At 34.7% G+C, this 72089-nt stretch overlaps 1 long non-coding RNA gene and 1 pseudogene across 1 annotated transcript; both read left to right on the top strand.

Annotated features, from left to right (window-relative positions):
• The first annotated feature begins 5878 nt into the window (after nucleotides 1–5878).
• On the top strand, nucleotides 5879–7289 carry LOC101128535 (putative elongation factor 1-alpha-like 3; annotated as a pseudogene).
• Nucleotides 7290–14450: 7161 nt separating this feature from the next.
• Nucleotides 14451–55931, top strand: LOC134759197 (uncharacterized). Its single transcript, XR_010135155.1, has 3 exons — nucleotides 14451–14515; nucleotides 35816–36584; nucleotides 55360–55931. It is a non-coding gene; the product is annotated as an uncharacterized lncRNA (long non-coding RNA).
• Nucleotides 55932–72089: the final 16158 nt, after the last annotated feature.

The following is a 72089-nucleotide window of genomic DNA, read 5'->3' as shown; positions in this document are numbered from 1 at the left end:
AGCCAACGCTAATTAGAATTTCATTTTTTAAAAATGAATACATTGTTTGTAATCAGCCAAACATCCCTCAATTAAATCAGAGTTCTAATATTGCCCAAGTTGTCATTTTAATTACAGCATAATATATGTAGAGAATAAGTATGTATTTTAATTTTAAAATGTGACTTTTAAATGAACTAATTTATAGATGAATTTTTGGTAGTCTACTGCAATTTCTGCTATATGTGATAGAGATATGAAAATCATTTTAGCATTTAAATTTCTAAAAATTAAACTTTTCTAATTGTATTTGAAATAAAAAAGTTTTTCTTCCTATGGGAACAGGACATTACAATATGCACTACAAAAACCAAAAGCTTTTGTTGTGATCCTCTACGTCTGACCCGTGGGTCACAAGTTGACAATGTTTCCAATTTTCACCCCTCCTCCTGCCAACCTGTAGACCCTAGGGTTCCTAGTTCATTTCAAATGGTTGAGTCTGGGCTTCATTTTTGAAGGAACTACTCATTTCAATCTGTTCTCTTCATCCATGCCGACAGTTAGTTGACATTTCCTCATGATGAAACTGAGAATCAGAGTAGCTCTTCTTGGGGGCCTCCAACAATTGTAAATAACCCTTTCTTTCCAGGAGTCCCTTTGTGTGCCATTGGGATTATATTTCTTATATTCGAAGCTGGGTATTAAGTTGCCTCCCCAACCAAAAAACAGTGACTTTCACCTTAGGGTTGGTTGTAAGACTCCTTCTAGTGTTTAAGGAAATACTGTGTTAGTTCTGGAAGCTATCCGGATTAGGCAGTATTGGAATTGTCCTTGTTGTTGCCCATGGTGGTATCTAGGCGATCTTTAATGTAACCCGCTGTACCTGTATTAATGCTTTGGACTTGGTAGAAAAGTTAATACAAAAACTACAGTAGAATGCCACCTGACTTTCTAAGGTAGACACTGTTAGCTTTATGGGGTTTATTCAACTGGAAATATGGAGGACAGTGCTGAAGTCAATAATTCATTTGGCTGTTAGGAGGTTCTGTTAATAGTAGCTTTAGTTAAATGCTGCATAACACAAATTAAACTGATTTAGCCCTAGCCCCTGGCAGTCATATTAATCAGAGTCAAAGTGGCAGGCAGATGGTACACTTGTAAGAAAATTCATCAGTAGTTAAATGGTATAGAAATGAGTGTCGGGTATTAATGGGAGACAATTTTCTATGAGTCTTTTTCATTTGTGCATGACTTTATCATACTGTGTTTTTGGACCGTCTTTTCAGTTATATTTGTATGGTAAACAGCACTGGAAGATACAGTGGCTCATTCCAGGGTGGAGGATGCATGGATTTCATGAGAAGTTTAATAAAGATATGTCATTCCAAGGCAAAGATTAGGTGGTTTGCAAGCACCCTGATTTGAAAGATTGGTTGTTTTTCATACTGTGCCCTGAGTAATAAAGTTCCTTATAAGTGACTTAGGAGTCTCATGTTCTTTGCCAGAATTATGAAACTTTGTCAGGGTAACTATTTATTTTGCAAGCAGGGTAAAAATTTCAGACATTTTACATTTCTTAGCAACCTTCCCACAGTGTGTAATCAAAGCATTAATTCCTGAGGCCAGATTGGTGATTCTTTACACAAGGAAACAAAAGTGACTGGAAGGCAGTCATAGCTACTTATGTTTAATTGTACATTTGTTGTGTCAGGCCGTGGAAACACTAACCCCTGTGGATCCAGAGTGTTTTTCGCAAATCCAAAGTTCTTGATATGTTTGACGTTTTCATTTCCTGTGTATACAGTCACTCTAACAAATAGCCATACGTCCCCTGGGGGAAGGATGCAGGGAATCATCACAGTGTTTGTTTACCGTGACTTTGTAGGTCCTTTTCTCTGGGGACCTGGTCATCTTTTGAGTCAATCAATTTAAGGTATGAAAACTCAGATCTGAATTGGCACAAAGCTTCTGACTTTAAATTGAGGTGTCTATCAATTGTACAGTCTCTTCCTTTATATAGATTAAGCAAACCCTTTGCCAATTTCTTCTCTATCTTGTCTCTATGGAAACCATATTACACTTACCATCCCTGGATAGCTCTAAAGGTTAGTCACCTGCCTGTGACTAAGATCTTGCTATTCCTTGCAACAGTTGCAGACAGCTTGCCTCTGATGGTTAAGCACTATCATTATCACCTCCTTTATGTCATGCCCTTTGCTATCTGGATGGTCACTTCTGTATTAGTATCTCCTTCCAAGTTGCCTGCAGACAGCATCCTCCACTTCTCAACTAATTCCAGTACCTTTCTCACCCAGGTATCTCCTACCAACTATGATTTGTCTTCAGTAAACCATAGTCAGTTGGTAGGCTCTTGATGTTACATGGTATCCACTAAAACATGTTCAGTTTTGTATGGCTTTTTTTGAATATTTCTTCAAATTGCCACAATAGTTCTATTATTTCTGTTTGCTTAGGGTGGATCATTACTTTCTCTAAGCTTCACAGGGATTTGCTAGCAGCATAATGATGCTATCTTCTGGCATCCTTATCAGGATGTTTATTTTCTTATCACAGGAGATTTCTTCCATGTTTATAAAATTCACCAAATTTTATGTTCTGCCCTTCTTGTTCTAGCTCTTACAAGATCCATTCTCTCCCAGCTCATACAAGTACATGTGGACTTACTCCTACAGATCTTTAACGATATAGTATCATTCCTCCTTCAGGTAACATAGCAATTTATTTATCAAGTTACGTTGTGAACAATCCTATTTTGTTGATCTTCTGGCCATGAGGGGGAGCAGAGACTTATGCTGGGGGAGGCATGCTGTCTTGAGAGGCAGACGAGTGGGCTGCTTCTGAAGATCCTATGAGGGAAACAAGTCTAGGTTTTCAAAATTTTCTAGTGCATCTACCCCAGTTTCTCAAGTTCACGTCTCAGGATCCCAGTCCTTCCAAATCAAAACCCTTACAATGGGATAAGCAGACTTGCTGTGTTTGAAAGTTTAATCTTATCTTTCTCTCCATTGCTCTGAAGGTGGATTGTGACAGAATGTGCAGGTCTTATGTTAACCTGGAATTAAAGAGATACAATTTAAAATAGGGGCAGGAGATACAAGTCAGTGTCTCTCCACACACTAATAGGAACTGTGGGAGATGGAGTTTGAGCATAGGCTTCTGAGGGAGGTGTCTGGTAATTAGATTCCAAGATGAATAGGGTTATAGCAAATAAATTTGGCTCATCTCCAGATATTGTAGATGTAAAATTTAAGCAGGTGGGAGCAGAGCTTATTTAGATTTTATTAGTAATTTGAGGAAGAGGGAAATACTTCAGTGTCACTGATGGAGGCCAAATTGTCAGAGACTGGGCTAGTCATTCTAGCAATTTGTTCCAAAATAAAGAGAAACAGTGAGATACAATTAGAGCACCAGCCAGTTTCCAAACATTGGACCAGCAGGAACAAAGCAGGAGCTCTTCTATTTCTTTGTGGCTCCATTCTTCTTTTCTTCCCTTACTGCCTGCAGATCTTTTTTTTTCTTTCTTTCTCTTTTTTCTCTTTTAGCTTCTTTGTTTCTGCAGTATGCTTTGATGGATAAAACATTTAGTTCACAAGATATATAGAATAAAAAAAGGATAGCTACATTACATAGAAATTATGAGTGATTAATATTGGTCAGGTGAGGAATTAAAAACCATTATCTCTAATTCCTACAGAGCTTCAATTTAGAAAACTGAATTGTTGTTGTTGTTGTATCCAGATGGTATCTCACTGGTATGGGGAGAAGAATAGATTAGGCAGTAAGTGCCTAGCTGAACACCTATGAAAAACTGATGTCGGGCAAAAGTAGAACCAAGGGTAATAATCATTCACTTACTAACATGGAAAAATCTGCTCCACATCAAGGAGAATGATGGCTATGAATATTTTTACTGAAATATATTATCAGTAGAAGAAAGTGGATATGGACAATAGAAGAAGATATATGTAAGAGAATGCCAGAGACTCTAAAGGAACAATAATTTAATTTATTGTTTACTTATTAACATATTTAAGATAATTCAATGGAATTAATTCCTTATTTGATCAAGAGGAGGATGTGAATAACAATGCTTTAAGATGAAAGAGATGTATGTTTAAACAATATTAGCAATTAAACAAAATGTTCATATTAAAACCAATAGAGTTAGAAGTATATTTCCTTTATTCTTTTATTGACTTTCCCTCAGGAATAAAGTAAGAACCATACAGTCAGTAATTGCATGAACATTTCCATTTAATATCATAGGGGCTGTTGAATTCTCAGCAACTGGATTACCTTTCTGAAACTTGGAGAATAACATGGATATAAAGATGACTGTTTTCTCCTTATTGAGTATACACAAACTAACAATGTATTACTAATTTAGATGACTATTCTCATAAAGCAATTTCCTTTAAACTTTTTTTGTAGTAAAAGCATTTCCCAATAGGATCTTAGAATCTGATACAAATTTAGAAAAAGATTGTATGACATTTTAGAAAAATTATAAACTTTCAGAAATAAGTCAGAGTCAATTATTTTATTTGGGAAGATAGCATCTTATTACAGAAGGAAATGAAAATTTCACATTATGGTAACAAAGAAAGTAACTCAAAAAGGATGCGTGTCATGCACTATTATCAATAATAAGTCTCTGGCAAATGCCTATATATAGAACCTAGTCTTGATGATGGAATTACAAATATACGAACCTCTCTCTAGAGGGAATTAATGTAGACTTCTATAAAAGCAACATCTGCTCAGTTTCAAGAGCAGGGTGCCAGTGTGGCTGGATCACAGCCATCCAGAAGGACAGCAGATTATGAGGCCTGAGAAGAATCCTATGGCCAGAACATGTATGGCATTTTGGAACACAGTAAAGATTTCTGATTTTACATGAAGTGTAAAGATTGATTGTAGACATTGAAGAGTCACCACCAATCTGCATTTTGAAATGATTACTTAGATTGTTGTATTGATAATCGATTGTAGGGGAAATACACTGTAAAATGTAAAAAGGGAGACCAATATGGTAGCTACTACATAGACAGAAAAGCGACAATGGTGGCTTGGATTAAGATAGGAACAGTGGAATTGTTGACAAGTGATCAGACCTGGCCTATATTCTAAAGGCAGATGATCAGATATTCTGTTGCATTATAAAAAAGAGCAGTTAGGATGCTTCCAAGATCTTTGTCCTGAGCAACCGTGTGATTGAGATTAACAAATAATGAAATAAAGAATTTGGGGATGGGGTAGGATGGGGTTGAGATATCAAGATTTCTGTTTTGGACGTGAATGCTTAGTGTAAAGATATATGAGCCTACAGCTTGGGGAAATATTAGAATGAGATAAAAATTTGGATTCAGCAAGATATATGTGATATTATAAGTAATAGGATTATACCAGTGATGGAAGCATTATTGATTCCAGGCAAATCACAGTATTAGAATGTAGTAGTGATGAGAATAATTTGTAAGACTAAGCTTTAGAGTGCTCTACCTTGAAAGGCTGGTCTGGAAGGGGAGAGGATCCAGCAGAAATCACAGGAGGAAGCCACAGGAAGCCAACGCAAACCCCACAACTCTCTATTGTATAGTATAGAAACTATTTTCGAGTGTCATTGAATAGACACTATTGAATAGTGTCTTTACCTTCACATGTTTATTATAATGTTCATTATATATTCAACTGTTCACATTCTTAATATGTACATTAAAATATAAATTCTTTGATGGTAGGGAGCATGTCTCTTTAGCTCACCGCTTTATAGGGTCTCATTCCTACTCTAGTATCCAGCATACCTAGGTACTAAAAAATAATTGTCCCCCTTTTTCACAACGGGTTTGCCGCCAGAACAGAGGTGTCATGAAAACTACCCCTAAAAGCCAAAATGGGAAAGGAAAAGACTCACATCAACATTGTCATCATCGGACACGTAGATTTGGGCAAGTTTACCACTACTGGCCATCTGATCTAAAAATGCAGTGGCATCGACAAAAGAATCATGGAGAAATTTGAGAAGGAGGCTGCTGAGATGGGAAAGGGCTCCTTCAAGTATGCCTGGGTCTTGGATAAACTGAATGCTGAGCATGAAGGTGGCATCACCATTGATATCTCCTTGTGGAAATTTGAGACCAGTAAGTACTATGTGACTATCATTGATGCCCCAGGACACAGAGACTTCATCAAAAACATGATTACAGGGACATCTCAGGCTGACTCTGCTGTCCTGATTGTTGCTGCTGGTGTTGGTGAATTTGAAGGTAGCATCCCCAGGAATGGGCAGACCCAAGAGCATGCCCTCTGGCTTACACACTGGGGGTGAAACAACTAATTGTTGGTGTTAACAAAATTGATTCCACTGAGCCACCCTACAGCTAGAAGAGATATGAGGCAATCAATTCAGCATCTTCATTAAGAAAATTGGCTACAACCCCGACACAATAGCATTTGTGCCAATTTCTGGTTGGAATGGTGACAACATGTTGGAGCCAACTGCTAACATACCTTGGTTCAAGGGATGGAAAGTCACCCGTAAGGATGGCAATGTCAGTGGAACCATGCTGCTTGAGGCTCTGGACTGCATCCTACCACCAAATCGTCCAACTAACAAGCTCTTGTGCCTGCCTCCCCAGGATGTCTACAAAATTGGTGGTATTGGTACTGTTCCTGTTGGCCGAGTGGAGACTGGTGTTCTCAAACCTGGTATGGTGGTCACCTTTGCTCCAGTCAATATTACAACTGAAGTAAAATCTGTCAAAATGCACCACGAAGCTTTGAGTGAAGCTCTTCCTGGGGACAGTGTGGGCTTCAATGTCAACAATGTGTCTGTCAAGGACGTTTGTTGTGGCAGTGTTGCTGGTGACAGCAAAAACGACCCACCAGTGGAAGCAGCTGGCTTCACTGCTCAGGTGATTATCCTGAACCATCCAGGCCAAATCAGCGCTGGCTGTGCCCCTGCACTGGATAGCCACATGGTTCACGTTGCATGCAAGTTTGCTGAGCTGAAGGAAAAGATTGATCGCCGTTCTGGTAAAAAGCTGGAAGATGGCCCTAAATTCTCGAAGTCTGGTGATGCTGCCATCATTGATGTGGTTCCTGGCAAGCACATTTGTGTTGAGAGTTTATCAGACTATCCACCTCTGGGTGGCTTTGCTGTTCATGATATGAGACAGGCAATTGCTGTGGGTGTCATCAAAGGAGTGGACAAGAAGGCTGCTGGAGATGGCAAAGTCACCTAGTCTGCCCAGAAGGCTCAGAAGGCTAAATGAATATTATCCCTAATACCAGCCACCCCGGGTTTAATCAGTGGTGGAGGAATGGTATCAGGGCTGTTTGTTTAAACTGGCCATTTAAGTTTAACAGTAGAAGACTGGTTAATGATAACAATGCATCGTAAAATCTTCAGAAGGAAAGGAAAATATTTTGAGTACCACTTTGATTCTCTTTTTTGCGTGTGGCAGTTTTAAGTTATTCGTTTTTAAAATCAGTATTTTTTTCTTTTTTTTAAATTATACTTTAAGTTCTGGGATACATGTGCAGAAAAGTGCAGGTTTTTTCCATAGGTATACACATACTTATTTATTTATTTATTTATTTTAAGATGGAGTCTCCCTCTGTCACCCAGGCTGGAGTGCAGTGACGCCATCTCGGCTCACCGCAAGCTCCGCCTCCTGGTTTCACGCCATTCTCCTGCCTCAGCCTCCCGAGTGGCTGGGACTACAGGTGCCCGCCACCACGCCTGGCTCATTTTTTGTGTTTTTAAGTAGAGAGGGGGCTTCACTGTGTTAGCCAGGCTGGTCTCCATCTCCCGACCTTGTGATCTGCCTGCCTCAGCCTCCCACAGTGCTGGGATTACAGGCGTGAGCCACCGCGCCCGGCCAGGTATGCACGTACTTTTAATGGAAACAGCTTGACCAAAAATCTGTCACAGAATTTTGAGACCCACTAAGAATGTTTAATGAGAAAAAAAATTATCCAATGATTAAATAAAATAAATACTTAGCAGGGTTTTTCATAAAAATATTTTTAAGTTTGTAATTTGAATGCTTTTAATATTTAACTTTTTTTACAATGAATGTGAATATTTTATGTTAAAATATTTGTTCACACCTCCATTGGTTTCTTCAGTTCCATATATTTTTTGATATTTAAAATTTTATGTACATTTATTATTTTCCATATATTTTTATTTTGTCTTGCTGAATTGTGTTTATTTTAAAAATTTACACAAATAGCTGTTATATTGGGACTTTATAAGTATTCTCTTTTTCATAGAGTTTTAATTATTTTACATTTATATAATTAATGTTTCTGGAGTACATCCTGAAGATAAATGTGTTATGAGAAGAAAAATGTATTTTCTTTTTTCCTGTCCAAAAAAAACCCCTATCACCTTTGATACTTCTTTCTTCCAAGGTATGTATGAGTTTGAGACCTCTGATAACATTTTCAGAGGAAAATTATTTCATAAAAGAATAGATTTGAAAGCATGTAAGAATGTTATGAATCTTTGTGTTAGTGCCTAGGCTAAAAAGCTTCCCAAATAAAGATGCTTTTGTTGGTTGATGTTCATTGGTTTGTGGTTGTTTCAACTTAGGTTGACAGTTGTATATTGTGTGTGTGTGTGTGTATATGTATATAATATATATATAATATGTATATAAATATACATTGTCATTATCCATTTTTGTTATTTTAATTTCAAGGATGCAAATATCAAAATTAAGCAATATATTTTCAGAATATTTGGTATATGTAAAAGATAGTGGCAGAAAAATTATATTGATAATTTTAAAGCCATCTTTGTTCATTTTAGAGAAAATTAAACTGTATTCTGCTTTAAAATATATCCAGAAGTTTTCAACATTCAATGGAAGAACATATAATTAAATATGATTTAGACTGTTTTAAACAGTTAGTTTACAAGTATTGTTTATAAATTAATGATTCAATTTAATGTGAACATCCTTTGACTGTGTCAGAGTTGGGACACTACAAAATTCAGTTTATAATAATTTATGCAGTGTACGAAAAACACAAGTCACCTTTGCTTATTAGTAGGTCATTTTTCACTTTTTTAGATGAGCAAGAATAGCTTTAATGGATTTCCAAAATGCATAGTAGTTAGAGAAGCAAATTAGGTCATAATAAATAAATGAAGATTCTGATACTCTTATGTTTTCAAAGGTACAGGTAACTCCTTATCCAGGGTTTTTAGGGGAAATGCAGCTGTTGATGAGTATTTTTTGGAAGATGTTATTACATAATTACCGCAATTATTAAAAGCCAAACAACCTAATAGTTAAGAGCCTAAAATCAAGGATGAGATAGCCTTCGTTCCGTTCCCAGTTCTGTCATTAGCTAGCCGCATAATTTGCAAAAATTACCGTGTCTCAGTTTCCTCATCTTTACAGATAAGGAAATAATAGTATCAGTTGATAGTGTTGATGTTGGGATTTAATTATTTTGTATGAGGGTGTTTAAATAGAACTATATGAGATTTTGCTACTATTAAAATTGAAATCAAATATTGAAATAATTTATGAAGAAGAAAAAAGATGTATTCACATTTAGATTCTATTTGGAAGAAATAACAAATTTCCTTTAATTGATTGTTAGTATGACTAAAAATTTATTTCACAAAGTTGCTGAAAACAAACATTTGTTAGAGTCTACAGTGTCATAGTGTTTGCTTTTTAAAATGTTAAGATTAAATCATATTGTTGATACTTTATTTTCTAATTAATATTTTATATGAAGTGTTCTTCTATTAAATGGGTTGATGTCTTCACCATAAAATATGAATAAAATAGCTATCTTGTCATTTCTTTTTTTCCTTCCTTTTAGTTTTTAACGTTTATGGGTATATAGTAGATACACACACTTATGGGAAACATGGGGTATTCTGATAGCTATACACTATGCAATAACCACATCATGATAAATGGGATATTCATCAACTCAAGCATTCATAATTTCTTAGTGTTACAAACATTCCCATGGTAGCCTCTCTGTTATTTTAAAGTGTACAACAAATTTAGCCACTGCTTTCCTATCAATCACTATAGCCACGCTGTTTTCCCATCAAATACTAGGTCTTATTCATTGTATCTAACTATATTTTTGTACCTATTAACCAAAACTCAAGCAGAGTCCTCTAAATTTTTGTCCTATCCCAATCGATTTTTGAGTACTTTCTCATTTTTGCCATAGCAAGGTATTTCATACTAATCTTTTATCATCCAGGCTCTACCCCCTTGGAAGAGCAATTTCTTCAAGAAGCTTTATTTCCTTTAAGAAGAGAATAATATTTAGAAATCTAGATCTGGTATTTGTATTTTCTTTGCTACTGGGATGTCAATTTCTCTAGACCATCTCAGCAGACATGTAATTACATGTTTTTGAATGTTTTATTGACACGTACTCTTTGTTCATATTTATGGGGTACGGGTGATATTTTGATACATGCAGAGAATGTGTAATCATCAAGTCAGGGTATTTAGGCTATTCATCACCTCCAGCATTTATCATAGTTTTGTGTTGTGAATATTTCAAATCCTCTCTTCTAGATTATTTTGAAATGTACAATATATTATTGTTAACTTCAGTCACCCTACTGTGCTATTGAACATTAGAACTTATTCCTCCTATCTAATTATATATTTGTGCTCATTAGCCTGCCTCACTTCATCCCCCAAACTTCCCCCCAACACACTCTTCCCAGATTCTGGTATCTATTGTTCTACTATCTAACTCCAAGAGATCAAATTGTTTAGCTCCCACACGTGAGTGAGAACATGTGATATTTGTCTTTCTGTGTCCTGTTTATTTTACTTAATACTATTTAAATATATGTATTAAACACCATAGATTACATATTAAAATTATCCAATAGTATGAAGATTCATTCCAGAAGTTTACTTTTTCCATATTTTTAATTTCTTTTTGTCCAACAATGAGAAACATATCCCCCATTAACTATAATATTTTTATTTAATATTATAATACAAATGAAGTACATGATTCAGATTCTCTAACCCATACTACTATGAGAAATTAATCTGCTATCTAGACTTAAACGTAAGTTTACAGCTCTTTGATCGTTAACCTAAAGCATGAGCAATTTTCAAGCTACTGTATTACATTTGCTGATTTCTGCTGGTCAAGGCAAGGCAAATACAATGTAAACGGGAAGGAAATTTCACAAATGCATGGATACAGAGAAGTGTGATGCATTGAGTGGAGGTATTGCTGCAACAATCTAGCACAATGTGTTCCTGTACCCAGTGATTAACAACTCCTCATGGGGAATATATAGTCACCCCTTCCTAAGATACCTAAAGTTTTACTTAATCATGGCATCAGTCTCACCACACGTGATTTTGTGAGTACATCAAGTCTGGATGTAGGTGAGGCACTTCTGAGGTAGCTACTTGATATGGTTTGGCTCTGTGTCCCTGCCCAAATCTCACATTGAATTGTAATCCCCACCTGTCAGGGCAGGGACCTGTGGGAGGTGACAGGATCATGGGGGTGGTTTCCCCTATGCTGTTCTCGTGATAGTAAGTGAATTCTCATGAGATCTGATGGTTTAAAAGTGTGTGGCAGTTTTTCCCCTCTCATTCTCTCTCTCTCCTGCTCCTTCTCGGTAAGACATGCCTTGTTTACCTTTTGCCTTCTGCCATGGTTGTAAGTTTCCTGAGGCCTCTTCAGCTATGGGGAACTGTGAGTCAATTAAACCTTTTTCTTTATAAATTATCCAGTCTCAGGTGGTTCTTTATAGCAGCATGAAAATGAACTAATACACTACTCTTTATTCAATGACCCATGAAGTAAAAAGTCAAGTTATCCAGCCCACATATGCCCAAACAATGATCTCACTCTGTGGTAAGAAGGATTTTAAGATGGCCCGTAAGATTCCCACATCCTGGTATACATGCCCTAAATAATCCCCTCTCATTTCCTGTAAATTGGACCTATGACTATGATGAACTATATCTCTTATGAATAAGTTATTTGTCAATTAACTTTTAGTTAACTGAAAGGAATGTTACCCTGAGTGGATCTGGTCTAAACAGGTGAGACATTTAAATGACAAGGATGCATTGAAGAGACGCACTCCTGCTGGCATAGAAGGAAGCAAACTATATTTGTAAAGAAGACTACGTGGCAGGAAATTATAACTCGCCTCTTGGACTGAGGCCTTTCATTTTATGATATGAGAAACTGAATTGTGCCAACAAACAGTGATTGTGGAAGAGACAGCTGAGCCTCAGAAGAAACCCAAGCCCCAGCCGACACTTGAGTTTAGCCTGGTGAGACTCTGAGCAGAGGCCTCAGCTAGGTGGACACCCAGACTCCTAACCCATGGACAGTGTGAGATAATAAATTGTTTTGTGTTAGGGCGATGGGTCTGTGGTAATTAGCCCAGCTTTCTCTGTCATTTTTTATTCTACCTTTGGGCCTTCCTTCATTTTTTATGACGTGGTTCATATTTTCAGGAAAGCAACCCTCTGAGTCTACAGTATGCATTTCAAAAGTGGGGCCAGAGGCCTCATTTAATTTGAATTTCCTCCGTCCCTTAGAGTCCAAGCTGGAAGGAGTTTTAGTATGACATTTATTTAAATAACTTTGTTTTTTCAGTGAATTTGGGGAGGATTCATTCTATGCTCCAAAAGTCACATCCATAATTCATTTTATGACAAACTTCTCTCCTTTAAGAGTGTCAGTTTAATGTGTGACAATATTCATATGATTTTTTAGGAGCCAGTTTGTTAAGCTGGGAAGATCTATCAGGCATAGCCTTAAATGGTTTTGAGGTTTGAAGAAAAGGCCTTACTCTGACATCCTTGCTTTAACCTTTAGCTTGAGACTACTTATAAGTTCCAGAGATATGCTGTAAAACATATTGCCTATAGTTAATATATGGTATTGTGCACTTAATTTGTTAAGAGGGTATGCATATCTCATGCTAAATGTTCTGACCACAAAACATACACAAAGAACATTTCGAGGTGATAGTGGTATTTTTTTTTTACCTTGGTTACAGTGATGGCATGAGTTTATGCATATGTCCAAACTCATCAATTTCTATACATTAAATATATGCAGATATTTGTGTATCAGTCATACTCAAATAAAGACGTTCTGAAAATCATTGCCAGGTTGAGAGACTGAGGATGAAAAGCTTTATTTTCCAAACCAACAAGTCATTGCATAGCTAAAAGAAGCCACATGTTACTTTGCATTTCTGCCAGAACATGTCTTTAGTCAGATACACCAGTCATTAGGTACAGTTAATGTCATCCAAGGTCCTACTGCAGGAATTATGTTGGCCAATTGTTCTGCCTTTACACACATGGGTTCTCACCATCCCAGCCTCCAACAGTGGTTTCCCCACAGCCCTGACAGAGACAGTAACAGTTTGTTGCAATTCCACAGCCTCAGACTGGGTCTCCTCCCTGCTTTTCTTCTCTAATATCAGTCTCCTAGCTTTTCTTCCAGCCTCCATCTGCCAGCTGACCTCAAAGCAAAGTCGCATGTTCTAACTTTTTGTTATGACAGCACACCAAGGTACTATTTCTATTTCAGATGTGCATTTGTAATTACACACATACACATAACATACACACACCAAAATTTAGTAGCGGAAAACACGGACAACATTATTGTCTCGTGATTCTATGAGTCAGCAATTTGAGCGGGACTCAATTGGATGTTTCTACTGTTGCGCTCTACAAGAGGCTCTCACATAGCTGCAGTCATGTGGTGGCTTATTTGAAGCTCGATGGCCTGAGGTGGCCACACTTCCATAGTAGGTGGTTAATGTTAAATGTTATCTGAGTAAAATGTCTACAGCTTATTAGCCTGGACTTCTTCACCTGTTGGAAATGTTTTTAGGGAATAAGTAAGTCCCAATGCAAAAAGAGTTTTTTAATATCTATTTTTGTATTACATTTGATTTTGTTGTATTGGGCAAAGCAATTCACATGGTCAAACTCAGGTTCAGTGGGGAGGTGACTAGACAGACAGGACATACATCGATAGATATAGAAAGGGTCATTGGGGCCACTACTCTGACAGCTTTCAGAGTCTGGGAATAAATAGGAATACCCTTTAATGGTAAGATGATGAGTTGAAAATGGTATGGCTCCTAGTGACACTATATAAAATTTCTGGTACCATGCCTGGATTTGTTATTTGTGTCTTTCAATGCAAACTGGACCATCTGATTACCCTCAAGGAGGTCACCTTTGTTACAAAATATTTTTTTCTAGACCACCACCAAGTCTGATCTAATTTTTATCCTGATTTCCTATTGGTTTGCATTACTGAGGTCCAGCAATTATATCATCTGATTCCGTGTGAATTTCTAGAGGTACTCTCATTCTTTTGTAAAACACTTTATTCCAAGGATGTCCTGATGTAACTTTCTTCTGTTCCCTCAGGTGCAGAGTGCTTTTTCCACCAAAGAAGAGACATTGTACTCTTTGGGGTTATATTAATGACTGTGAGTATCTTCCCCCAAATAATTTATATTCTCTTTAGAAAGAAAGATTTCTGAGCAACTTATATGATAATAAACCTAATTTAACTTTAAGAATCATATTTTTGAATAAGTAGGCTTGAAAGTACCCTTTCATATTTCTGCCATGATTTCCTAATAAAAATTCTGAGCTACTGACCTACTTATAAGAATTAACTTGTAACATAAATCAGTCCAATCAATTCATGTCCTCAGTGTATCTCAAACTAAGTCAGAATAAAGAAGCCACTTTTGTCTTTAGCAATGTAGATATTAGAAAATAATCCTTGAAATTCCACTAGTCATATCATCTTCTCCACACTGAGTGATGATGAGAGTTTGAGCACACAGAAAAATAATGAAGATAATATAGAGAAAAGAAAATTCTAATGACTTTGGAGTCATTTGTTCTGTTCAATTCCAGGGGTTACTATTTTTTTCTAGATACATTTTCTAATAATTACACTTTTATATATTTGGAAATGTATTTTTCTCTGTTACTTGCAATGAACATTGTTCTTGATTAATATAAAAGCCCAGTAAAATCATTAATTCCAGGGATAAAGAATTCCACTAGAGAGATTATAGCAAGAAAAGTTTAATTATAATTATATATCACCTAAAACTAATGACATTTTTATGGTATATAAAAGGTTTATGTCTTCACATGCTATGTTCATTCTCATTTCATACCCTTTTTGCAGAATTCACCTCTCTGTCCTCCTCAATGCCATCTGTCTTTTGTTTGGTCTCCCTCATGTTAGTCACAAAGTCTGCTTAGAAGGATTTGTGTCTTACTTTGATATAGGTTCTATACTCAATGCTAGGGAACAATCATTGGCAAGATGTGTCTCCTTTACTCAAAGAGGTTTTATTGGTCTATGTTTGGAAAAGAGACATAACAGTCATTAGAATGCAATATTGTGAAAGTTGACAAGGGAAATTCTTGGGGTTATGGGAATCTTCAATATCTTTATTGAGAAATACAGATATATATATTTATCAAAACTCATAAAATGATGAATGAATTTGTAGTATTTTATTGTGTATAAATTATGCCTCAATAAAAGTTCATTGTAATGTGCTGCAAGAATAAATGGTAAAGAAGCATATGTTTGCTGATGACAGTTTTGCACCAATTCCTTTTTATTTTTACTTTTCCTCCCTTTAGGTTTCTTACTATGGCCTTCGATAAATCCTAACTCCAGGCTTAAATTTGATCAAATATTCTTCTAGTGGGTCATGAGGCTATTGAGTGTCACAACAAAAGATTTCCATTTAATTTTGTAATATGCCTGATAATAAGGAAAAAATATATTAAAAATGAAAACTAGGAAAAGATGTAAAGTCAGTGAGTAATTTTGGGAGATAATACAGGAAATAATTGATAAATAGTAAATTGAGACTGAGGAAATAAGAGTCAGAAAAACTATACAGGTTAAACTTCATTCTACAAGTGTTTAAACTTTAGCTTAGGCAGTCTGCATTTTTGTTTTTGATCTATTTTATTTTACAGATAATCCTTTGAAAATTTATCATGATCTTTCCTTTAATAAAATAAGTAGAACTCAGAATAAAATAAAGTTACTCCAAGTTAAAACTACAGCAATTTAACCACTATCTGGAAAAGTGACCCTGTCTATGACCTCCACAGTTACACTTTACTATGCTCCATGCTCTTTGATGTGGAGCTAGAACCTCACACCAAGAAGTGATTTATATGCAGAAAAATGATATCCACACATCTCTAGGGAACCATATTCATTTATTAATTCACTGTGCATGTTTCTTTAATAAGAAGTTCAATAAAATAAGTGTACAATACTTACATATTTATTTTCCAAATAATTTTTAGATGCAGATTTCAACTTTCCAATTTGTAGCAAGATTTAAGTGCCAGAGCTTAGATTTTAATTTGTTATTAAAGTATTGTTGACATCTTCAACACTATCTTTTAAAAGTACCTTATATTTTATAATATTTCCCTAGCATGGTTTTTGAACTTATATTCATTTACATATTATTATTACTTCAAAAAAGCCATATGCAGGGCTTGCTGCAACTTTAAAAATGTTATATATGTGGAAATATATATTTTTTAAATGGCTGCATTGAATTGGCAAACCCAGGCTTTCCTGTTCTCATTTGCCAATGCCAGCCTTTGCTTTAAGCAACCAAATGTCTAAGGCTGTCAAAATTAGAACAATGACAAGGCAAATGAATCTGGATTTTCAGTTCACCCTAGACAGCAACAGCAACTGCTTTTGGAAACATTTTATAGATTTAGGTGTGTAAGAATAGATCTTGAAAGATGCTTTTCTTCTTCATAAGAAATAATCCTGAAGTTGAAACTTGTCCCCATAGAATTGATGCTTTCAATATTTCCTCTTCTATATACTTAAAGATAAAATAAATTTGAATAAAACAATATTATTTGTAAATTATTATGAAATAATCACCATACAGCTTCCATTTCCTTGTTCTTAATTTCTACTTGGAAAATTTTTGAACTTATTTAAGAAGCATATCATATTTTAACTGAACTCACAAAATGCAGATATTAAGTGATTTATCAAATCAGATTTGCTTATGCAATTACTGTTAGAATTTTTCAAAGTAATTTACTTAAAATATCTTAAGAAAAATGCAAAGTAATATAATAAAAACAGACCAGAATTCCTCTCTCAAATTATTATTATATGGGAAAAATAGATTTTCTTTTTTTTTAAATTATACTTTAAGTTTTAGGGTACATGTGCACAACATGCAGGTCTGTTACATATGTATACATGTGCCATGTTGGTGTGCTGCACCCATTAACTCGTCATTTAACATTAGGTATATCTCCTAATGCTATCCCTCCCCTAGCCCCGTACCCCACAATAGGCCCCAGTGTGTGATGTTCCCCTTCCTGTGGCCATGTGTTCTCATTGTTCAATTCCCACCTATGAGTGAGAACATGCGGTGTTTGGTTTTTTGTCCTTGCGATAGTTTGCTGAGAATGATGGTTTCCAGCTTCATCCATGTCCCTACAAAGGACATGAACTCATCATTTTCTATGGCTGAGTAATATTCCATGGTGTATATGTGCCACATTTTCTTAATCCAGTCTATCATTGTTGGACATTTGGGTTGGTTCCAAGTCTTTGCTATTGTGAATAGTGCCACAATAAACAGACGTGTGCATGTGTCTTTATAGCAGCATGATTTATAATCCTTTGGGTATATACCCAGTAATGGGATGGCTGGGTCAAATGCTATTTCTAGTTCTAGGTCCCTGAGGAATCGCCACACTGACTTCCACGATGGTTGAACTAATTTACAGTCCCACCAACAGTGTAAAAGTGTTCCTATTTCTCCACATCCTCTCCAGCACCTGTTGTTTCCTGACTTTTTAATGATCGCCATTCTAACTGGTGTGAGATGGTACCTCACTGTGGTTTTGATTTGCATTTCTCTGATGGCCAGTGATGATGAGCATTTTTTCATATGTCTTTTGGCTGCATAAATGTCTTATTTTGGGAAGTGTCTGTTCATATCCTTCGCCTACTTTTTGATGGAGTTGTTTTTTTCTTGTAAATTTGTTTGAGTTCTTTGTAGATTCTGGATATTAGTCCTTTGTCAGATGAGCAGGTTGCAAAAATTTTCTCCCATTCTGTAGGTTGCCTGTTCACTCTGATGGTACTTTCTTTTGCAGTGCAGAAACTCTTTAGTTAATTAGATCCCATTTGTCAATTTTGGCTTTTGTTGCCATTGCTTTTGGTGTTTTAGACATGAAGTCCTTGTCCATGCCTATGTCCTGAATGGTATTGCCTAGGTTTTCTTCTAGGGTTTTTATGGTTTTAGGTCTAACGTTTAAGTCTTTAATCTATCTTGAATTAATTTTTGTATAAGATGTAAGGAAGGGATCCAGTTTCAGCTTTCTACATATGGCTAGCCAGTTTTCCCAGCACCATTTATTAAATAGGGAATCCTTTCCCCATTGCTTGTTTTTCTCAGGTTTGTCAAAGATCAGATTGTTGTAGATATGTGGCATTATTTCTGAGGGCTCTGTTCTGTTCCATTGGTCTATATCTCTGTTTTGGTACCAGTACCATACTCTTTTGGTTACTGTAGCCTTGTAGTAGTGTTTGAAGTCAGGTAGCATGATGCCTCCAGCTTTGTTCTTTTGGCTTAGGATTGACTTGGCATTGCAGGCTCTTTTTTGGTTCCATATGAACTTTACAGTAGTTTTTTCCAATTCTGTGAAGAAAGTCACTGGTAGCTTGATGGGAATGGCATTGAATCTATAAATTACCTTGGGCAGTATGGCCATTTTCACAATATTGATTCTTCCTACCCATGAGCATGGAATATTCTTCCATTTGTTTGTATCCTCTTTTATTTCATTGAGCAGTGGTCTGTAGTTCTCCTTGAAGAGGTCCTTCGCATCACTTGTAAGTTGGATTCCTAGGTATTTTATTCTCTTTGAAGCAATTGTGAATGGGAGTTCACTCATGATTTGGCTCTCCGTTTGTCTGTTATTGGTGTATAAGAATGCTTGTGATTTTTGCATGTTGATTTTGTATCCTGAGACTTTGCTGAAGTTGCTTATCAGCTTAAGGAGATTTGGGGCTGAAATGATGGGGTTTTCTAGATATACAATCATGTCATCTGCAAACAGGGACAAATTGACTTCCTCTTTTCCCAATTGAATAACTTTTATGTCTTTCTCCTGCCTGATTGCCCTGGCCAGAACTTCCAACACTATGTTGAATAGGAAAGAGTAAATGCTTCAGTTTACTTTATATCTAAAGTCTGTCCTCTGTAAGATTTTCAAAATCAATGCAACAGGGAGAATCAAAAGCAAATTGTGAAACAAAATAATTTCATGTGACTTTATAGACCAACCATTTTTCAAGTGATTGGCTGAAATTTTTTGTAATATGTTTAAATCAACACTATTACAGAGTTAAGGGAAGGCTTATGGTGTTTTTATTTTACTTTAAAAGGGCAAACAATGTTTTTGGAATACTCTTTTATAATTTTTTACAAGTTCTTATTTGCAAATGTATTGATTGCATACAATTCTAAGTTGTATATATATTCTTCTATGATAGATAATGCTATATTATTTTGAAATAATATAACCAACAAATTTTGGTTGCTATCACTCAATTTGCTATTTTCTGGTGTTTGCAGTACCTGTCACTGTGTAACAAGCCACGCTAAAATTGAATGGTCTAAACCATTTTATTATTCTTATGGTATCTCTGAGTTACAGATTCAGAAATGGGACAGTGAAGACAGATCTTGTCACCTTCATAATATTTGGGGCCTCAGCTGTAATCGCTGGTTAAAATACTTGCAGCTGGGCAATTCAATTCCATGTGGCTTGTTTTACTTACTTACATGTTTGGCTCCTACTGGGATGGCTGAGGACAGGCGGTGTTGACTGGGGTATTCCAGCAAATAATGTGGATGCTGAAGAGTGTATATGACAAAGTTTCATTATTCAGCTTCTACAGTTTTGCTGGAATACTTTCTCTGGGAATACTTCCTCTTAGAGCCCTGAGACTGCCATACTGGGAGGCCACATACAGACACTCCAGTCAATAGTCCCTGCTGTACCCATTGTACAACCATCCCAGCTGATGATCCAAAGCACCATAGTGGATGCATCTTCAAAATAAAATGAAATCATCTATAACTGATAACGATATCTGAACAATTTGTGATGTGTATAATTATTGAAAAGATACTTCAAAAACTCAAGTCCTATTTGCTGTTAATTATTGTCAACTATGTTAAAGCCATTAAAACATTGCCTATAATTCAATAATTAATTGTGATTGTTATTCCTTCTGATAAAGCAGACTATTACTAAAACTATTGGGGGAAATTCAGCCAGATATCGGGTGAAATTCACCCCTGATATTTCATGTAGGTTCTTTTCTATATTCTCTAAGTGTCACCCACTCTGAGAAATAAAGGGACAGAGTACAAAAGAGAGAAATTTTAAAGCTGGGCATCCAGGGAAGACATCACCTGTCGGCAGGTTCCATGATGCCCCCTGAGTGGTAAAACCAGCAAGTTTTTATTAGTGATTTTCAAAAGCGGAGGCAGTGTATGAATAGGGTGTGGGTCACAGAGATCACATACTTCACAAGGTAATAAGATATCACAAGGCAAATGGAGGCAGGGTGAGATCACGGGACCACAGGACAGGGGTGAAATTAAAATTGCTAATGGAGTTTCGGGCCGGCATTGTCATTGATAACATCTTGTCAGGAGACAGGGTTTGAGAGCAGACAACTGGTCTGACCAAAATTTATTAGGCGGGAATTTCCTCATCCTAATAAGCCTGGGAGCGCTATGGGAAACTGGGGCTTATTTCATCCCTACAGCTCGACCATAAAAGATGGCCGCCCACCAAAGCGGCCATTTCAGAGGCCTACCCTCAGGGACGCATTCTGTTTCTTTCTCAGGGATGTTCCTTGCTGAGAACAATAATTCAGTGATATTTCTCCCATTTGCTTTTGAAAGAAGAGAAATATGGCTCTGTTCCGCCTGGCTCACCAGCGGTCAGAGTTTAAGGTTATCTCTCTTGTTCCCTGAACATTGCTGTTATCCTGTTCTTTTTTCAAGGTGCCCGGATTTCATATTGTTCAAACACACATGCTCTATAATTTGTGCAGTTAATCAATCATCACAGGGTCCTGAGGTGACATACATCCTCCTCAGTTTACAAGATGACAGGATTAAGAGATTAAGTAAAGATAGGCATAGGAAATCACAAGGGTATTGATTGGGGAAGTGATAAGTGTCCATAAAATCTTCACAATTTATGTTCAGAGATTGCCGTAAAGACAGGCATAAGAAATTATAAAAGTATTAATTTGGGGAACTAATACATGTCCATGAAATCTTCACAATTTATGTTCTTCTGCCACGGCTTCAGCGGTCCCTCTGTTCGGGGTCCCTGACTTCCCGCAACAGAAACTACTAATTTTTTAAATTTTATATTTTGTCCAAAAAATAATTAACAATCTTTTCATATTTTATGCTGTCTACCTTAATTATTTGTGTGGCTTAGACATTGCACTATTTTAGTATTTTTATTCTTTATTCTTTCCAAATAGATACTATTCTGTTTCCTCTTTATCTTTCTTTTTAATTGTTGCCAGACAGAAAAGTTTTCTGTGGAATTTCCTTTTGAAGAAAATATCTGTTCTCTCATCTTCTCTTAAAAGGTATTTTTTTTAGTTTATTTCATTCTACAAATATCATTTTCATTTAAATACAAAATTTCCTTTTTGACAGGTAACAGTTGAATATTTTAAATAAGAAAGATATATGTATGGTATGGCTTCTCTGATGCTAAACTCAGGGATAAGGAGGTGCAACACATGTTACATTTCTGCAAAACCTGATGATGGCAAACAGAAGAAAGGTAGATGGTGTCCAAGATTCTCTTTTAGGAAGTGTTCAGATATGGCATCTCATAAGTGTAGACATGTTTTATTTGATATGTTAATTGATAATTTATAGAAATAATGCTTATAAGCTCATTCTAAAAGTGAAAATCACATGAAATAGTCCCCAAAAAGCCACAAAATGAAATGACCCCATTAGTTAGAAGAGAAACAAAGGATTCTTCAGAAAATGAGTGATTTTAATAAATTCCTAGAAAAAAGAGATTGAGAGGACAATAATGAATGAAACAAAGCCATTCATAGCCTGAAATATGCTAATGAGGGGGCAGCAATGAGGGAAAAAACAGAAACAAAAATTAATCTACACAATAAATCTTGAGTCTTCCTTTTTGAAATTTGGAGGTAAAATAAGAGTCAGTAGAGGGAAGTGGGCCTTAAAATAGGTCAGTTGACTAAAGATATGTACATGGAAAGCTAAGTCAGTATGATCCTTTTTCTCATTAAACTTTAATATCTGTCTTTAGCAGTTCTCACATATTTTTGACATTTTCCCTATTAAAGTAAAAATCTCTTATTTCTTACCTTTCTGGTATGGAACTGTGCTATATCTTCTTGGCATATAATCATTCTTCTCTGTGTGTGTGTGTGTGTGTGTTTGTGCGCATATGTGTGTGTGTCTCTCACACACACACATGCACACAAACACATACAGTCCCCATTATTCCCAATTATAGGAATACTGACTGTTCATGGCTCATAAGCCTCAGAGGCAGGGAACTGCCTCAACCAAATTTATGTCCTTTGGATTGGGCAGTGCATAGCTCATAATTAGCTGATATGGAGGTACAAAGGCATGACCTCCTTCTTTCAATTCAGGACAACTCTGCCCACCCTCAATGTTCCCCAGGTTTGGATGTGCTTCATTTGAATCCTTAGTACTTTTCATTCCCTCTTTGCTCAGTCCTCATCTCCTGGAAAACATATCACTCAAGAGCACTTCACAATAGTCCCTTTAAAAACAGGATATTCTTATTCTTTTTTATTTTTTTCACCTAAGGTGATTCTTGGAATGTTGCCTCAGAGCCAGTGGGGTCTCCAAAGATCCTTTCAGAGGATTTGCAAGGTCAAAATATTTTCACAGCAATAGTAATCTCTTATATGCTCCTTTCACTCTTAACTTTCCAATTTATACTCCTATGTGGAGTTTTACAGAAGATACCTGAATTTATGCTTGTATGCACTTGTGTTTTCTGAAATGTTTGTTAGTAGATTTATAGTATAACTGTGATTTTTCAAAGATTAAACTCAGTTATCAGTATTTCAACTATGATCTATCTATCATCTATCTGTGTAATCAGTTATCTATCCAATTATACCTGTTGCAATCCCTGTAAAATCATTATTATCCAATAAATTATTATTTTGTAATTCTAAAAATTCTCTTATTGTCTTGTTTCATCATAGTATTTTTTTATACTTTTTAAAAAATGTCAAAAATCTTGTCTAAAATTTATCACTTTAGTAATGATTTATTCAACAATAAAATTCATTTTATTTTGGATGAATTAGGATGAATTATTAGCTTAATAAAATATTAGAAAAAGTACTTTCTCAACATATAGCTGTACCACTTACATCTAAAAATGCTAGAAAAAAAGATGAACTGATATAACACAGAATTCTCTGATGTATGGAATGGAAATGCTGAAAAACTTCTAATAGAAACAAAATTATTAACAAGACAGCTTTTCTTGTCATTGTAAATATTAATAATTTCCATGATTGTTTCTTATACAGCAGAATGCATTCAAATAATATATGGTGCTAGCTAAGTTTCAATGTCACATCAAATCCAATCATTCAGTATTTAAAAATTTAAAAAAGAAAAATGATAAATGTAGATGTGATACGCTCTTAACCAACAATTTTGATGGGAATTGCATTAAATTTGTAGATTGCTTTTGGCAATATGGTCATTTTCACAATATTGATGCTACCCATCTATAAGCATGGAATGTTTATCCATTTGTTTGTGTCATCTATGATTTCTTTCAGCAATGTTTTGTAGTTTTCGTTGTAGAGGTCTTTCACCTCCTTCGTTAGGTATATTCCTAAGTAGTTTCTTCTTCTTATATATATATATATATTTTGCAGCTATTGTAAAGGGATTGAGTTCTTGATTTGATTATCAGCTTGGTCACTATTTGTGTATAGAAGAGCTACTGATTGGTGTACATTAATTTTGTATCCAGAAACTTTGCTGAATTCTTTTATCAGTTCTAGGAGCTTTCTGGAGGAGTCTTTAGTGTTTTCTAGGTAAACGATCATATCATCAGCAAACAGTGACAGTTTGACTTCCTCTTTACCTACTTGGATGCCCTCTCTTTCTTTTGTCTGATTGCTCTGGCTAGGACTTCCAGTACTATGTTGAAGAGGAGTGGTGAGAGTGGGCATCCTTGTCTTGTTCCAGTTCTCAGAGGGAATGCTTTCAACTTTTCCCCATTCAGTATTATATTGGCTGTGGGTTTGTCATAGGTGGATTTTATTAAATTGAAGTATGTCTCTTGTATGACTATTTTGCTGAGAGTTTTAATCATAAAGGGATGTTAGATTTTGTCAAATGCTTTTTCTTTCCCATCAGCATACCACCATCATTCTTCACAGAATTAGAAAAAAACACTTCTAAAATTCATACGGAATCAAAAGAACCCTCATAGTCAAAGCAAGACTAAGCCAAAAGAACAAATCTAAAAGCATCACATTACCTGATTTCAAACTATACTATAAGGCCACAGCAACCCAAACAGCATGGTAGTAGTATAAAAATAGTCACAAAGACCAATGGAACAGAATAGATAACCCAGAAATAAACCCAAATACTTACAGCTGACTGATCTTTGACAACGTAAACAAAAATATAAAGTGGGTAAATGAAACCCATTTCAACATATGATGCTGGGATAATTGGCTAGCCACATGTAGGAGAATGAAACTCAATACTTATCTCTCACCTTATAAAAATATCAACTCAAGATGGATTAAAGACTTAAACCTAAGACCTGAAGCTATAAATATTCTAAAGGTAACATTGGAAAAAACCCTTCTAGACATTGGCTTAGGCAAGGATTTCATGACAAAAACCCAAAAGCAAATGTAATAAAAACAAAGATAAATTGCTGGGACTTAAATACATGTAAGAGCTTTTGCACAGCAAAAGGAACAGTAAGTGGAGTAAACAGACAACCCAAACAGTGGGAAGGAAATCTTTACAATCTATACACCTGATAAAGGACTAATATCCAGAATCTACAATGAACTCAAACATATCAACAAGAAAAAAACAAACAATCCCATCAAAGAGTGAGCTAAGGATATCAATGGACAATTCTCAAAAGAAGATATGAGGCTGGGCGCAGTGGCTCACGACTGTAATCCCAGCACTTTGGGAGGCCAAGGCAGGCAGATCATGAGGTCAAGAGATCAAGACCAGTCTGGCCACCATGGTAAAACCCTGTCTCTACTAAAAATGAAAAAATTAGCTGGGCATGGTGGCACACACCTGTAGTCCCAGCTACTCAGGAGGCTAAGGCAGGAGAATCGCTTGAACCAGGAGGTGGAGGTTGCAGTGAACCGAGATCACACCACTGCACTCCAGCCTGGCGACAGAGCAGGACTCCATCTCAGAACAACAACAACAATAGCAACAACAACAACAACAAAAAAAGATATGCAAATGGCCAACAAACATATGAAAAAATGCTCAACATCACTAATAATCAGGGAAATGCAAATCAAAACCACAGTGAGATACGACCTTACTCCTGCAAGAATTAAATAATAAATTTTTTATTAAATAATATTTAATTAAATAAAATAATAATTAAATAATAAATTAAATAAAAATATTAGATGTCGGCATGGAACAGGGAACACTTCTACACTGCTGGTGGGAATGCAAACTCATACAAACACTATGGAAAACAGTGTGGAGATTTCTCAAACAACTAAAAGTAGAACTACTATTTGATCCAGCAATCCCACTACTGGGTGTCTACTCAGAGGAAAAAAAGTCGTTATACAAAAAAGATACTTGCACACGCATGTTTACAGCAGCACAATTCACAATTGCAAAAATGTGGAACCAACCCTAATGCCCATCAATCAATGAGTGGATGAAGACACTGTGAGATATATATATAGTGTATATGTATACACTATATATGTATATATACACATATACATATACATAGTGTATATGTGTGTGTGTTTGTATATATACACAGACACACACACACACACACACACACACACAATGGAATACTACTCAGCCATAAAACTAAATGAATTAATGGCATTCATAGCCACCTGGATGAGATTGGAGAATATTATCCTAAGTGAAGTAACTCAGGAATGGAAAACCAAACATCATATGTTTTCAGTCATAAGTGGGAGCTAATCTATGAGGATGCAAAGGCATAAGAATGACACAGTGGACTTTGGGAACTTGAGGGAAAAGAGTGGGAAGGGAGTGAGGGATAAAAGACTACAAATAGGGATCAGTGTATACTATTCAGGGGATGGGTGCACCACACTCTCACAAATCACCACTAAAGGACTTACTCATTTAACCAAACACCACCTGCTCCCCAATAACTTATGGAAATAAAAAATTAAAATATATTTAAAAACCCCAACAATTGTTTGTTACATATTTTCAACTACAAATTAAGGAGCCAGAAAAGCAGCTCAGAGAGTAAGTTGTCATTGGCTAGAGAAGCCACAAAATAGTTGAGAAACTATAATTTATTCCTTAGTTGACACAACTGAAACATTGCTGAATGAAAGAATCAGTAAAGCAAATCATAGCACTGCCACCACTTTTCAGTATTACAGTAGCTTGTCAATTTAAAGATTTAGCTGCAAACAGCAAGTTAATATTTGATCTGTGGATAGATTTACAAATATGGCTGGACTTGCTGTTTTGCTTGCTTCTTTCCATTCAGTGTCGGTCCCAAATTATCACTGAAGAAAATATATATGTGTATTGGTGTGTGTGGGGCGTGGGATGCTGAGCAACAAGAACTAAAGACTGCTGACATAATCAAATGTTAAGTAGTTTTTTAATCTCCTGATTTATCCTAGGACCACTCTGTTAACATTTGCTCTGATGGTGATAAAGCAATAGTGGTTAAACTGTTGATTCCTTTACACAAAACAAGACAGTGACACTGAACTGTATTAGGAGTCATTGTATTCCTTACTGCCACACATTGGCTGATTAAAAAGAAAAAAAAAATCTAGTTTCACTTAAAAATGTCCCAAAAGAAAGTGAACATTACTACATTTTATTAAATTTAGACACTTGTTAGCATATGCCTATTTTTAATATGCCTACTGAGATTTAATTGCCATAGCATAAACTGCACATATTTAGAGCAGGCAGTTTAATAATTTTTGACATATATAAACCATCATAAAACCATTACTACAATAAAGACAATGAGCAAATCTATCAGCCCCAAAACTGTCCCCATGCTCTTGAGTAATCACTCTCACCTTTCCAAGCCACCTGTCCCTTTCCCAGTCCCCTGGCAACCAATGTTTTCTTCATTATAGTTTGATTTTCTACAATTTCATGTAAATGTAATTTTATAGTATATGCTTTTAGCTTTTCTTACATGCAGAGTTATTTTTATATTCATGTTGTTGTGTGTGTCAACATTTCATTCAATTTTATTGCTGAGTATTCTGCTGTTGTATAATTATATTACATTTTGTATATCCAGACACATGTAACGGGCATTTGATCATTTAATTTTTTTCTTTTACAAATAAAGCTGTTATGAAAGTTTATAAACACAATTTGATCGGCCATGTGCTTTTAATTTTACCTGGGTAATACCTAGGAGTAGAATGGCTGGATCACATAGAAGGTGTACGGTTAACATTTTAGGAAACTGCCAAACTGTTTTTCCAGGGAATTGTATAGTTTTACATTCCCATTAATAACGTATAAGAGTTCCAATGCCTCTGCATCTTCACCAACACTTGGAAGTTCTTTAAAAATTAGACATTCATGTAGGTGTTTAGGGGTTTCTCATATTGTACTTTTAATTTGCACATTGCTAATGAAGAATGTTGATGTTGAGTATCTTTCCATGTGCTCATTTGCCATCTGTATATCATCACCAGTGAAGTAAATGCCCAAATCACTATTTTTTATATGGTGATTTTGTTTCTTATTGAAGTTAGAGAGCTCTTAATATATTTTATATATAAATCTTTCATCAGATGGGTGACTTGAAATCATTTTCTATCAGTGTCTGGACTTTTCATCTTATTTATGATGTATTTTGAAAAACAGAATTTTTAAAATTTTGATGAAGACAAGTTTATCATTTCTCTTCTTTAAGAAACTGCCACTTGATGGCAAAGAACATGAACAGACACTTTTCAAAAGAAGAGATACACACAGCCAACAAGCATATAAGAAGTGCTCAACAGCACTAATCATTAGAGAAATGCACATCAAAACCACAATGAGATACCATCTTGTATCAGTCAGAGTGGATATTATTAAAAAGTTAAAAAGTGACAGATGCTGATGAGGCTGTGGAGAAAAGGGAATGCTTATACACTGCTGGTGGGAATGTAAATCGTTTCAGCCATTGTGGAAAGCTGTGTGATGATTTCTCTAAGAACCTAAAACACAAGTATCACCTAAGTCAGCAATCCCATTATTGGGTATATACTTTAAGGAATATAAATTGTTCTTCCATAAAGACACATAAACATGCATGTTTACTGCACCACTATTCACAATAGCAAAGACATGGAATCAACCTTAATGCCCATCAACAGTAGACTAGACTACAAAAAAAAAAAAAAGTGGTGCATATACACTATAGAATACTACATAGCCATAAAAAAGAACAACATCATGTCCTTTGCAGCAACATGGATGGGGCTGAGGGCCACAATCCTATGCGAATTAACGGAGAAACAGAAAACCAAATACCACTTATAGAGGAGGCCATTATCCTGGGCAAACTAACAAAGGAACCAAAAATCAAATATCACACGTTCTCACTTATAAGTCAGAGCTAAACATTAAATACAAACATGGATGCAAAACAGGGAACGGAATGACTGACAGATGTTGAGGCCTAACTGAGGGTGGAAGGTGGGAGAGGGGAGAGGATTGAAAAACTACCTGTTGGGTACTACACTTATTATCTGGGTGACAAAATAATCTGTACACCAAACCCTCATGACATGTAATCTACCTATATAAAAAACCTGCACATGTACCCCTGAACTTAAAGTTAAAAAAAAAAAAACCTGCCACTTGATATACTTTGGTATATTGCATCAAAAAACAATATCTAAAATTATATAAAAAGACTATTAAAATACTATAAGAGTTTCTTTATATACTTCAAACACAGCAAAATGTTAAATGTGGAAGCAGATACAAAAAGTCAGCTGTCTTCTATTAAGCTGGATGTTAAAGATACTTCCAAAAATGTAACTTAATGCCAATCTTCTCACTATTTCTTTGGAAAATACAGTTTTTTAAATAAAATATATCTTATATTAATACATAGCAGGCTTATTATTATTGTTTTAGATAAATTAAGACATACATATTTTTAAAATTTTCTCAGTTCAAATTACCAATGTGGTAAATATATATATATATTTCATATAAACAATATTTCTTAGTCTCAATAATTTTCAAATGTGTAAAGGATATTAAAATCAATAAGTTCAAGAAACACTAACTTAAGACAAAAACCACATGGGATAGAGATATCATTGTTTCCCTTCTACTCATAAGGAAATTATCAGATAAGTGAAGGAATTTGTCTAGTGTCTTTCATTTAGAATGAGCTAGAGCTTGGATTTTAACCAAGACTTTGATTTAGAAAATAGTTTTAGCGTGTACTAAAAAATTAAATATATAAAGAGAAAGAAAAATAGATTTAAAAAGTAATGGTATATTAAAATCTGATACTGAGGGAGAAGGGGAATAATAATATCAAATTATTAGACTATTTTTTGAGTGAAAGGCACTTTCAGCAAAGGTCTATACTTTCTCATCCCAGCCTATTTCTTCAGTAATTTCTGGAAGATTTTATTTTTATTGTTTTGGTTCTAATACTGATTTTGGAATTATTTTTCACTTTATTGTATGTTATTTCTAGGTTTCTCTGTCAAAGTTTCATTGAGAGAAGTTAAGACAGGATAATTTGCTTGAAGCTACTGATGGCTTCAGGAAATTTAAAGGGCCTTTTTCTTTACTGATGTTCTGTTATTTATTTTCTTCCATCAATTTCTCTTTCCTTTAAGCATTATTCTTTCATGTGGCACATTAAGTGCTCTTAGTTATCTGAGGGCTTGCTATAGCAATTGTCTGGAAAACTTCAAATTCCTTCTCTAAGCTTCACTTTTCAACGTTATTTATTTTCCTGATGACTTTAAATCTTGTTCTATTGTCTCAATATCCTTTCTTAGCTTGGGTATTAATAACTTGTCATTAATAATTTGTTACGGAAAACTGATAAAATGATTTCTGCCTCCTTCTAATACATGTATTTTGATACAAATTTTAGGTAATTTACATTTCTGAAATGAATGTGATTTTTGGATATCATTATAATTACCATAAATCTTGCCATTTACTAGTAGATTCTAGCATTCATTATGCTTATTTTTTGGTAAAATTTTTATTAAATTTAAAATCTATCTTTTTAAAAATGTGTGCTGAATTCTTAATGAATGCCAGACAGTGATCAAACATTGAAGAGACAATAGTAAAAGCAGCAGACTTTGATAGAGCTTACATTCAAATAATCATAGACAAAAACAATTAATTTTAAAAATTAAATAAATACTATCATTGTAGCTAGTCATAATTATAATATCATCAGAAAAGTAAAACAGAAAAAGTCATGTGGCTAAATGACAGTAAGCTATTCTTTTGTAGACAGGGCAAAAAAGGTCTTTCTGGGAAATTTTAAGTGAAAAGTAAACAGGGTGAAGGAGCCAGTTGAAGGGGAGAAAATCTTCCTAATCAGAGATCACAGTGCACAGGTCTATTTGCAAAACTAACTTGGATGCTCAAAGGCAAAAGGAAACTAATCTTGCCAGATTACAATTGCTAGAGTCAGGGGATAAATTCAATAGACGTATAACAGCTAGATCATATAAAGGCTGACGAAAATAAGAAATGTGGCCTGTACTCTAAGTGCAATGGGAAGCCATGAGAGAGTTTAGAGAAAAAGTGACATGATTTAATTTGAAGCTATAAGGATTGCTCAAGCTTCTTTGTGGATAATAGACTGTAAAAAGGGAAGGGGAAAATCAGGAAGATCATTTAGGAGTGTAAACCAAAAGTATCTGAGATAGGTCTTGATCAATTTAGAAAGTTTATTTTGCCATGGTTGAGGACATGCCCATGACACAGCCTCAGGAGGTCCCAATGACACGTGCCCAAGTTCGATGGGGCACAGCTTGGTATTATACAGTTTAAGGAGACTTGAGACATCAATCAATACATGTAAAATGTACATTAATTCGGTCTGGAAAGGTGGCACAACTCAAAGAAGGGGCTTCCAGGCCATAGGTAGATTCGAAGATTTTCTGATTGGCAATTGATTGAGTTATTATGAATAAAAAGGAATGTCTGGATTATGATAAGGGGTTGTGGAGACCAAGTTTTTATCACGCAGATGAAACCTCCAGGTAGCAGGCTCCAGAGATAATCGATTACATTTACAATTGTAAATGTTTCTTACCAGATTTAAAGAGTCTGTTGTAATTCCAAAAGCGAGGAGGGTATAATGACACATGTCTGGCTCACCCTTCCCATCATGGCCTGAACCAGTTTTTCAGGTTAACTTTGGAATGCCCTTGTTGAGAGGAGTCTTCGGATGGTGAGAGGGCCTAGGATTTTATTTTTGGTTTGCAGAGGGATAAGTTCACTCCAGAGAAGATCTGCTGTTAGCTTGAATTAGGTTAGAAATAAAGAGAGCACAGTAGTGGAAATCAGGATATATTTTGCTCAAAGAAACTTGTTGAGAATTGATTCAGACTGGCAACATAGGGTTTTGGCCCTATGTATCTAGAGGAATGGTAATGCCATTAAATGGGATGGGAGAACTGGAGTTGCAGGCATTGAAAGCAGTGTCTGTTGTTTAATCTAATCTATTAAGGCAGACATGACTATAGCAAGTACATTCAGAATTTACCCATATAACCAATTTAAAATGAAGAAAAAGCAGTACAGTTCCAAGTATGCTCATGTGAGCCTCTGCCAATTTTTATGGTAGGTTGACATAACTTGCAATTTATGATAAATTATTTCACTTCTTTAAGATTTTGTTTTTGGTTAATTTTCAGTAAAATACTCAACTATCAGAATATAAGTTTTTTTATGATTATTACATTTCAATTCTCACCCTTTAATGAAATTAACTTATTTCCCTTAAGAAGGATTAGACCATTTAGTATTTACAATTCATTCAATGACACATTTCTTGCAATATTAAGCTTAAGCTTCAAGATATATTTGATTCCTCAGTGAGCGGGTGTGACCATTTTAAATGTACTTATCACTTGAAAACATTCCACATTTTCTTTTTATTTTTAATATAGTTACCATGGTAACCATAGCTGTTTCTTGATATTTTGCCTCAAAAAAAGAGCCATGTCATTTTAGACAGATATGGTGGGGAACAGCATTTCTCAATCGCTCTACATCTTTTTCTCTTTATTATGATGATGAAATAATGTAATGATAATTTTAAAATTCTGACTATATAATGTCAACTTTTCTTGCTCCTGGGTTTGTGGCATGTCTTTTGTTCTATTTGCTTCATGTTGCTATAATGTAAATATTAAATAACTACCTGATTTTATCACTTAAGCAATAGTCATTCTATTAGAGTTGCATGGTGTGAAAATTGACTACCAGTGTGAGCTAGAACCTTGGATCAAACTACATAATGAGTAGTTAGTTATGTAAATTATTTGCAAAGCCTGTAACAATGGTGACAATTGTTGCTAAAATGCTCTGAATATTTAAGAGTTGAACTGTGTAATGTGCTGTATATACAAGTCTAAACTTTTAAACTTTAAAATTTGTGTCCTGTTGCAAGATTTCCATTTTATCTGAATAATTTTCTATTTAAGCTAATTTTAGCTAAGTTTTAAATCCTTTTTTAACAGAAAACCTGTTACAGAAGACACCTGCTATTTGATTATTCAATATGTCTCTTACCTTTTAAGACTGAAACTTGATTTTCTTTAAAGTGGCATTATCCCAGCTTCTTTAGGACAGAAAGATTGCTAAGCTATAAGAGGCTGAGTTGTCAGTACTTCTAGGAAATATTCATAAAAGATCTTAACCCAACTTTGAGGTACACGTTTCTGCTATTTTCCTCTTCATCTTACATATGTTCTATGTCAATGGCCTCATGCCTCAGCAGCAACATTGGGCCATGTGGTCTTTTGAGCATAGAAACCTTGGGCTAAAGATGGCCAGAAATAAAGAAAACAGACTGAGCTCCTTATGTAACTCTGGAGCCCACATGGCAGCTCTGTACTACCTACCTCTGGATTTGATGGGATATATATATTATATGTATAATATAAGCCTTTGTGGATTAAGTCTTAAAGATTTCTTTTATTAGGTTGACACAAAAGTAATTGCGATTTTTGTCATTACTTGTAACATATGTTGGCAAATGTAAATTGTGTACCTTGTATAATAAATCCAGTTGTTTAGTGTATATGATTTTTTATATTCAGCATCTGGTGTTAATGTTAATAATTCTCTGTGAGGCTAGCTTTATTTTTATTCTATATGAGCTACCTTGAATATTTTCATTAAACCCTAACAGCTCTATGAAGCATATTATTATCTCAATTGTGGAGATGAAAAGGACAAAGCAATAGAGTGGTTAAGGATTTTTTTCCAGGTCATATGTCTTCTGGAATACTGAGTTGTCATTTGAATCCACCTAGCTTGACTAGCGGCCACATTCTCACCAAATGGTTTTACCTAATGTTGTTATGGATTAAATGTGTTCCCTAAATTGTATGTGTTGGAAATGTAATCCCCAAATTTACATGTTGATTGGAAACGAGGCGTTTGGGAGGTAATTATTATTAGATAAGGACATCAGGGTGAGGTGCCCATGGTAGGACTGATGGCTTTATAAGAAAAGAAAGAGAGGCATTGGATGACATACATGTTCTTGCTCTCTTGCCATCTGGTATCTTCTGCCGTTTAGTGACACACCAAATAATAGCCTCTTGATCTTGAACTTCTCAGCCTCCCAAACTATAAGAAAAGAAATTATTTTCCTTATAAATTACCCAGTCTGTGATATTCTGCTGTGGCAAATAAAATGGACTAAGATGTATGCCTTCTAGACAGTTTTAGATTTGATTGAAATTCAGCCCCAAAATGAAGTTTGTAAAAGAGTATTTTCTTGCTAAAGAGAACTAGCTAAAAATTAAATTAATAAGATCACAATGATATGTAATGTTACTTAACAGCCTATTATTTTATTAACTAGTTCCACAAACTTTTTTTATTGTTTAAAGTATAGTGATTCAAGAAAAGAAGCTGGTGAAAGAAAAATAAAAGAAAGTTTCTTCTCTTAATAGACTTACCATTAATTGTCTACAGATCAAAATAGCAAAGCAAAATTCGGTCACAAGAAGATTAAAACTAAAGAAAAATAATCATAACATTTTAAATCAAGAGATAAAATTTTAGAAACTCCTCTGACCATCTATGAGATTTAGCAAAATGGGTCCTATGGTGTCAGAAATATTAACATTTCTTGAGTGAACACAGTCTACTGGAAGATAGGCTAAGTTCAGTATAGAAGTTATTAATTCAAACAACATTATGCCTAGGTGCAATGCTGTCTTCATTTATAGATGGAGACACTGAGAACTAACGGGATACTTCTTGTATTCAAATGCAGATTCCATAAGAATAGAAATACTCTCGTTTCATGCTATATTGCTTATCCTAAAATAGTATTTGTCACATAGTAAATATTCAATATCATCAGCTGTAAATAAAATCACATACCTGAGAAGAGATGGAGTTGCCTGAATAACTCTGGCTTGTCTAACTCTAAATGCAAGGTTTTTTTTTGTTGTTTTTTTTTTAATGGAGACGGAGTCTAGCACTGTCGCCCAGGCTGGAGTGCAGTAACGCGATCTCAGCTCACTGCAAGCTCCGCCCCCCGGGTTCACGCCATTCTCCTGCCTCAGCCTCCCAAGCAGTTGGGACTACAGGTGCCCACCACCATGCCCGGCTAATTTATTGTATTTTTAGTAGAGACAGGGTTTCACCGTGTTAGCCAGGATGGTCTCGATCTCCTGACCTCGTGATCTGCCCATCTCGGCCTCCCAAAGTGCTGGGATTACAGGCGTGAGCCACCGCGCCCGGCCTGTACAATGCAACTTCTAAATCACTATTCAATAGTTAAATTTGAGAGAAGTTAAAAATAGGATTCAGGAGAGACAGTTTAAAAATAGATACTAACATAATAGATAATTATCATGCCTAGATATTTCTTCTTGAGTAGGAACCCTTGACAATTAAAAGAAAGCCAGGAATTTTAATGCCAAGTTAATGTTGAACAAATTAGGCACACACATACATAACTTAGTCCACAGGTATAGACAGTGATGCACACACACACACACACACACATGCTCATACATATCTGCAGAGTTTTTGTGTTATTGTTTTAAAAAAATTGAAAGAGGATAATTATGAAGATTACCTTTTAAACTTGTGTTTCGCCTGTGACGCTGCCTTTTTTGCCTCTGTTAACAGAAATCTGAGAAATTAGAAATGCATTTGCTGAATTGAAGAACCCATTAGAGACTCTCAACAGGAGAATGGGTCTTGCGGAGGAGTCAGTGACCTCTAAGGCCAGCTATTTGAAAATACAAAGTCAGAGGAAAAAAACGAAAAAAAGAATGAAAATGAATTAAGACTGCCTACGAGATACAGAAAATTACCTCAAAAGACTAAATCTGAGTTATCAGTGCTCAAAAGGGAATCAAACAAGAGCAAGTGGTAGAAAGTTTTTTCAAGGAAAGAATAACAGAAAATAACAGAAAACTTACCAACTCTTGAGATAGATATACATATCTAGGTACAGGAAGATCTGAGAGCACCAAGCAGATTCAACTCGAATAAGAATACCGTAAGACACTGAATAATCAGACTGTCAAAGGTCAAGGACAAAGAGAGAATCCTAAAGGCAGCAAGAGAAGAAAAGCAAATAACATATAAAGGAATTTCAATCCATCTGGCAGCAGATTTCACAATGGAAATCTTACAGGCCAGGAGGAAGTGGAACGACATGTTCAAAAGCTCAAAGAAGAAAACTGATATGAAAGAATATTGCATTCAGCAAAATTATCCTTCAGATATGAAGGAGAAATAAAGTTTTTCCAAGACAATCAAAAACTGAGAAAATTTACCATCGCCAGACCCATTGCAAGAAATACTAAAGGGAGTTTTTCAATCTGAAAGAACTGAAAAAAAAAAAAACTAATATGCAAAAAGAAAATTTTGCAATGTATAAAACACAATGGTAAGTTTAAGTATAGAGACAAACCCAGAATACTCTATTGCTGTAATTGTGATGTGCATTCCACTCATAACTCTAGTATGAAGTTTAGAAGACAAATATATCAAAAACCATAGGAGGTTACAGCAACCTGTTAAGAGATAGATAACAAATAAATATGTAAATAGAGACAAGTAACCCAAAATATGAGTCACATAAAGTGTGTGTGTATATATATATATATATATACACACACACTTTATATATAAGTATATATACACACATTATATATAAGTATATACACACTTTATATATAAGTATATATATACTTTATATATATTTGTATTTTTACCTTTATATCTATTCTTAATTGTGATCTAAGACAAATTTTCATCTAATTGAAAAACATATCTATGAGATGTTTTTGTAAGCCTCATGGCAACAACAATGCAAAAACCTATAATAGATTAAAAAAAGCAATAAATGAAAACCCGTAACCAGAGAAAATCACTTAACCACAAAGAAATACAGGACGAAAGGGGCCGGGCGCCGTGGCTCACGCCTGTAATCCCAGTACTTTGGGAGGCAGAGGCAGGCAGATCACGAGGTCAGGAGATCGAGACCACCCTGGCTAACACGGTGAAACCCCATCTCTACTAAAAATACAAAAAATTAGCCGGGCATGGTGGCAGGAACCTGTAGTCCCAGCTACTCGGGAGGCTGAGGCAGGAGAATGGCGTGAACCCGGGGGGCAGAGCTTGCAGTGAGCTGAGATCCTGCCACTGCACTCCAGCCTGGGCGGCAGAGAGACTCTGTCTCAAAAAAAAAAAAAAAAAAAAAAAAAAAAGAAGAAGAAATACAGGATGAAAGGAAGACAGGAAAAAAGAAAGAGAGGAGTAGAAATCGCAAATAAACCAGAATGCAAGCAACAAAATGACAGTGGTGAGATCTTACTTATCAATAAGAATGCTGAATGTAAATGATCTGAATACCCTAAGTCAAAGGCGTGAAGTAGCTAAACAGATAAAGAAACATGACCCAACCGTATTCTGGCTTCAAGAAAACCAATTCACCCCTAAAAACACACATAGTCTGAAAATGAAGGGATGAAAAAAATAGTCCATGCTACTGGAAACCAAAAAAGAGCAGGAGCAGCTATACATATATTGAATAAAATAGACTACAAAACTAATATTCCAGAAAGAGACAAATAAGGTTAGAAAATGGTGATAAAGGAGTCAGTTCACTAGGAGGTTATAATAATTACAAATATTTATGCACCCAACATCAGAGCTTCCAAGTACATAAAGCAAAGAATAATAGATCTAAAGGGAGAGATAGAGTGTAATGCAATAATATTGGGGGATTTTAATACCTCACTCTCAATAATGGACAGATCATTCAGACAGAAAATGAGAAAGGAAACAGTGCATTTAAACTACACAGTATATCTAATAGGCTTAACTGCCATTTACAGAACATTTCACCCAATTGCTGCAGAATACACATTCTTTTCATCACCACATGGAACATTTTCTAGAATAGACCATATATCAGGCCATAAAACAAGACTAAGCAAATTCAAAAAATAGAAATTATATCTAGTGCCTTTTCTCACCAAAATGGAATAAAACTAGAAATCAGTTACAAGAAGAACCTTGATAAATAAGCTAATATATGGAAATTAAACAACATGATCCTGAATGACTAAAGGGTGAATAAAAAAATTAAGAAGAAAACTTCTTAAAATAGATTGAAAAAAGAAATGCAACATACCAAAACCATGTGTTATAGCAAAAGCAGTGCAGTAAGAAGTAAGTTTATAGCAATAAACAACTATATAAAATAAGTAGAAAGACTTCAAATAAAAAACTTAATAATGTACCTCAACCATTAGAAATACAAAAACAAAAAAAATCAAAAATTAGCAGAAGGAAATATAATAAATATCTCAGCAGAAATAACTGAAATTGAGACTGAAATCAATACAGAAGCTTAATGAAACAAAAAGTTGGTTTTTTGAAAAGGTAAACAAAATTGACAAAACTTTGAACAAAGAGAAAATAACCAAATAAATAAAATTAGAAATGAAAAAGGACGCATACCTGAGACCTCAAAAATATGAAGAGTTTTCAGAGACTGTTCTGAATAACTATATACCAACAAATTGGATAACCTAGAAGAAATAAGTTCCTGGAAACATACAACCTACATAGATTGAACCCTGAAGAAACTGAAAACCTCAACAAATTAATAACGAGTAACAAGATCTAAACTGTAGTTAAAAAAAAAAAAAAAAGCTTCCCATAAAAGTAAATCTCAGGACCTGATGGCTTCACTGCTGAATTTAACCCATCATTTAAAGAACTAATACCAATCCTACTCAACTCAACAATAAATTAAAGAGAAGAGAATATTTCCAAACTCATTCTATGAGGCCATTACCACGATACCAAAACCAGACAAGAATACAACAAAAAAGAAAACTACAGGCCAATAACATTGATGAACACAGATGCAAATTCCTCAACAAAATACTAGCAAACCAAATTCAACAACACATTAAAAAGACAATTCACCATGGTCAAGTGAGATTTAGTCCAGGAATACAAGAATAGTTAAACATATACCAATCTGTAAATGTGACATTCCACATTAAGAGAATTAAGAACAAAAATCATATTATTATTTCAATAGGTAGACAAAACCCAGTTGATATAATTTAACATCGCTTTATTAAAAACTAATCAAAACGGTTATAGAAGAAACATATCTCAAAATAATAAAGGCTATACATGACAAACCCACAGTTACTATTCTGAGCAGGGAAAAGTTAAAGTCCCTTCTTCTAAGGACTGGAACAAGACAGGATGCCCACTTTCCCCATTTTTATTTCATGTAACACAGAAAGTCCTGGTTAGAATGATTAGGCAAGAGAAAGAAATAACAGTCATCTAAATTGGAAAAGAAGAAACCAAATTAGTCTTGTTTGCAGATGACATAGTCTTAAACCTAGAAAAACAAGAAGACTATCACAAATTTTCTAGAATTGAGAAATGAGTTTACTGATGTTGCAGGATACAAAATCAACATACAAAAATCAGTAACATTTATATACATCAACAATAAATAATCTGAAAAGGAAACCAGTAAATCAATCCCTTTAGCAACAAAAATATAAAGTATCTAGGAATCCTTCTAATTAAAGGAGTGAAACATCTCTACAAGAAAAACTATAAAATTCTAATGAAAGAAATAGAAGTGAACACAAAAAGTTGGAAAGATAGTCCATGCTCAAGGGTTAGAAAAATTAATGTTCAAATGACAATATCAACAAAAGCAATTTACAGATTTCATGCAACCCCAATCAAAATTTACTACCAAGCCATCATAACCAAAAAGAGACATATAGACCAATGGAACAGAAAATAAAACCCAGATATAAGTTCACACATCGACAAGTAACTCATTTTCAACGAAGATACCAAGAGCACACGATGGAGAAAGGATAGTCTTCTTAATAAATGGTAGCAGAAAAACTGGATAACTGTCTACTGAAGAATAAAACTAAATCCTTACCTCTCACCATACACGAAAATCAAATAAAAATGGATTAAGGATTTAAATCTAAGACCTGAAACTATGAAACTGCTAGAGAAAAAAAAAAAAAAAAAACACCTGGGAGACATTCCAGGACACTGGTCTTGGCAAAGACTTTTTGAGTAAGACCTCAAAAGCACAGGCAACCAAAGCAAAAATAGGCAAATCCGACTAAATCAAGCTAAAAATGCTTCTGTACAGCAAAGGAAACAATCGATAAAATAAAGAGACAATTCACAGAAAGGGAGAAAATATTTGAAATCTATCCATCTGACAAGATTAATAACCATAATATATAATAAGCTCAAACAATTCAATAGCAAAATAAGAAGAAGAATCCAAAATGGGCAAAATAATTGAACAGACATTTCTCAAAAAAGACATAAAAATGGCCAACAGGTATATTACGAATTGCTCAACATCACTAATCATCAAATAAATGCAAATCAAACCACAATGAGATATTATCTTATACAAGTTAAAATGGCTTGTCTAAAAATTACAGACAGTAACAGATGCTGGCAAAGATGTGGAGAATGAGAAACCCTTGTACACTGTTGGTGGGGATGTAAATTATACATTTAAAATACAGTCACTGTGGGGAACAGTATGGAGGTTCCTCAAAAACTAAAAATAGAACTATCATATGATCCAGCCATTCTACTACTGGGTATATATATCCAAAAGAAAGGAAATCAGTATATGAAAGAGATATATGCACTGCATAGTAGCAAAAATATGGTATCAAAGTAAGTGTGCATCAATGAATGAATGGATAAAGAAAATATGACATACATACACACAATGGAATATTATTCAACCATAAAAAAGAATGAAATCCTGTCATTTGCCACAACTTGGATGCAACTGAAGGCCATTATAGTAAATGAAATAAACCAAGCACAGACAGGTAAGTATTGCATGTTCTCACTCACATCTGGCAGCTAAAAATGTGGATGTCATGAAGATAGAGAGTAGAATGGTGATTACCACAGGCTGGGAATGGTAGGGGGAAGGGATATCGAAGGGAGGAAAAAGACACAAAATAAATCACAATGTGAGGACAGCCTCTCTTTATTGAATTAGAAATAAATATTAATTTGAATATAATAGTTTAAGATGAACACACTACACACATTTCCTCTTTTGGTTTTTAGATGTTTTTCCCTCTGATCCATTATTCTTGTACTTTAGTGGAGTGTTTAGGACAAGATTCTTATTGGGGTTATTGGGATAATTTTGATGGTACTTGTTATTTGATTCTTAAATAGGTGATTACATAGCTTATCTAAAATTTAGAGATTTTTGAGTAATGCTATTTCTTTGAAAGCACAATTACTTAATTTTGGATTGCTCATTATAATGAATTAATTGTAATCACATTAAAAAGGTACTGCTACGATAGACTCCTTAGGAAACATGGAAGCATCATATTATCAACTTCAAAAACAACTGAATCTAGATTTTGTAAAATCATCTTGCATGTATTAAGTTTGCCTTCTGCATATTTTAAGGAGGGCTCTGAGTCTAACAAATAGCGTAAATGTTTATTGGTTACTGTTTGAAAAATTTTCAAGAGACTCTAGAATGATACAGCATACGAATATAGTCTATTTCACTAAGGATATTAAGATCAAACAGAAAATTCAATATGACAGTGAAGCATATGAGTTTAGTGTATAGACTTAGTGGGTCTGAAACTTAACAGTGCCACGTACTTTATTTGAGACCCTGAACAAGTTACTTAAATTTACTGTGCCTCAATTTCTACAGATATATATATATTATATTATATAACATATATTAGGATTACATATATCCTACAGTCAGACATCTTTTCTATGCTCTTATAGTATCTTGCAATTTATTATAATAACAATTAAGAAAAAATATTTTTGTTCATTATATATATTTACCTATACTTTATTGCTCTATGATTGCAGCAGTCATCCTTTTATGTTCATAGCTGTACTTCTTTGCCAAATACATAGCTATTACTTAGTGAGTATTAAGTAGTATCTTCCCATAATTAAATTATTATGTATAAATGTATATTTATATATTTGAATGCAAATTAAACTCTTTTATTGAACTAAATCCTTCCTAGACTGGTGGTCTCTAACACCACAAAAATGTAGTTCCCAGATAAATAACCTAGGCAACTGCCGAGTCAACTGGGCTAGTCAACTAAATACCTAGACCACCTAAACACCCTGGTCAACTGGAAATGCATATATTTCCAAAAGTAGATTAGAAAAAAATGAGAATAATTAATAATGAACTGAACAATACTAGAGTTCGATTTAGAGACAACAATGTGGAGAAGGAAAAGATTTTCACTACCTTGTTCTTGCTAAATATCTCTCACTTTGGAACTGTGATAACTTGGACAATCTCTCTGATTTGTAGTCCCAATCACAGTCTTAGGCTAGCTTTATTGCTACAATTAAGATAGTATGCATAAATATGATACATGAGCTATAAAATGCATCTCATTGCCAACATTCTCATCTCAGTTTTAAGCACAGGGCACAGAAACCTAAAGTGAAAACTCCACACTATATATCATATCAAAACATAACAGAGGCAAGTATTACAAAATTAAATTAATATTTTATACTATTGTATAATATACAAATAGCTACATATGTATCATATACTACCAGGATTTTCACTTGTGAATGATATATTTTCCTCATCATTATAATAATGCTTAACCAAGCAATAGATGTTCATTTCGAGGAAGCTATTATTGTAACATAGATTGTTAAGGTCAGCATAGTGACAAAACCACAAACCGCTTACAGCCACGAGTCCTTCTTCTCCCAGTAGCACTATAGTTTAAATTTATCTTTCTTTGACCTAAATTCAATAAAAGGGGGAAAAAGAATCCCTGTGTCTTTAAAATACTGTTAAACCACCACAGTTCAGTAATTTGGCTTTAGCCTTTGCAAGCTAACTGTCTGTAGTTGCAACTTTACAGATTTTATGTATTCAGTTTGAAAAAAAAAAAAAGGTTTTTTTCCCCCAAAAGCAGCTAGCTGTTAACAGAAAGAAGAGAAAAACAAGATTTATCTTATCCAGCTCCATCCAAAACAAGGTGCTATGCTTTCTGTGACTTCAATTTGACAAGTAAAGCCCTGGGCAGGCATGTAGTATCACTGCTTGTCACTATAAGGCAACAGACTGGAAAAGACATGAGATAGTGTAGAAATAAGCAAGTGTAGCAGGTAACTAATTAAGATTAGGAGTGCACGCTGGAAGATTTTCTAAATCCAAGACACCCAATCCTTCCATATCTACTGTAATACAAAACATACAGCTGGCATGCAACAAGCTCATCTTGGAAAATGTATGCTTTTTGCTTTGTAAAATTTAAAGTAAAAATGGTAGATGAAATGAAAATCTGCAAGTGAGGCAAAATCTGTGTTGCCTGCCTTTGTTGTAGAAGTTTGTCTCATTCTGAAATACATCTTGATTTATTCCAAATTAGGAGATTTAAGTATTTCAATTTCCAATTTAAAAATAATTCCTTCTCTTTGGCAGTATATAATATGTATGTGTATAAACATATATTCACCTTAACATTTAATATGTGAATACCAAAATATTACATAGAATTATGTGTAGTCTTGTTTCGCCACTGTTCATTTTTTCTCATATTTAACTCTCATGAAAATTTCCCTCATTTTTTTGAGTGTTGTTTCTATCATTTTATTTCAGTCATTTCATTCTTTATTTTCTTCTATTTTTCCTTTGCTCTACAGTCATTTGGGGCATTGTTTTCTGTATCAAGATCTTTTTACACAGACTATATTGCATGGGAAGTCGGCATGCAAGAGTAATGATATGCAAGGTGATTTTTAAAATAAAATATGACAACTGTTGAAAAAGCATGTTTCATCTATTTCTCATTGTATTTTCTCTTTTTTGATACTGTATAGAATCATTAGGATAAACCAGTTGGCAATATACTCAGAATGAAGAAAACAGTGCAATCCCTGTCTTCCAGGAAATTATAACAGGTTAGGAAAAAGTCACAAAGTGCTTCACCGCATTTTTTTTCCCTCATCTGTTATTCATCAGTATTTCCATGAACTTCCTCAGGTTACTCAGGATCCAAGATAGCATTATACTTACATCATTTATAACAATTGAAGCTCAGAACAAACAGATGTGAGGTTGAAAATGAATCACCTGAATAGCAGCAGTTAAGAATTCTTCACACTTAGCATACACAGTGACCTCCTAACGGAAAAGAGCAATTTTCAGCTGATTGATCACACTCATTTTCCTTTTTCTGAAATTATTATTCTAAAGAAATAATACTGACTGAGTTATTCTGGCCCTGTTTTTCATAATGTCTCCATTGTATTTCCATGTAGTTACCTTGAGTTTATGGAACTGTCTCTGTTGCAACTCAGAAGTCAAGGTTCAGCTATTGAATCAGGAAGTTCTGGATATTTTAGAGTTACTTGAAACTTTTTAGGTCTTATAGTTCATTTGGATGGAGCTGGAGGCTATTATCCTTAGCAAACTAATGCAAGAACAAAACCCCTCACTTATAAGTGGGAGATAAATGATGAGAACACCTGGACACAAAGAGAAGAACAACAGACACAGGGGCCTTAGGGTGGAGGGTGGGAGGAAGGCAAAGAGCAAATAAAATTAACTAATGGGTACTAGGTTTAGTAGCTGGGTGACAAAGTAATCTGTACAAGAATCCCCAGTGACATGAGTTTACCTATATAACAAACCTGCACATGTACCCCTGAACCTAAAACAAAATTTTAAAAACAAACAAAAATCATAACAATGTCAACATGTGTCCATTTTTAATGGGATTCCATTAAGCTGTGTGTATCTTGCCAATTGGCAACCTCTGAACTAGCTGGTGAGCATTTGTCAAAGTATTTTCTTAATTTCAGTTCCATTATTTTGCCAATTCAGTTTTGTAAACCAACTGGATCACAATGAAAACTGCTTAAGAAAGGTAAAAGCTGGCAGCAGATAATTTCCAAATATTACACTTAGTAAAAGAAATAAAACTAGTAGAAAATGTAAGCTAACAATTTAATGTTTTACAGTGCTTATAATCTTGTTACTTTCCTCCTTCATTACTATTTCTTGGTTTATCTAGACTTTTTTCAGGATTGTATATATTTAAACTCCCCTTGTCTGGTTGAAAGAAAAAAAAACTTAGCCTCCATCTTCATAGTTTCTGAGTAGTGCATTTTGTATATAATTGAAATACTTTTCCTTTAACTTTCATATATAAAAAACTACAGCACAATGAGGAAACAGCCTGCTGGTCTCTGCACATAAATCCTATGACCCCAAGGAGGTTATAGCTCTCTTTTGTTACTATTCCTCTAATGACATAAGCCTGAAATATCCACCTGATCACATTCCTACTAACACACATAAAACCTCCAGGTCATCAAAGTTCATGATGCTGGATATAAAGTTACCCATTTCTTTTATTTTTAGCTGACATATTAATTATACACATTTATGATGTACACAGTGGTGTCTTGATATGTATAATGTATAGTGATCCAACCAGCATAATTAGCATCTCCATTATCTCAAACATTTATCATTTCTTTGTGTTGGGAACATTCAATATCATCTTCCTTCTAGCTATCTGAAACTATACAATATATTATTGTTTACTGTAATCATATAAAAAACCCATTTTAAAAATGAGTCATTGTATGTGATTGAGTGCTATTCATTTCAACAATTCATACTCAGATGTATATTTGGATTACAACATAGTAAATATGAGAGTGTGACTGTTCAGAGATTTTGCTCTCCTTCAAGAGAATGCTTGTGATGCAAAAACAAATAATTGAAAAGAAATTGAATTTTTCATCACATCAGCAAGCTCTGAATAAGTATAGTAGATGACAGTATACACCACTTCAATATGTAATGTTTACACTAACATGACTTTTCTCCTCATGGAAGAATGTGCCTCTTCCAGCACGTTCATAAGATTTAATTCCAACATGTGCCACCATATCATGTAAAACCACACATAAAGCAAGATCATGTATTTTTATCCATTGTAATTTGTTAAGAAAATAAAAGATACAGTCAAATATAAATGTCATTGTATGAAAAACTTGAGAAATCTGAACATCGACCTTACCTGTGATCTCAGATTTCTACAGTGATTTGCTTACATATCATTTGTGTTTAATGATGCTGAATTTCTCCTACTACTTCAGGAAATCACAGAAATACATTTCCACTTCTAGGAGCATACTCTTCCACCAAAATTAACAAACAAATGAACTGGACTATTCACTCTAATCTTCTGTTAATATCTGCAGTAATTTCATGCTGCTTTAAACTAGTCTATTATACACATTTTAATAACAATCATTTCTGAAGAGAGACTGAGTCATTGGGAAAATTGGATTTGCTAAAAAGATGTCAATGACTTGGATTTCTTTAAAAGTGAGCAATTTTTCTAGGAACACAGGAAATGTGTCAAATAAATGCAATGCCTCCAGAATTTAAAAGAGTACCACAACACACTATATTTCTTTCTTAGTGATGTATAGTATCATAACTTACTCCCAGTCAGTGGACACCCAAAATGTCAGGCCTTTCTGTCTGCAGTAATTACTTCCCAGTCCCCTGCCAAACATGTGTTCTTTCAGTGGGTCTAAAGGAGTGCCTACAAACTATTGATGGTAAAGGATTGTTACGGAAGCTTTGGGGTGTCAATTTTCTTCCTGGAAACCTCGGTGGCCAGTGGCACCTTTCTCGGCTTCTTGTCCTGCATCCAGAAGAATGAGGTATGCAGACATGTGAAGGGTGAACAGGATGAAGATGAGCTTTATAGAATGTTACAACCGCTCAGAGGAGACCTGCAGTGTGTACCTACTCTCTGCAGCAGGCCCTCCATGGGCTTTTCAGTTCTCACCAGAGGAGGGTCTGGAGAGGGTGGCACCTGTCTGCTGGCATGTTGTTTCTGCAGCTCTCAGCAGAGAAGGTAGCTAGCTCCTCTCTGCTGAGAGCTGGTCATCCCAACATCTCCAGCTCTCCGCAGAGTGAGTATTCCTCTCTACAGCTGGTGTCCAATTGTCTCTCTGCCATCTTCATCTTCTGGCCATTATCTGCCCTACTCCGGCTGAGTCCAGGGCTTTTATGGACCTCAGAGGGGAGGAAGTGCCAATTGGTCCATGGGCGGCCATGGGCAGGTGGAAGAGGCACCAGGAGTCCCCACTCTGGTCCCCTGCCTGATAGCATGGCCCCCAGCCTTCAGGCCCTCCCTGGCTTGAGGTGGGGCCTTACTGGAGACCCAACCCCTTCTGCCCAGGAATCAATTTAACTCCCACTGCCAATCATGGTTCCCGGGGCTCAGCCCCAACCCCCAATCTGAGATTGGGGCAGGCTAGGAGGGAAGAGAGGCCAGGCAGCAGGAGGAGACACCCCTAAGCCTGCAAGGTAGGGGAGGAGGGCTTCCCAGGCCCCAAGGGTGCAGGCTACAGAGACACCGTGTCCTGTACCTGGGAGGGTAGATCTTGCCTGTTCCCAGTCACCTGCCAAGAGCATAGGGAGGCTCAGATCCACAAACTGTGGGCCAGCCCAGGAGGGTGGGACTCCTGCCTGCTCCCTAGAGCAAAGGGTTTGGGTCTGCAGCCACAGATTGGGCAACTGGGCGGCTGCATCAGCACCCAGGGAGCTTCCACCCCAACTCAGAAGGGGCGGGGCTCCCACCTGCTCCATGGAGTGGGTATCCCCAGCCATGACTACCTGCCACAGCTGGCATGATGGCAACAGCCACTGCCATCATTATCAGCTGATTATTGTTAATATTTTTTCTAACATGTTGTGGAATAATATTTTACACACAATAAATATGAAAAAGGAGAGTAACAAAGAATGCCAAACACATATGAAATATGGACACTGAGTTCTATCTGCATATTCAGGAACTCTGGTAATTCTACAGTTGTAACTAGAGTTTATCAGTAAAACAATTCTTCATGTTAGATGCTTATAGGCACACTCTGAACAGAATCATCATAACACTTGGTATCATCATCAGTCATTTTTATTTTATCCATTCTAGTGGGTGGGTGTGTAATGGTCTCTCATAGTGATTTGAATTTTTCATTTATATCTTGCCCTCTTTTAGGCATAGCATATGCTGTGGCAAAATAGTAGATATACAAAAATATATTAATAAAATGAGAAAGATTTTCTAATATTAAAATTACTTTTTCATAGTGCTCTAATATAACTTGTTTTCAAAATCAGCATTATCTGTTTCATTTCCATAAATGAGGGTTATTAAAATGAATCAATGCATTTGTACCATGCATAATTCATGAATGAAATCTATAAATTACAAAATATAGATTATAGGCCCAACTGTCATAATTTTCATAATTGCTATATTTTAACTTCTACAAATAATCTGATAAATATATTTTCTCAAATTTTATGACATTACTGCTTATCTCCACTGTGTTCTAGGAATTCTGAAAAATAGAATATACAATTGGCCCCTGAACAACATGGATGTTAGGGGCACTGAACCTCATGTGAAGCTGAAAATCATATCTATTAATAACATTTGACTCTCCAGAAACATAACTACTAATAGCCTTATTTATGTTATAACTTAATAACTTACTTATGTTATCCTACTGATAAGATAAACAATATTAACGCAATACTGATAACATAAACCGTATTGATTCATGTCAGCCTTACTGATAACATGAACAATATTAACACGTATTTTGTATGCTATATGGACTGTATACTGTATTCATAATGTAAAGTGATCTACAGAAAAGAAAATGTCATTAAGAAAATCATAAGGAAGGGGAAATATATTTATTCTTCATTAAGTGGAGATGGATCATCATCAAGGTGCTCATCCTTGTCTTCATGTTGAGAAGGAGGAGAATGAGGAAGGGTTGGTCTTGTTGCCTCAGGGGTGGCAGAAGTGAAGAAAATTCATGTATAAGTGGACCCATACAATTCAAACCCATGTTGTTCAACAGTCAACTGTAATTAAGATATTTCTTGCTGTTCTCTATGAGCCACATATCAATAGAGAAACTAAAAACATTTTAATTACTGAAATGTAAGACTGTGATAATGCTATAATGCAGGAATCAAATTCTGTAGGAGATTATGGAACAATCCCGTGCTATCTGATGAAATAATCTTTCTATAGTTTAGTGCCAATAGACAGGTTACTTACATTTAAATATAGTTGGAGGGAGGAAATTGAGAAAAATCAAAGTTCTACGATCTTATTCTCATACATTTTTGGCTAGAATTTCCTGTTTATGGAATGGAGAATAGAAATGTTTGGAGAGAACAGAGAATAGGCAGACAAGAGTTTGGGAATAGGATTTTGATATTGAGAAAGATTTTAAGAGGTATTATATACTAGGTACTCTGTGTGTGTGTGTGTGTGTGTGTGTGTATGTACCTGTGTGTATACATGTATACATATATACATACATATATACATATACATACATACACACATACACAGAAAGAGAGAGCGATACAGAGACAGAAAGAGAGAGAGAGAGAAAGAGCTTGGACCAATGTAGTGAATATAGAGAGAAATAAGAAAATTATTATAAAATAGCAGCAACATAATTTAATAATTTATAACCTGTTGCTTGAAGATAATATTTTAAATAATTAAACTGAGAAGAGGTATGCTGACAAGGACCATGAAGGAACACATGGCCTACGGAGACAGAGTGGAGTATAGATGTTTGGATATGCTCAGCTTGTGAAAGGCATGAGATGTCCAGTGGGAAGTTATACAAGGATATATGGAATTCAGACGGGAGGTGGATAAATGTGAGATTAGATGATAAAATATTAGTTGATGTTCTGAAAAAAAGATCATTTAGGGAAAAAAATACATGTAATATGCAAACAGAGATTTCGAGTGGAGTGCTTTGGTGCTGTTTATTTTAAGTGGCTGAGTAGGGACATGTGAGTCACTCAAGGAAACACAGAACAAATATAAAGGTTAGGTCAACTAAATGATTTAAACGGTATAGAAGCCAAGTTATTCAAGGGAATAAAAATTTAAAAAATAACATTTATTTCAGTTTTCTCTTTTTTACAGTAAGTTATGATTCAGTGATTAATATTACCAGTTTATAGAGGAGGCTAAGAAACAGAGATATTAATTATCTTTCCTAGGCTAAATGAGTAACAAAACTGGGATTTTACTAAAATCAGAAAATTAAAAAGAAAGAAGAGCTCTGGATAAAGCAAAAAAAAAATGTGTCACTGGTTTATTAGTCAGGATGAATCAAATTATGCTGAATTAAAAAATTAACCACACTATCTCAACAGCTTAATACAACAAAGATTTGTTTGGGTCTGTATATGTTTAGCACGTGTTAGGGTTGCAACTTGGAATGGTGGGCTCTGATCCACCTAGTCATTTTCATGTCTGATATAGCCTGTATCTCATGAAGTGGTAACACTGTTGGCAGAGAGAAAGATCAGTTGCAGATTTCTTTGCTGCTTTTTTTATGCATTGGTCCAGAAGTGACACATGTCACTTTCGTACACAGCCTATTGTGTAGAACCCACTTGCAAGCTCTGATTAACTGAAAAGGAGCTGGAAAATATGGGACAGCAAATGTTATATAGGAGGAGTTCCACTGCTTAACTAGATTGCAAAGTACCAATGAGGGAGTCAGGGAGCAATCAAGATGAAATGATAAGGGAGATTTACTATGTAAAGAGGAATCAAAGGAGGAAAGATTCTGAAGACACAAAAGAGGCAAAAATATATTGATGAAATTAGGACCCAAATAAGACTTAAAAACAAAAGAAATTAATGTTTTAAATGATAATATTCAGTCTCAATAAAGTATCGAGTCTAAAATTTCAGATAATAAAAACTTCCCTAGCTCATATTAGATACTCAATAGTTACTTTTCAAATAAGTTAGTGAATCATCTAATTAAGGTAAAAAGGGACTTAAAAACATATTTCCTATGTAGCACTGTATACAAAAAAAAAAAAAAAAAAATCAGAACTTCAGGTATTTTAAAGCTTACCAAGAAAAAAATAAGTCTTAAGGGAATTGTTATTTATTCTAATGTGTGTTAATCATAATTTTTAGAAATGAGTTAAAATAGCTAATGAAATAGGGATCTCTAAGACTACATGTACAATAGCATATATACTAAAGTTTAATGCTGTCTGGAGGACAAGGAATAGTTGTAATTCCTTAAAGCATTAATCAACCTTATTAGGCTTCCAGTAAAAATATGTTTTCCTACCTTAATAACTTAAAAATTATTTTTAAAAAATAACAACATCCTACCTTATCCCAGTTTTTCTTCCTAGAGGGAATTATTGCTAATAATTTTGTGTATCATTTTCTAAAAATGTATAAAATATAGCAAGATACATAGATCATACATACTTAACCAGATAATGTTATTTTTACTTAAGAAAGTAATATATACTCTTTCTTGAACCTTCTATTTGAATGTTATTTCATTTACAAAAGAAGTAAAATTATAAGCTAAAAATGATAAATAAAATATATGCTTTTCAAATATAAGTGTACTATATTAAGTCCAATTAATGTTGATTATCGAAAAGCAATCTCATTTTTCAACTGTTTTAAGTTTATCATTTAAATAACGAATGGCTCTGGTCAGTTTTTATATGACACACTATTTTTCATTAGGCATTTATTACCAAGTTATTATGTGCTCTACTAATTTATCTCACTATTTCATTGTATAATAATACTTGAAATGTTACATCACAGAAATGAATCTATGTATGTTTCTTTATTTAAATTGTAAAACTAATTTAGGTAGTAAATGATAAAATTCTTTTTTGAGGGATTTATATAATTATTAAAATATCTGTTGTTTTTATATAGGAAAAATATGTATTCATCAGTTTAAATTGTTTGTGAACCTGGATCGTCCTTCACATCTCTTGGCTAAAAGTCAATATCCAATGTATTCTTTATATATTACTCTATGATATATATCCAGTAAAATGCTATGTGGATACAAAAAGCAAAATTAGGGGATGTATGGTATATGAGTCAGTGTATCAGTGGAGAATACCAGTGACTAATAATTCACATTAAATCTAATATGTGAAGACTGTTTGCTAGACAGTAAGCATCATGATAAACTATGCTTTATTCATGTTTGTAGTCACAGTGTCTAGAATAGTGTCTAATATCTATTTGGCTTTTGAGAGTTCACTGAAAAATTGATGAAGGAATTTATCAATTAATGAGTAAATAGTGATCAATTAGTCATATAAAGTAATACTTCATGAAGAAACAGCATTGAGTTGGCATTTGGGAATTCCTATGATTTGGCACCCTAGGACTATAAATGATTTTATTTTTCATATCTGCATATATTTTTATACTTAATTATTTGTTCTAATATATTTATTTAAAAATATCAGCAGTATAAAAAGATGTATTAAATTTGAATTGAAACTATTGTTATAAGGAAAGGAAAAAATCCTCATATTGAAGTGAATTTTATCTTTATTTAATGTTTAATATTTTCCACATGATATTTCAAAGGTTTATGTTATTATTTCTATTATTAAAATTTCAAATATATACAGAAAGCTTACTGAAAATACATTCTAAGTTATAGAAGGCAATAAGGTACTAAAATACACTGTTCTAGTGCTGCAACTGAAAGCTGTTAAAACACAGACCTGTTTGCCGTAAATATCCTCATCAATTGATAAAGCAACTGCCTACATACTTCAGAAAAAATGCCCAAGAATACAGACAAATGAACAAAACTTATAATTATGTATAATTTATAGTTCGCAGTTTTAAAAATAAATGTATTAAAATATCTGTACAAATATTTATTAACAACTTACTATTTATATTCAAAGTTTCCTTATCTTGAACATTTTTAAAGAAAAACAAAACTATAATGCTTACCCTGCTCAATTTAGAGAAATAAACTTATTAGCCACAATTCAACAAAAGGAAGTCTATTCCATCATTTTTAGTTCTGGGAATATCTTTTGGGGAAGATTCTAAAATAGTCTTCAGAGAATTATCTTCAAACGTACCAAAAAACTTCTCAGTAACATTTCCTTTTAATTCTGTAAGAAGCCTTAAAATCTAGGCACTAATTTTCAGAGGAGTCCTTCTGTGACACTCTTGCTTACAGCCATTGGCCAATACCTTATATGTAAGCATTCTATAACTCTAGTTATATAGTTTCCTTTCTATATTTCAAATGGTCACTAGACCCTGATTTTTTTATATCTATATTCATCCTAATTCTTTTGTGATCATGTTTTCTTAAATATTCAACCACTTCATAAAATGCTCTACTTCTAAGTCGTAAACTGAGGATCATCACCTTTCCTCCAAGAGACCTCTTCCCTCAAAGAGACTACCCATTCACAATCTTAGCTCATAGATCCTAATGGAAGTGGGTTGAATTGTATCCCCATAAAACATATGTCCAATTGGAATCACATAATGTCACCTTTATGAAGTTAAGGTATTTGCAGTCGTAATCAAGACTGGGATCATTAAATTGAATGACTCCTGATTAGAATGAGTCCTAAATCCACTAGGAGGTATCCTCACAAGAGACAGAAAAGAACATCACATTACCTGACTTCAAAGTATACTACAAAGCTGTAGTAATCAAAACAGCAAGGTATTGGCAATAGAAACAGACACATAGACTAATGGAAAAGTATACATAGCCCAGAAATAAATTATGTTATATATGGTGAGCTGATTTTTGACACAATGGGGAAAGGACAGTTTCTTCAATAGATGATGGTGGGACAACTGGATAGCCACCTACAGAAGAATGAAATTAGATCCTCATCTCACACCATATACAAAAATTAACAGAAAATCAATTAGAGACTTAAGTGTAAGATCTAAAATTAAAAGTCCTCAAAGAGAAAGTAGAAGAAAAGCTCTATGACATTGGTCTGGGCAATTATTTTTTAGATATGAACCGAAAAGCACAGGTAACAAAGCCAAAAATAGACAAATGGATTACATTAAACTAAAAAGCTCTGAACAAAAAAGAAACAATAAACACAATGAAGAGACAAACTATGGAATGGAAGGAAATCTATTTGCAAACCCTACAACTAATAAAGTATTCATATCCAAAATATATAAGAAATTCAAACAATTCAATAGTAAGAAAACAAATAACCCAATTGAAAAATGGGCAAAGGATCTGAACAGCAATTTCTCAAAAGAAAACATGCCAAATGGCCAAAAGGTATAAGAAATAATGCTAAATATTATTAATCATTAGGTAAATGCAAATGAAAACTACAATGAGATATCACCTCACACTGGTTAGAATGGCTATTACTAAAAAGGACAAAAGATAACAAATGTTGGAAAGAATATGGAGAAAAGGGAACTATTGCACACTGTCAATGGCAATGTAAATTGAAACACTCATTATGGAAAACAGTGAGGAAATTCCTCAAAAGATTAAAAATGGTATTACCATATGATCCAGCAACTCCACTACAGGGTACAGATCAAAAGGAACTGAAATCAGTATATTGGAGAGGTATCTGGTCCCCTATGTTCACTGTAGTATTATTTATAAAATGCAGGATATATACACAAGGAAATACAACTATTTCTACCTTATAAAATGAAATTCTGTCATTTGTGACAAAATAAGTGAACCTGAAGGACATTATGTTAAATTAAGCCAGGCACAGAAGACAAATACTGCATGATGTCACTTACATGTGGATTTTAAGAAGTTGATCTCCTAGAAGTACAGTGTGGAATGGTAGTCACTAGAGGATGGGTGGGGGATTGAGGCAGTGAAGAGATATTGGTCAAGGGATTTACAATTTCAGTTAAGTAGGAGGAATAAGTACAAATGATCTATTGTACACATGGTGATTATAGTTAATAGCAATATACTGTATTCTTGAAAATTGCTGAAAGTAGATATAAAGTTTTCTCACTACAAAAAAAAATATGTCAGATAATGCGTATGATAATTAGGTCAGTTTAGCCATTCCACAGTGTATACATATTTCAAAGCCACATGTTGTACATTTTATTTATATATATATATATATATACACACACACACACACAATCATATAATTTTATGTTTTAATCTAATAAATAAATACATAAATTTTTAAGGGTGCAGAAAAAGAGGAGCCAGAGATACAGGAAAGAAGGCCAGAGATACAGGAATGAAGACGGAACCAAAATTGGAGTTTTGCTGCCACAAACAAAGGAACACCAGGAGGCACTAGATGCTGGAAGAGAAAAGAAACCATTGTCACCCTGAAGTGTGAGCCTGCTCATACTTTAATTTTAGACATCTGGTATCTAGAGCTATGAGAAGGAATTTCTGTTATTTTAAGCCATTGACTTTGAGGCCATTTCTTGTGGCAGCTATAGGAAACTAACACTCCAGGTTAGAATCAACGTGGTAGTTTCTCAGTATCCACAGGTGGTTGGTTCTAGGACCCCCACCAATACCAAAATCTGAGGATGCTCAAAACTCTATTTATATAATATGGCATAGTATTTGCATATAACCTACACACATCTTCTCATATGCTTTAAATCACCTCTAGATTATCTACAATATGTAATACTATCTAAATTGTTGTTATACCACATTGTTTTTATTCATATTATTTTTTATAGTTGTACTGTTATTTTTGTTTTGGGATATTTTTATACACCGTTGAATGTGCAGATACAAAGGGTCATCTGTATTATTCTAAAATTAAATAAAACTATATATTATTTGCCTTTTTGAATAAAGAAATCTTTGATCAGTTACATATGATAACTTGTATAATTGCAACTTTATCTTCAGTTACTGGATATAGAAATGTTAATTTATTATAGTATTTCTCAACCTTATTTTTACTACTGCCCCTCATTCCCCCATAGCCATTTCATACTTTTTAAATCACTTTTCCCAAAATATTTTAATATCACAGACATGCTGCATAGTTGTCTGTGTATGAGATGCATGCCATTTGAGTGAGACTCAATGACATGTGTGAGATTTTTTCACCAACACCTAAGAACTTGTTGAGAATGTGAGATTTATGAGGTACTCCATACTCAGAGACGTTAAGTAACTTGCTTCAAGTCAAGAAAAATGAGCAGAGAAACAGATGAATTTATTCTAGCTAACTTCAAAAGCTAAGTGTTTAACTATTATAATATACCATTGCTGCTTTTTATACATGTAACAAAATGGAAACAGATTTAGTTTTTAGGTTTTAAGTTAATAATTATAAAATTATGGCAAAATAAAAAATATGTAAATAAATAAGTATACAAATATATAAGTAATTGAGCCACTTATTATTTTAGCTCCCCAGGTACACCATTCACATAGAACTTCTTCCTAAACATTTACACATGTACTTGCAATGAATAATTTAGGATTTTTTGGACGACTTACTTGAAAAAAACTGCTTCAGAAACAGACAGTCATTGGGTACAAATGATATATGTATACCAGAAATGTATTGAAATGTTATATTTTCCTTATTGATCCAATCCCAGAGGGCATTATAATTACAAAAGTGTTTGGGGTTCATCATTGTTCACACTTCCTAAATCTGTCATTATCTCCAAATCTATCTCTTACCTGGATATTTTAGTAAAAGATAAGGGAAGTGGACCAAGAAAAGAGTAATTGAATTCAAATACCCATCGAGAGTTTTTCCCTTCAAAAAATTATGGATGATTTTTCTTTATAAACTTTTTTAAGTTTTAGGCTTACGTATTTATATATATGTATATTTTATATATAATATGTATATATTATATATACATATATGTAACATATATACACACATATAAAATGATATATTTAAATATATACATATATGTATACATACATATATAACTAAATTATATATTTAAACATATACATGATAATTGAGAATTTCAATATTATAAACTATATATATTTAAATTTATTTTATATATATAAAAATATAAATGTGTATATATATATACACACATTTATATATATATATATATTTTTTTCCCAGTAGTAAACTGGGAAAGGTATAAGGAACTGTTCCTCTCTCACAGAAAACCTTTCTTTTACTCCACTCTTTAATCACAGGTGAATCACCTGACCCCCTTTAACATTTTCCCCAATACACCATTTCATTGTTCTTCGTTCTAAGACACATTCTGATGGCCAGGATCAAATATCCAGAGTATCTGCTCTTATGCAAGCTCTATGAAGCAGTTCATATAGTGGTGCAAAAGAAAATCCAAACAAGTTCATTTTCCTTAACTTCAGTGGGTTGTTTAATACTTCCTAGTAATGGTGCCACAGATTAGATACTTATATCTATCCCTTGCTATACTTTTTTTAGTTGTAACCTTGCTTTCTACTTCATAAAGAAATCTATGAACATCCCCAAGCTTGCTCATATCAATAAATAAACCTCTGCATTTTCTCTTTACTCATTTTTTCTTCTGCAGTCTCCAAGGATGAAATGGACTATTACAGTTCAAGATTAATTTTCTCACCTAAACTTTTGATCTGATCTCCTGTCATCTTTAACCAGAAATTACACATTCAATTATTTGCTTCCACCTCTTTCCTGAGTTTTCAACATCTACTGTTTCCTTTTTCAAAAGTTATATCTATGCTCTTGTTTGAATTTGTTTTATTTAGGCTTTCAGAAGAATGCAAATACAGAACAAAACAAAAAACTCTTCACTTTGTATTCTCTTTTAGTTATCACTCTTCTTAAAACTAATGTGTGTTGAATTTCTCCATAGTTGCCCTTTTGTGCTTCAATTTTACTTGTTCTTTTTATTATGTTAGAATTATTCTGAAAAAAGGTTTTAATGATGTCTTATTTGAGTAATTCAGAAAACCTTTAAATTTAAAAGTATATATTTTATTAATCAAATCTATAACTAATACTGACTCTCCCTCCTTGCATTTATTTTACAATGCCTTTGCATATGATATACCTTTATACCATGTTCAAATTTGAATGATCTGTAAATGACTAGAGAATCGTAGATTGACAGCTATTTTCCATCAGCACTTTGAAGATATAACAGTAGTCCATTATCTCTGGCCATTATTAGTGCAGCCACAAAATCTACTGTCAGTCAAATGATTGCTTCTCTATGTAGTAATATGTCATTTCTCAGTTCTTTTTTATGATGAAAGTTTCTACTTTACATAAGAGTAGTAAAAATTTTATAATGAACACATACACCCATAACCCAGTTTTGAGAATTACAAACATCTTTCCAATATTATAAAATCTAAAATATTAATTTATATTCTTTTGTTTAGTTAGAGCCAACATATTCCAGATGTTTCTTTATTTTACAAGTAAGTAGTTCAATGCGTATTACAAATGCATGAATTTTTTGTTTCGTGTTATAATCTCAATGTCACTATCAAGCTTACCACAATAAAAAATAATATTAGGTTAACATATTTTAAGGCCTAGTTCATATTCAAATTTTTCAATTGACTAAAATGTCTGTTCAGAATTGATGCATTCAAATAGAAACAAAAACAAGGCCCATGATATGCATTTATGTGGTGTGTTTCTCAAAAGGTGTTATTCTGAACCAATCACCTTATTCTTTCCTCTTTCCGTTTCCATTCCATGTAGTTTTGGAGAATTTGAATCCCTAGTATAGGCAGTTTCTGGATATATTTGATTTCTTCCTTACAGAGTTCTTTATCTTGTAACTTTTCTTACTTGAAAAAATAAATTTGTAGTTAGATCTAGAGATAAGGCCATATTTTTGCGAGAATAATTCATAGGTGGTGCTCTGTACTCCCACTGCATCACATTAATATCCACAAATATATGTGATACATTTAAGCCATGCTAAGATTGATCAGCACATTCAGGTGTTATCAGCATGGCTCAATGACTACAAAATTTCTCATCAAATTTTACCCAATTCTTGTATCATCCATTTACAACAATTGACTAGATGTATTATTTCTTTAGATGATTAATTTTCTCTGTGTTTCTTATGCAGAAAAATATTTACAAGAGAAAGGGAGACTATAGGCTTAATTTTCCCCTTATTTATTAATTTTGAGAGGAAGAAGTTCATTCCTTAGAAACCAAAATAGATTTTAGATACTTGATATCTTTCAATAAATGTCAGTCTTTATACATTGTAATACTCAAATTGTTCCATTCTCGGTGAGCGTCCCTTCAAGTTTGCTCCTCTGTCCTTTTTGGCATGATCCCAGTGGCTTTCTGTTTTCTTATATCACAAGATTCCTTAGCTGAGTGTTAACTTTTCAGCCTGATATTAGAAATGTTCCATTTCCCCCCACCAACCTTAATAGTTTTAGGAAAAAATGGTAGTTAGAGACGACAGTCTGGATTCTTGGCATGCAAATTAGTTTTACATCAGTTTCCAGCCCTTTTCAGTAGAGATCCAAAAAAAATGTACATTTTTCTTAAAGAACTAGTAATTCAATATTTAATATTATAATGATTTACTTAGACTTTAAATAATGTTCTGTTTTTTGTTTTTGTTTTTGAGACGGAGTCTCTCTCTGTCGCCCAGGCTGGAGTGCAGTGGTGCGATCTCGGCTCACTGCAAGCTCCACCTTCCGGGAGCTTCTCCTGCCTCAGCCTCCTGAGTAGCTGGGACTACAGGCGCCCGCCACCATGCCCGGCTAATTTTTTGTATTTTCAGTAGAGACGGGGTTTCACCATGTTAGCCAGGATGGTCTCGATCTGCTGACCTCGTGATCCGCCCACCTCAGCCTCCCAAACTGCTGGGATTACAGGTGTGAGCCACCGTGCCCAGCCTGGTTTTATTTCTTATACTGAAAATCTCAGTTCTTAAAAACAGCCTACTGCCTTTTTGATTTATGCTACAATAGTGTGTGTGTGTGTGTGTGTGTGTATATATATATATATATATATATATACACACACACACAATGATTTCAAATGGCAATACTAATGATAATATCAATGTTAAAATAAATGTCTTCAATGAAGTTTAACTTTTTTTCATGGTTATTTGTACTCTGTGCTAGCGTTTACATTCAATATGCATGCCTTTTAAGATCACTTGTTATAATTAGCTTTGTTGCCAATTTGATATAGAACTAATTTGCTTTAGTTTTTATTCAAGTTTTAGACTTTTTTTCTTTTTTCCCAATGTCTTTATGAAATATGTAAAATAGTTACATTGTTTCAAAGTAAAAACTGTAAGTCAAGTTACACACAGAGAATTCTTCTTTTCTTTTTCATCTCTTTAATCCTAGCCTATTTACTCTCTACCCAGTAATAACCATTTCATTATATTTTGTTTTTCTTCTCATTGTTGCTTTCTGAAATTGAATTTTTATAAATATATGAGATATAAATATATATTTTCCCAAGCTCACCTTGATATAGTACTAAAAATACTAGAAATGCTGGAGAAACTAGATCTCCATGTCAAATAACTGTGTGATTTTGTCTTTTGAGATCTTCAGTTTCACTCCAATCTTAAGTTTTAGATTATTTGTATAAATAGCCCTTGTTGGAACAGGTTTTATCCATTTCAACTGAAAGATTTTATTATTTAAATACTACTAAGCAATTTGCATTTGTCTTTTGCATTTTCTATTGAGATTTTAGTTTAATTACCACATTTTTATTTCTAGAATTTTTATGATACTGTTTTCAAATGTGCTTTTTTTCTTTTTTAAACAATTTGTTCATTTTATCTGATTAAGTCTAATACTTCACTTATCTCTTAATATTTTGGCATATATTTCAATGACTCACTGCATTTGGGAATGAAAGCAATGGTCCTTAGATAGTGGAAGCAATGGTTCCCACACAGGGATTGGGGTGGGCATATCCAGAACCAGTGTGGCAGGCCATGCACAAAATTAGGGGGATCTTAAATAAGAAAATACATATTTGACCAAGTGCACAGATAGCTAGGAGCACTCTAAGTCCCTGGCAAATGAGGTGTCCTGAAGTTTAAGCTTTCTAGTAGTTCTGCCTCTGGTCACACTCCAATTCTTGTTTCAAGAAGACATTTCATAAAGTTCTTTAAATGCAAAGAAGTTCAGATACCTTCTTCAAATCCATTTCTCCATCTTAATCCTGGCCTTGAGTGTAAGAAAATATTTTTTCTCACTGGGCCATGTTTTATGTCCCCATGAAGTGGGTAAAAAAATGGCCTCTCAAAAGATATCCATGTGCTAATTCCTGAATTTTTTATTGTTATTATCTATGGCAGAAAAAAAAAGATTTTTTCAGATGAGATTTAGTTAAGTATCTTGAAATGGGGAGATTATTCCACATAATACAGGTAGGCTCTAAGTAAGATCACATCTATCTTTATAAGAAGGAGACAGAAGATTTTAGATACACAGAGATTACGGTGATGTGAAGACAGAGCAGAGAAGGATTTACAGATGTTGGCCTTGAAGACGAGTCATGCAGTAACAAACCAAAGGAGGCTGGTGGCCACCAGAAGCTGGAGGAGGCAAGGAACATAATTTCTCTAGAGCCTCTGGAAGGAACAAGGGGCTACTGACTCCTTGATTTTGGCCCAGTGATACTGAAGTCAGACTTCCGGCTTCCAGAACTACCAAAGAACAATATCTGTTTTAAGCCACAAAGTTCATGTTAATTTATTACAGCACAGGAAACATACACTTCATGTAACAGGAATTGTATTCAGCCTCAGGATTCATCAAATGAGAATCAAATACCAAGAGATTTCTCTATCCAGAGCCCATGACCCACATGATAATATCTCCATGCTATGATTAAAAATTTTCTACCTTCATATTATGCACAGATATACCACAGACTTCTCCTTTGAGATTAGCTGGGATTATAGGCATGTGCCACCACACCCAGCTAATTTTTGTATTAGTGGAGATGGGGTTTTACCATGTTGACCAGGCTGGTCTTGAATTGCTGACCGCAGGTGATCCACCCGCCATGGCCTCCCAAAGTGATAAGATTACAGGCATGAGCCGTCGCGCCTGGCCATTTTTGTATTTTTAGTAGAGATGGGATTTCACCATGTTGGCCAGACTGGTCTTGAGCTCCTGACCTCAGGTGATCCACGCACTTCGGCCTCCCAAAGTGCTGGGATTACAGGCTGAGACACCGCGCCCAGCCTACATATTTTTAAAGTATCCATTGTCCGAAGGACATTTGCATAGAAATGCAATTTTTTATGTTATGGATTTATCAGGCTCCGATTAAAAGGTTGACTTCTCAAGTACAGTGACTAAGAAGTGATACTAAGCTTCAAGAAAAGCTTAGGAAAAAATCCTTTTAAGCATTCAATTAAGTGCCCATCTCCTCAACAGGAGATATTTCACTTTCTGAAAAGCAATAATAAAATACTTATAATGCAATAGCCATAATATTTAAAGATCTCTTCTAATTACTGATATCTGAAAGTGGTATGAGGTAAAATTAATTCTAGTCCTTTGACACAGAAGAACAGTCTGAGGAAAGGCTTTAAAATGTAATAACTGATGGGTCCTTGACTAGAAAACAATTACCTTTCATTACAGATGCCATAATTTATTGTCCCTGCAGTTTGAAGGGAACTCTATGTAATCATTATTATGTTTAATTTTTCTCCTGGATATAAGTTTAGTATTGAACATAGGTATATAATTAGGAACTTATAATTTAGAAACAAGATGAGGGCTTCTAAAATGCAAGTTTAATAGAATCTTTTGAATATGCTGCCAAAAAGAAGCTGATAATTCAAAAACATAAATATTATATGAGTAACAATAACTACACCAACAGCCTCCAAAACATGTTGCACATATACTTTCTATTTATCAGATCCTGGGGAAATATGAGAGCATAGTTAATCCAAAGTAAATAAGCAAATACCTTCCTGCACCTTTCTTCTCTTCTAAATTCCACTGGAAATAAATAACATAAAATAGGATGTCAGCAACATGGTGCACTAGGAAGTCCTAGGTGACATCCATCCACAAAATCAATGATTTAACACCTATCTACTAAGGAAAATAGCTTTGGGAAAACCCTGAAGTACATCTCAGAAGCTGTAGCAACCCAAGGCAACACAAAAACTGAGGACAAATGCATAGACAAGGGTAGGAAATATTTTTACCGGTATTATGCTATCTTCTGGGCCAGCACAGCTCCACACCAAAAGAAATCTCTTTGGCCACAAGTGTAAATCAATTTCACTGTACACTGGTTACCAGCTTGTCTAAGTCCGGGAAGACAGAACACCCACACATACACCAAGTTACATGAAGTGGTTTGACTAATCACAGATAGGCAGCAAGGTATAGCAGAACCTTGGGACTCATTCCTCAAGGCTCAGGAAATTTGCCCAGAGTAGATGGAGTCTCATCTTCCCAGGTCCCACTTGCTCCACAGCTGAGCGACCCCAGAAGGTAGCCACATTGAATTTTGTATCCAAGGGGAACCTAACACCCTGGGCAACATGACACCATGGGCTAATGTGTTAAAGGACATCTTATTTCTAGGGAAACAAGGGACAGAAAGTGAACCAGAACTATTCCAGCCAGATTATCTCTCTCTCCGGTTGTTACATACCCAGCACATTCTACAGTCATTCTTGAGAACTAAAACTGTAGAGGAGGATGAGAGGGGAGAATTGCAGTTCTCCTGATAACCGGACCCAGATAGCTCCCTTAGCAAAGGTAGTACATTTTATATTCCCACCAGCCTCCTCATACTTGAAGGAGGAGATTTGTTTCACTGGATCTACGTAACACCTTGACTGACACAATCTCAGGGCAACATCATTGAACGATAGCCAAAATATACTTCATTAGGCCCAGGAGGCTACCACCAGGATGATCAGGCCTGCCTGTAGCTGCAATCTAGCCCAAGGTCCTAGTGATATAAGTAAGATTGCTAAGGAGGTCAAAGAAGGATCCTTCAGCTAGCCCCACCGTCTGCAACTCGTGGGCATACTTCCAGATCTCCTTTGTTTGTATTTCTATAATCACTGAGGTGTTTATCCAGATACAGCAGGAGGTGTTGGCAATTGCACACACTACCCCAAATTAGGCAAAAAGAAAACCTAGAGCAATTATGTTGTCTAAAACAACTTTCCCAAGGGAGTTAGGTAATGTCTACCGGCTATCACAGCAGTGGCTGTTGAGGAAACAATATCTGTGTTGGTCAGGAAGAGGTTTCTTATTAATTTTTTATGAGCACTGACTCCCATATATGGTACCAAAGATTACATAAGGAACATAAATTCAGACTCAGTTATACCTCCTGGCAGGTCCCTAGTAAGACTAGTGCATAACTTCAGGTTTCTGGTCCATTGGTGCCTCTATTGCCATGTTTTCATGAAAAAAGCAGGACAGGTTATTGTCCCACCTTCAACCCCTCCATGGGTCTTAGATGTCCCCTATCTGTGTAAAAGTATCAAGATCATATCAAGTATCTTTTCTGAGCAAAATAGAATGAAACTAGAAACCAACAGCAGTAATGAACTAGAAAATTCGACAACTAACAAACACTCTTGAGAAACCATTGTGGTAAAGAGGAAACGGAAAGGAATTATTTTTCAATCTTAAGATAAATAAAAACAAAAACATAGAATACAAAAACATATGGGACACTGTAAAAGCAGAACTTCAAGAAAATTATATAGTGAAAAATACATATTAAAAAAGAAGAGTTCAAATAAACAACCTGACATTATAAGTTAAGGAAATATAAAGAGAAGAACAAACTTACTCCAAAGTTAGCATAAGAAAGAAAATTGAAAATATTAGAGCAAAAAATCATTAAAACAGAGAATAGAAAAACAGTACAAAAAAAACCAACAAAATTAAAAGTTGGTGTTTTGAACGGTTAATTGGCAAACTCTTTGTTAGACTACCTACAAAAGAAAAAAATGTAAAGTGACGGAAAAGGAGAAATAGAAGACTCAAAATCAGAAATGGAAGAGGAGATATTTCAATGCATGCCTCAAAAATAAAAGGATTATAATGAATTATTATGAATAACTATATGTCAACAAATAGGATAACCTAGAATAAATTGATAAATTCCTCGAAACATACACTCTAGCAAGGCTGAATCAAGAAGAAATAGAGGCCGGGCATGGTGGCTCATGCCTGTAATCCCAGCACTTTGGGAGGCCAACGCAGGTGGATCACGAGATCAGGAGATTGAGACCATCCTGGCTAACATGGTGAAACCCCGCCTCTACTAAAAATACAAAACATTAGCCAGGCGTGGTGGTGGGTGCCTGTAGTCCCAGCTACTCAGGAGGCTGAGGCAGGAGAATGGCATGAACCTGGGAGGCGGAGCTTGCAGTCAGCCGAGAACTCGCCACTGCACTCCAGCCTGGGTGACAGATCAAGACTCCATCTCAAATAAATAAATAAATAAATAAAGAAGAAATAGCCTGAACAGACCAATAAGAAATAAGCCATTTGGATCAGTAATCCAAAACCTCTCAACAAAGAAAAGCCCAGGACCAGATAGCTTCACTGCTAAATTCTATCAAACATTCAAGAATACCAATACTGTGATGGCTGACACTGTCAACTTGATTGGATTGAAGGATGCAAATTATTGATCCTGGGTATGTCTGTGAGGATGTTGCCAAAAGAGATTAACATTTGAGTCAGTGGGCTGGGAAAGGCAGACCCACCCTTAATCTGGGTGGGCACCATCTGATCAGCTGCCCGTGCAGCCAGGACATAAAGCAAGCGGAAAAACGTGAAAAGGCTAGTCTGGCTTAGCTTCTCAGCCTACATCTTTCTCCTGTGCTGGATGCTTCCTGCTCTTGAATATCAGACTACAGGTCTTCAGCTTTGGGATTCAGACTGGCTTTCTTTCTCCTTAGCTTGCAGATGGTCTATTGTGGGACGTTGTGATTGTATGAGTTACTACTACTTAATAAGCTCCCCTTTATAAGCTCCCCTTAATAAGCTCCCATATATATATCTCATTAGTTCTGTCACTCTAGATACCACAGATTAAATACTTTTTAAACTCTCCCCAAAAAACAGAACAAAAGGAATACATCCAAACTCTGTGAGTCTAGCATCACCCCAATACCGAGGCCAAAGATACCACAAGAATGTAAAATGACAGGTCAATATCCCTGATGAACATACATGCATAAATACATAATAAAATACTTGCAAGTCAAATTCAATAGCATACTAAAAGGCTTATATACCGTGACCAACTGGAATTTATCACTGCAATGCAACGGTGGCTCGGTATATACATATCAATCAATGTGATATACTACGTTAGCAGAATAAAAGACAAAAGCTATGTGATCATCTCGAAAGATGGAGAAAAGCCATTTGACAACATTCAACACTGAGTCACAATAAAAATTCTCAAAAACAGATACACAAATAACTTACCTCAACACAATAAATGCCATATATGAGAAGCCCACAAATAACATTATAATCCATGAGGAAAATAAAGCCTTTTTTTTTTAAGATTCGATAAAAGCTGAAGATGCACACTCTCACTTTTATTTAATTTGAAGGCCTACCCAAAGCAATTAGCAAAATAAAATAAAATAAAATAAACTGAAAAACATCCAGCAGATCAGAAAGGAAAAAGTAAAATCATTTTTGTCTGCAGATGGTATAATCTTATATGTAATAATTCTAAAATCTCATCAACAACAACAAACTATTAGAACTAATAAATTTTAAATTCAGTAAATTCAGTAAAGTTGCAGGATATAAAATCAACATATAAAAGTTGCTGGCATTCCTATACAATAAAAATGAACTTTATGAAAAGCAAATTACGTAAGCACTCCTATTTGCAATAGCAATTACAATAATAAAATACTTAGGGACAAATTTAACCAAAGTGGTGAAAGACTTGTACAATGAAAATTAAAAAAACATTAATGAAGGAAATTAAAGATGACACAGATAAATGGAAAGACATCCAGTATTCATGGACGGGAAGAACAAATATATTTAAATGTTCACACTATCTATATTAGTCTGTTCTCACACTGTTAATAAAGACATACTAGAGACTAAGTAATTCATAAAGGAAAGAGTTTTAATTGACTTCCAGTTCCACATTGGCTGGGGAGGAAACTTACAATCACAACAAAAGGGAAAGCAACGCATTCTTCTTTACATGGTGGTGGGAGAGAGAAATGCCAAGCAAAAAGGGGGAAGCCCCTTATAAAACCACAGATCTCGTGAGAGCTCACTCACTATCAGCAGAACAACATGAGAGTAAACACCCCCACGATTAAGTTACCTCCCAAGGGGTGCCTCTCACATCACGTGGGGAGTATGGAAATCACAATTCAAGATGACATTTAGGTCAGGAAACAGCCAAATCATATTACCACCCAATTCAGTTTATAGATACAATGCAATTCCTATCAACATCTGATTGCATTATTTACAAAAATAGAAAATTCTAAAATTCATATGGATCACAATGATTCCGAATAGTTTAAGACATCTTGAGCAGGAAGAACAAAGCTGGAGGCATAACACCTCTGATTTCAAAATATGTTTCACAGGACAGTAACCAAAACAGTATGGTACTGGCATATAAACAGACATTTAATACTAATGGATGAGAAAAGATAGAGCAGAAATAAATCCACACATTTTTAGTCAACTGATCTTTGACAACATTGTCAAGCACACAAAATGGGAAAACGGAGTCTCATCAATAAACAATGTTGTGAAAACTGGATATGCATATGCAGAAGAAGAAAATTGTATCTTTAATTTATACCATATACAAAAATAAACTAAACTGACTACAGACTTAAATGTAAGACCTGCAACTATAAAACTATTAGGAGAAATCCTAAGGAATAAGCTTCTTGATATTCATCTTGGAATTAATTTTTGGATATAATACCAAAAGCACAGAAAATGAAAGAAAAAATAAGTGGGTTCGCATCAAACTAAATAGCTTCTGCGCAACAGGGTAGGCAATCAACAGAGTGTAAAGACAACTCACAGAATGGAAGAAGGTATTTTTAATCCATCTATTTGATGAGAAGTTAATATCTAAATTATATAGGGAGCTCATAAAAGTCAATAGAATAAAAGCAAATGACCCCAGTAGAAAATGGTTAAAAGACATACATAGACATTTCTCAAAAGAAGATATACAAATGGCACAGCTATGTGTACAGATGCTCAACATCACTAATTTTCAGGGAACTGCAAATTGAAACCACAATTAGATATTACCTAACACCTATTAGAATGGCTTTTATCCAAAAGGCAAAAGACAACAAATGTTGGTGAGGCTGTGGAGATAAGAGCACCCTTATGCACCAGTTTTTGGAATGTAAGTTATCACAGCCATTATAGAAAATGGTATGGAAGTTCTTCAGACAATTAAAAACAGAACTATCATATTATTCTGCATGGTGAAAATAAAGAGATGATCAAAGAATGATTTCAGGGAACACATGGTTTATTGCCAAACAGAAAGAATTTGTTTTCTTTTGTTCACAAGACTTAAAGAGGGGGAGAATAAAGAAAATAAGACCTCTCAGGAATACAATTTATAAATGAGGTATATTAGCTGCATAGTCAATAAGTTCCAAAATTATTAAAATTTACTTGCTCAGTTAGGATGGAAGCAGTCCTTTACTGGAAGTAAAGTCTAATTCAAGATTCAAATGTTTCTTTTTATGAGCAGTTTCTCAGGAGATACTGGCTTGACCAATAGAGCAGAGATCCATGAAGACACATTCCCTTGATACTAGCGGGTAGTTGCGATGTTGGTGGGTAAGGCTTCAAAGCCCCAAGACCTATCACAGCCTGAGCTCTAGCTATGCGGAGAAGCATCCAGCCAAGTGTAAGCCTGTCAAGGCCTAAGCTCTCAAAGTGTCAATCAAACTCTTGAGTTTATATATATTTTGAAATACAGTAGTTGAGGTCAGTTACTAACATACAGGGGCTGATGAAGTGTGGGGTAACATTCCTGAGAAGAGGTGGAGTTTCTGAGAGGTGGGGGAGTAGCTTCAAGTTCTTACACATGGAGTCTGAAAAGTCTTTACATTCCAGAAGGGAGGGAAGAAAACACTGCTCATTCTCGTTACAGAAAAACGTATCACTGATGCAGCAAACTATGTAAATGTTTGAAATATTTCAAGGCTACATAACACATATGATCTGGCAATTCCACTTTGGTACAGATCCAAAGGAAATGAAATCAGTATGTTGAGAAAATATCTGCACTCCCATGTTTATTGCAGCACTATTCACCATAGTTAAGATATGGAACAATTTTAATGTCCATCAATAGATGCATGGAAAAAGAAAATGTTATATGTATTATATATGTATTATATATTTTTACACACACACACACACACACACACACAATGGGATACTATTCAGCCATAAAAAAGAATGAAATCCTGTCATTTGCAACAACATGGATGGAAATGTAGGTCATTATACTTAATATATAAGCCAAGCACAGAAAGACAAATACCACATAACCTCACTTACATGTGGAATCTAAAATAGTCAAACTCAGAAGCATAGAGTAGAACGGTGGTGGGCAGAGACTCAGAGGAGGGAGAGCAAGGAAAAGGTGCTAATATTTAGTTATTCAGGTTGTAAAATAATAAGAAATACATGTATTTTTGTCCAGTTTCCTGGCACAATTTCTAGAACCCTTGGAATTTTTTTAATGATGTGTCTTCATGTATGCTAATGAGATGATAGAAGGTTAGGGGGCTCACTGGGGCTGGCAGGCCAGAACTGACCATGTGATTAGAGGACTTGAACTTTCAGCCACACCCCTGAGCCTCAGAGGAAGAGGAGTTAAAAGTTGAGCTGATTGCTAATGACCAATAATTTAGGCATCGTGCCTATGTAATGAATCCTACATTAATACCCACAAAAGAGGATTTAGAGAGCTTCTGGGTTGCTTAACATTTAGAGGTCCTGGGAAGGTGGTGGTGGATACGTGCCCAGAGAGGATATGGAAGCTCTGTGCCTGTTCCCCTATACTTGTCCTATGTACCTCTTTATCAGGCTGTTCATTTGTATCCATTGTAATACCCTTTATAAAAATCAGTAAATATAATTGTTTCCCTGAGTTCTGTGAGTTGCTCTAGCAATAACAGCACCCAAAGAGAGGGTCATGGGAACCTTCAATTTATAGCTGGTTGGTCTCATGCATAGGTGATAACCTGGGGTTCGCAATTGGCATCACACATGGGGGCAGTCTTGTGGGACTAATCTCTTAAACTGTGGTGTTTGTGCTAACTCTGATTAGATTCGGAAATGAATTGAATTGAACTGAATTATAGGACACCCTATAATTCTGGAACTGAATTATAAGACAGGTGGTTTGTACTGTAGAATTGCTCGGTGGGGGAAAAAGCTCCCATGCATCTGGTCACAAAAGTTTTTTAAGTGTAGAGCATGATAAAAACAATTTGCCTTTTCCAATTTTATATGAAGATGTGTAAGTTCTCAAAATCTAATGTACAGCCTGTTAACTATAGTTAACAATACTGTATTGCATATTTGAAATTAGCTGAGAGTAGATCTTAAATGTTCTCACCTCACCACACACATATACACACACACGCACACACACATAAATATTAACAATATGAGGAGATTGATATTTTAATTAGCTTGATTGTGGTGATCATTTCACCATCTATCTCTATATAATAAAACATCAAGTTGCATACCTTAAAAATATATAATTTTATTCCTCAATTATATGTTAGTAAAGCTGAATTAAAGGATATTAAAAAATATAAATTTCCAGCAATACTGCAAAGAAGAAAGGGTGCTTTCAGAAGTGACTGCTAAAATATCTCCACAAAACAACCTGATATTGTGCGCAGATGTGTGACTAGAAGTAGTCACTAGATCTGGGTGGCAGAACAGGGAAGTATTAAAATGTTGCTGAAAAGCAGTGTTTCAATTCTGAGCACTGAGTAAGGATGCCAATGTTTTCCCCAAGGCTGGGGCCAAAAATAGCAGCTCTTTGAGGTGGGACACTTCTGAAGCAGCTGATGAGGCTTGAAAAAGCAAACAGAAACAGGGTGATTGTTTTGCCATCAGGAAAGCAAGGAGGCCCTTGATCAAATCAAGAAGCACTCCCTGTTGCTTCATCCACCATCTCCATACAACTACTGTGGCCAAGGTTTTAACAATTTTGTATAAATCAGTACTTGCTTTGGTTATATGCATCTAGCCACCAATATGTTCGAGTCCAGATGATTTAATATTCCCAGAGTACCAGAAATCATCCTTTAATTATGCCTTTAGCTTAAAAGTGAAAAGCTTTTTGCAACAACAAAAACTTGAAGAACAACAAAAGTTTAAAATAATAAAAACTATGTATATACAAAAATATTGTGTTGATTTAGAATATATTATCCATAATATAAGTAGAGGCTTTGATACCTTTTTAAATTTAAAGAGGTTTTTGAAATGTAAAAGTACACAGTTTTAAAACTCAGTATTTGAACCTAATTGCAGAAAAACCACAGCTACAGTCTGGACCACTGGAGATCAAATTTGAAGCAAACACATTTTAAAAGTAAAATGTCATAGGTATAGAATCAGAAGTCTCAAAACTTGGCTTGCAGTAGTTTAGGAATACAAGTACAAAGAAAAGAGAGGTATACATTATCAAAGCACAGCATTTTAAAAAATGAGATTTTGGTTTACACACAGTGAAAATAATGAAATATGCCATATGCTTAAACACAAAATAATAAAGCAGAAGGACTCCAGTAATAAAATAATTAATTTTTTTGAGAGAACAAAACAATAAAAACACCAAATAGGTAAATTCTTATATGAACATCTTTTATATTGGCCTCCAGTCTGTGCAAAATTGAAATAA

The sequence above is a fragment of the Gorilla gorilla genome, chromosome 1, assembly GCF_029281585.2.
Source record: "Gorilla gorilla gorilla isolate KB3781 chromosome 1, NHGRI_mGorGor1-v2.1_pri, whole genome shotgun sequence".
NCBI classification, from domain to species: Eukaryota; Metazoa; Chordata; class Mammalia; order Primates; family Hominidae; genus Gorilla; species Gorilla gorilla.
Note: the sequence above shows the minus strand (reverse complement) of the source record. Positions and strands in the feature narration are given on the sequence as shown.